This window comes from Neomonachus schauinslandi, chromosome 3 (genome assembly GCF_002201575.2).
Source record: "Neomonachus schauinslandi chromosome 3, ASM220157v2, whole genome shotgun sequence".
NCBI classification, from domain to species: Eukaryota; Metazoa; Chordata; class Mammalia; order Carnivora; family Phocidae; genus Neomonachus; species Neomonachus schauinslandi.
In genome coordinates, this window is record NC_058405.1 from 59,425,135 (window position 1) to 59,497,223 (window position 72,089).

Consider the following 72,089-nt stretch of genomic DNA (forward strand, 5'->3'; position numbering starts at 1 on the left):
CTTAGCTTTGAATGGTTCTAGTTGACTCACAGCTCCTAAAGCATTTTTCTCATCTTCTGGGTTCTAAATACCACTCTTCTCCCCTTGTTGACTTTACTTGTCCTCTGATCTCATGCAAGGCTCATTTTACCAACTGAGACTTTAGCTTTTGTTTCTCCACTTTTAGCTGTGTTATTTCAGGGTCCCTTGGGCAAGACCCAATCAACCCAGGGCCCTTGGGCCACAGTGATGCTCCTATGGCTTGTGCTCACTGCATACTCAGAGTTGGGGCCTAGACAATTTTTTGCAAATGAAACTCCATAATTATAAAGATTTCCACCCAGTACATATAGACAGATACAGAATATTGGTTTTAAAGGCTTTGTTTGAACAAAAGTAAACAACAGAACAATGCCTTATAAACCAGTATTTAATGAAGACTGAGAGCATTGTGGATATTTTATTTTTATTGGTTGGTAATTATGCCTGCATGATTCACAAAATTACTGTAACATTCCTGATTTTATTGTTCCCCCAGGAAATCCTTCTCTATTTTAAATAAAGTGTGTTTTATTTATCGAATGCATGGGATATCTCTACCCTGTTATAGAATTCAACACTGTAAATAAACATAAAGAGCTATGTGGTTTGACTATTTTAACAGAGGATTAGCTCCCTACCGAGAACAGTGATTTGTATCCCTTTTCCTTTGGAACCCAAAGGAGACTGATGAGAGCAGTTTGCAAGGACTATGTTGAGATGATTGAATCTTGAGTCATCTTCACATCTCTAGTCTGTTGTATTCATTTGGGTAACTATGAACACATGGAGATCCATTCCTCGGATAGGGAACACCAGAACTCACTGCATAGGACCTGCCCCAGCTTGGCATTATCTTTTCTGCATTTTTCTTCTGTTACTGTTTGAAAAAACTATAAAGAAGAAAATGAACACGTGTGTGTGTGTGTGTGTGTGTGTGTGTGTGTGTAACTTGTTTCAGTTACCATCAGTTTTGGTATTCAGTGCTATTCAAATATGTTCATCTAACATTATGGCTGATGTAACTGGCACATTTTTTAGGTAAGTACGTCCAGAGCCTCGCAGCATATGGTTCAATACAATGTAGCACCTCTGATGTGAAAGGCACTGAGCAATCTTAAATCTTTTATGGAACTAAGTAGGGTATAAACCAACCAACTAACAAACCATACAAAGATACAATAGGGAAGATACAAAGAGCACTGTACTAGTCCTAACCTTACTAGAACCTAGGGGATATTCTGGTTAAATGTCAAACCAATACTTTAGTACTTCATAAAGAATTATGATATAAAGAATTATTAATAAAATAATGATTAGGGACGCCTGGGTGGCTCAGTCTGTTAAGCGTCTGCCTTCGGCTCAGGCCATGATCTCGGGGTCCTGGGATTGAGTCCTACATTGGGCTCCCTGCTCAGCAGGGAGACTGCTTCTCCCTCTCACTCTCCCTCTGCACTCTCCCTCTCTCTCTCTCTCTCTAATATATAAATAAAATCTTTAAAAAAAAGAAAAAAGGGGGCGCCTGGGTGGCTCAGTCATTAAGTGTCTGCCTTCGGCTCAGGTCATGATCTCAGGGTCCTGGGATCGAGCCCCGCATCGGGCTCCCTGCTTGGTGGGAAGCCTGCTTTTCCCTCTCCCACTCCCCCTGCTTGTGTTCCCTCTCTCACTGTGTCTCTCTCTGTCAAATAAATAAAATCTTTAAAAATAAAGAAAAAAGAAAAAAGAAAAAATAATGATTAGAGCTCTTTATAATTGTATGAAGGAGGGTCTGTGTTTACTCATAAATATTTATTATTCATTAAGTATTACATAAATAGTATTTATTATTATTTATATAATAGGTAAAGTACTATATGTTAACCACTCTTCAGGATTAACTATTTTATGTTAAAGCTGTATGAGAAGATACTGTCTAAACCTCTCTACAAGATATATGAAACTCTAACTGTGGAAATTCAACATGTTTTAATTTGTCACCAGGCACAAGACATTGGTCTACCATCCCCTCCTCTCCATCCTGGTCCTCACTCCCTACCTCCTACCTCCCCTGAATTAGGACAGATAAGAATATAAATATGATATAACCAGGCAAACCTTCTGATGAGCTTTCACTACTACGTACCAGCTACCTTGGTCATTACAGTGACATCTGTATGTTTTACACACTTTCATTCAATTTATTTCACAAAGCTTAATGTGCTTTGTTCAGAATTGCTACAGGTACATTCTCAACATTTCCGACACACATAAAAATATCGGTTTTGTTTCTGCTAATTGAATAAAATTGGGAGGTGGTGGTTTCTTGTTGTTTGGTAATAGGGCTCACATTTACTGAGAATTAGGTGAGGATTTTCAGGGGCAGGAAGCCTGTCAAAGCATTTTCTGTTAAACCATTGGCTGACAGCATTTGGTCAAACCACAAGTATCCTGGGCTGGGCTTCAGCAGGTCAGAGCATGGCCACTTGCCTTAGGTGCTCAGGGCCTCCCACCTGCACCCGCCCCTGCACCCCGCCCACTTCCATCAGTGGTGCCTGTTTGTGAGGGTGGGGGTGGGGGGAAGGGGCTCTCACTTTTCACCCCATGCACTTCTGTGCTGCCTGCATTCTCCCACATGTGCCTTTTTGTGAGAACCTGTAAGTTCTACTCGCTTTTGCTTGCTCTTTCCAAAGACATGCGTTTCTTACCGTAAGATGTTCATCGTGGTGCAGCCCTTGCCCCGTGGCTTCTCATACTTCCTATTCCTTTCTGCTTCCCAGCCTTCTCCTTTCTCACCTTTTGCTTTTCCTCCACTCTCATGGGGTTCCAGCTCTGCCTTTCCTTTCTTTCTTCTTTTGCATGGGTTTTGGTGAACTACACCTCTGTAGGATCTGTTTTAGAGATTCATCGAAGGCCCTCATTTGTAATTACACCCACGATTTGTTGCTGTGATGGCCGCTTCTTCAGGCCTTGGTTTCAAGAAATTTGTCCACAGTGACTTCTGCATGGAGTGGTATATTTCTCCACTTCCTTTATTTTCTCCCCTCACACATTTTGAGAAGGAAATAAGGAAAACCTGTGTTCTTCCTCTTCCTCCAACTTCTTTTGCCCACTGGCTTGTACAGCATGTTTGTTAACAGCAGAATTTTCTTTTCTTTTCTTTTTTTTTTTTTTTTTAAAGATTTTATCTATTTATTTGACAGAGATAGAGAGAGAGAGCACAAGTAGGCAGAGAGGCAGGCAGAGGGAGAAGCAGGCTCTCCGCTGAGCAGGGAGCCCAATGCGGGACTCAATCCCAGGACCCTGGGATCATGACCCGAGCCGAAGGCAGCCGCTTAACCAGCTGAGCCACCCAGGCCCCCACAGAATTTTCTTTTAAAGCAAAAGGAAGGGGCACCTGGGTGGCTCAGTTGTTAAGCGTCTGCCTTCCGCTCAGGTCATGATCCCGGAGTCCTGGGATCGAGTTCCGCATCGGGCTCCCTGCTCCATGGGAAGCCTGCTTCTCCCTCTCCCACTCCCCCTGCTTGTGTTCCCTCTTTCGCTGTCTCTCTCTCTGTCAAATAAATAAATAAAATCTTAAAAAAAAAAAAAAGCAAAAGGAAATCATTGCTAGAGGAGACAAAGTTAACTAAAAGGCACACTGAGTTGCTGGGTATGTCCAGAGTCTGATTTAGATTTGAGAAGAGGAGCAGAAGTAATTTTTGTATTTTAGAAAGTGAGGAGGCCTCCTGGCCTAGTTTCAAGGACATGCATGACCAGAGAAAGCCCATTAAAAAAATAAAATCCAACAAAATCGAGTTGGGAAGATAAGCCAGGCTCTTGTTACTAAAAGTGTCAGAGATCTTGGTTGTATATTTTAAATGCAGTAATTACTTACTAATTTAATATCAAAATGCATAGATATCCTCCTGGCCCTTGTTCTGTTCTTAACCTCCATTCCCTCTCTGTGGAGTCCTGATCTTTCTCCGCAGCCCCTCCCACACCTACCTTGGATGGGAGCTGTCAGGACTACTCCCAGGTAGTCTCGGTCTCTGAGGGAGAACCGGGTAGCCAGATTGCTCCTATGCAGGTCATCAGTTTCTGTGCACAGAGAAAATGCTAGAGTGAGTCATAGTCCTCCTTTCCTAACCAAAGGGCATTGTATTGTGTTGTTTGAGTTGGGCTCTTGTAAGCCGCTTGAGGTTGCAAACTTATGGTATGTGAGGCACAGTTCCAGTGACACACCTTTCAAGTGACATTTTAATGATCTGACTTGGGTGTGCCCCAATAGACTGTGAGATCCTTTAAGGCTGCGACACTTTTCTTTATCTTTGATCTCCAGCCCTAAGCACACTTGTGCCTTGCTCAGGATAAGTACTAAATAAATGTTGCTTGGTTGGAATGCTACAGCAGGAGGGGAAGGGCAAAAGCTGGGCTGTACCCCGGCGGGGAAGAGGACCCTGTATGAGGCTGCATCACCTTCACAGGGCCAGCAGAGAGCGCCCTTGCATCAGTAGAGAGAGCGCGGTTCCTTACCCACCCCCACTTGTTTACTGGAGCGTTACCTCTTGGGTGAACCCAAGGCCTGAGACTACAGACATTTAAACTTAAACCTGGCACCCACGCATTAGGACATCACCAACTGTACAGATGAAGCCTGTGTTACACTCAGTCCAAAGGCACAAGAACAATCCAGAATTAGCTTGAGGAATACTAAGCCATGACATGCCTGGTGGAATCAAACCTAAAGAAGAAAAATTACCTAGTGTTCCAGGAAATCTTAGTAATTTTAAAGTTGGAATGCTCCTTACACTCACTTGACAAACTAGTTCCTTTAATCCAGCTACCACATTTCTCAGACGGGGAAGCTGAGGTTTGTCCTCTAGGCTCCTGAAGAGGATAGAGCTACAGAAAAATTATACTTCTCTCAACATTGGGTTTTAGGCGTGTTTTGAAAACATGTGGAAAGATGGCCATTTGGAAAAACTGCATCTAGAATCCTTCTATCTCTCTTTCACTCTCTCATATACATTTATGTATGTACATAATGTACATATAAATGTGTAATACATAATATGCAAAAATATAGACTATGTAACGTATATTTATATATAAATAACATTGAAATTCAATTTAAAATATAAATATATATAAACACACACACACATACCCAGGCCCTGTAAAGAGGCAGCGTAGCCTAGTGATTCAGCATACGGCTGTGATCCACCCAGACTGCCTGGGTTTGAATTCTGGTTCTGTCATGTATTAGCTGTGTGACCTTGAGCAGGTTATTTAACCTCTTTGTGACTTAATTCCCTCATCTATAAAGGTAGCTAATAACAGTACATATTTTATTAGATTAAGGATTCAATGAGTTAATCTTTGTAAACCTTCTAGAACAGTGCTTGGGACATAAAAAGTAGTGTAATAATTTTCTGCTAAATAAAATACATCAAAATTTGGAAAGACACTATTTTAAAAGTACATAAGGGCAACATTCCAAGGGTACTTTTTTAAAAGATTAGAAATTGGCTTTGAAAAATCTTTGCAGGGGGGAGGAATCAATTGCGTGATAAATTAGAAAGGTGTGAGAAAGAATGTGTGGTTAATTAACCTGACCAAAAGGCCTTACATTACAATTCCAGGAGAGGCTCTGGTTTCCAAGGTCCATAAAAGTTTTCTGATAGCTTTTCCCCCCCTCCTTTTGGAAAGCTTCAAAAACAACCCAAACTGAAATCCTCAAACCTTCAAAGAATCACGTGCTTAGAGCATTTTAAACGCACCTGCCTCTTGCTGGCTTGTTTCTGACGAACCATCACTCTCTCCCCAAGGCTGGTGGTCAGTCCTCACCTCCCTCCTTCCCCAGGTGTCCATTTGAAGGCAGCCTTACTTGTGTTCTGCTTTTCTGCTGAGGCTGTAGGGAGTACCTGGCAGGAAAAAGAAACAGGGTAGTATGTCTGTGCAGCGTGGGAAGACTGGGAGTTCTCAACTTCAGGGCAGGTCATGGCAAAGGGAATCCCTTGCTCTTCATGAGACGGAGGGCTCACGTCCCTGCCCAAAACCAGGGTCGAGGGCAGTCTGGCCCAACTCTAAGGGGCTGTCACTGGACAGGTTAAGGCAACTCTAAAAAAGTGCAGAAGGGGGAGCACTTGGGTTGGTATCACAGGTCCTCTTTGGGGAGAAGCACAGCAAGAAAGCCACCCTCTAGGAAATGTCCCAGGAGCGGAGCCTGGAGCCTCCTCAGAGCCCAGGAATGGGGCAGGGGTGCTCGTAGAAGGAAAAGGGGTCCATAAAAGAGACGTTGGCTGTGAGGGGGCAGGGCAGAGTGGATGTCAGAAGTCCTGAGCTCAGGATTCTTTGAAAAGTGAGGACAGGCCATCTGGCTGGCTCAGTAGGGAGAGCATGTGACTCTTGATCGTGGGGTGTGAGTTCAAGCCCCATGTTGGGTGTAGAGCTCACTTAAGAAAGAAAAGGAAGGAAGGAAGGGAGAGAGGAAGGAAGGAAGGAAAGAAGGAAGAGAGAGAGAAAGAAAGGAAGAAAAGAGAGAGAGAAAAAGAGAGAAAGAAAGAAAGAAGGAATAAGAAGAAGAAGGAAGGAAGGAAGGAAGGTAGGAAGGAAGGAAGAAAAGAAAGTGAGGACAATGAAGTAGGCTGGGGCTTAAGGGCCCTTCAACAGAACACTTACACGAATTCTCCCAGCCAGCAGGAAGGGAGGGGCCTGAGTGCTTCTCTGGCTTCTCGAACTTGCAGATGAGTGGGAATCACCTGGGGAATCTTCTGATTCTGATTCAAAGGTATGGAATACCACCTCTGATTCTGCATTTCTAACAAGTTCCTTGGTGAGCCTGCTGATCCCAAGACCCTACTTTCAGAAGCAAGGGTCTCTTCTATTTGAGTCTGGAGGTCAGGGAGCAGAGACCCAATTACTGGGCAAATTCTTTCAGCTCCAGTTCAACTTCAAGGTTGTCTCCACGTTCCCAGGTAGTAAAAGCATTTAAGGAGGAGTTCATTTATGGGGCAAGGAGGGAAAGGGGTCTCAGATTTAGGGACTCCTCACCAACCTCCCAGGGTACCTGGGGGCTAGGAAGAAGACTGGCTGGTCTTCCCATGACTGGGGGAATAATAATCAGGGAGATAACCAGTAATCAGGGAGATCTGGTGAGGCAGAAGATGCTAGCACCTGAAGGTCCCAAAGCAGCCCCTAATTTCCCCACAGGCAACTTTTCACATGCTACCTGGAGGCTGCCATTTGAGAGGTTTTGAAACAAGATACTGGGTTACCCCACAGAAGCACTTGCCAAACCAGGTGACCCATTGAGAGAACCTGCTAATTGTAATAGAGGCAGAATGTTATCTGTACTAAGTTTAAAACAGTTTTCCAGGGGGAAATGAGGACAGGCCAAGGCAGCCAAAAAGGGCTGGGTGTTGCCTTTGCAGAAAGCTGAGTTACACGGACAAACAGTGTTGCCAGGTGTCCTGTATTGAACCAGACAGTGTGGTATTTTAGCTTCTGGTGTATTAAAATGCAGCAAATACCTGTTTTAAAAAATCATTATTATTTCAGATGTACTTTTCTTACATTTGGACTGATTTTGAGTCAGCAGAGGTTTGTAATTTTAGCTTTTAGTTACTCCTTCTGCTAAGTATTGAATGGACAAACACCACTTAAAGGAGCTGTAGGATTCTTTTGAAATGCGAGCAATCCTTTTATGTATCTGTGTGCAAGGAAACTGTTCCAACACTAATGTTAAGTATTCTGTTAAGTAAAGTCAAAGTCTATCCCTTGGGAGGGGAGGGTACACTCTGCAAATAAAGTGTTTTGTTTCCTCGGTCTCTGTGGGGTGGATATTTTTGTAATCCTATTTACCCAGGAAGCAGGGAAACACAGTCATCTTGGGGGTAGTCATAAGTGCCAGCGTTTATTGAGCATTTACCATGTGCCCGACACTGTGTGAGACTCGATGTCCTCTACCCCCTTCTGCAACAATCCCATGAGGGAGATGCTCTCCTTGTCCCCATTTCACAGTTAGGGGAAACAGTCTCCCTGAGTCCCAAAACCAAATTCCTCTTTTTCTCTCAGATTCCCTCATCCAACTTATAACAAGTTCTGTCTGTCCGTGATAACTCCAAAATAGATCCAAAACTCTGACCTTTTTTCAACTTAGCTCAGGCCCTCGTTAGCCATCTTGCTTGAACACTGCATTAGCCTTCAACTGCCCCCATGATGCCACTCTTAACCCTAGGACTTTCCTCCCTACACACAGCGGCCAGAGTGGTCTGTTTATTTTTATTTTTTAAATGTTTTTATTTGAGCCTCGTTGACACAGTGTTGCATCAGTTTTAGGTTTACAGCATAGCTGATTGCACTTCTCTATACTTTATGCTGTGCTCACCACGAGTGAAGCGACCATCTGTCCCTGTGTGGTGTTATTACAATATCACTGACTCTCTTCCCTGTGCCCTTCCTTTCATCCCTGTGACTAATTCATTCCATAACTGCAAGTCTGCATCTCCCCAGAGCGGTCTTTTTAAAATTCTAAGTCATACCATGTACTCTCGAGTGACTTCCCTTCACATTTTTTTTTTAAGATTTTATTTATTTATTTGACAGAGACACAGAGAGGGAACACAAGCAGGGGGAGTGGGAGAGGGAGAAGCAGGCTTCCCACAGAGCAGGGAGCCTGAGGCGGGGCTCGATCCCAAGACCCTGGGATCATGACCTGACCCAAAGGCAGATGCTTAACGACTGAGCCACCCAGGTGCCCCTTCCCTTCACATTTAAAATAAAACTCACAGTCCTTTCCAGGACTTACAAGGCCCTACATGATCTGCTCCCAGTTGCTGCGTGCAAATTCTTCATTCACTCAACAAGTATTTGTTGTGGGCCTACTATGTGCCAGGCACTATTCTAGATGCTGGGCATCTTGTTCCTGTATAGAGCTTATATTCTAGTGGGAGGAAACAATAGCTAAAGAAATATGTAGGCCATCAGGTGGTAATAAGTTCTATGAAGATAAATGAAGTAGAAAAGGAGAATGGGGGGCATGCCTGGGTGGCTCAGTTGGTAGAGCATGTTGACTTTTGATCTTAGGGTTGTGAGTTTGAGCCCTACCATGTAGAGATTATTAAAAAAAAAATAGTAAACTTAAAAAAAGAAACAAAAGGAGAATAGGGAGTGCTGAGTGGCAGTGAGGGTCCACCAGGATGGCCAAGTGGATAGCCAGGAAATTCTTCCTGAGAAAGTGACACTAGAGCAGAAACCTGAAGATGAGGAAGGAGTGAGCCAAGTGGATTCTGGAGAAAGAGCATTCCAGATAGAGGGAACAGCAAGTGCAAAGGCCCTAAGGAAGTGTGTGCTTGGCATATTTGAGGAACAGCAATGAGGCAGATGTGGCTAGAGCAGAGAGAGTAAGGCAGGGGAGTAAGCAGAGGTCAGAGAGGTCCCGGGGGTGAGTTGGGGGTGAGATCAGGCCATGTAGGTACTTGTAGGTCCCCACTTCACCCCCACTCTGGGGGCCTGGATTTTGAGTGGGCAGGCAGCAGGGGAGGAATATGAGCAGGGCAGCGATGTGACTGTGGAGAAGGGCAGGGAGACTTGCTTGGAATCAGAAACAGGAGCAATAATGGAGGCAAAGGTCAGAAGGGAGGCAATGCAGGAAGAGGGCTCCAGTGATGCCCATGGGTCTGGGAAGTGAGGATAGAAGACCAAGCATTGCATGTGCCGAGGCAAAAGATTTCGCAAATGAGGCATTTTCCATGGGATGGTGGCCACAGCCTGCTGGAGAGGGTTCAGAGGGAACAGGGAGAAAGGAGGTGAAGACGGTGAGCAAAAGTGGTTGTGCTGTAGAGACCATCATAAGCCTGAGGTGGTGGGTCATCAAGAGACGACTTTGTGAGGGGCACCTGGGTGGCTCAGGTCATGATGCCAGGGTCCCGGGATTGAGCCCTGCATCGGGCTCCCTGCTCAGTGAGAAGTCTGCTTCTCCCTCTCCCTCTGTGCTCTCTCTCAAATAAATAAATAAAATCTTAAAAAAAAAAAGAGAGAGCGATGACTTTGTGACAGTGTAGGAAAGTAATACAGTTCCTTATGCTGGTGGGATCATGAAGGAGAAAGAAGGACACTCACTAGAGAAGGCTGGAGGGATGGAGTGTGCATACCTGCCGGAAGGCCCGCAGCCCTGGCACCCATAGGATGGAGGGCGAGGATGGGATGCAAGGGCAGCTGGGAGCCTGTGGGTATCCTCGATTGCTTGCTTCTGTTTTCTCAGTGAGATGGGAAGTCTGTCCATGAAGATGAGGATTGCAGAAGAAGTGTTACAGGTTTGAGGAAAGAAAGAGGACATGCAGCTGAGGAGTTGAGTGTTTACGCAAGGGGGTAGTTATTATACTGGACTTTGGATCTAAGCTGATTAAGGATGGAAGTGAGGCTATGAGGGAGGAGAGGAGCAATAAAAAGGTAATGCAACAGCGGACTACTGTAGGATCCAATGGAGCTGGAGAAATTTTGGGTTTGGGGGACTATATGGCTAGGAAGATGGGGGGTAGAAATTGGAATGCTTCACGTGCCACCATTCTCTCTCCTATACTCCATTTCAGCTCACTTGCCTTACTTCTATTTCTCCAACACTTGAAGCTGGTTTCTGCCTCAGGGCCTTTGTACTTGTCATTCCCTTCACATCTTTTCATGGCTTGTTCTCTAACTCTACTCAGCTCTCTGCTCTAATGTCACATCCTCAGGGAGGTTTTGTCTGATCACCTAGATTGAAAAAAGTCTCTGTCCCCTGACTTTGTTTCATTTTTCTACATGACATTTATTGCTTCCTGGAATTATGCTATATTCATTCATAGGTTTATATTCTATGTCTCCCACTAGAATGTAAGCTCCATAAGGGTAGGAATATTGTCTTATGCACCATTTTATCTCTAACACATAATAATGGGCACTCAACAAATGTTTGCTGAGTGAATAGTGAATGAATGAACTTGCCCAAGGTCACTCAGCTAGTAAGTGATGGAGCCAAGATTCACACCCAGAAGTCTGACGCTAGAGCTTTTGCTCTTGTGCACTCAACAGTGTGAAGGAGGAACTAGACAGAGGGGAACGGCTGTAGCTCTGAGGGAGATTTCAAAGTCTGAGATTTTGGTTGCTTTCCCATGATGGAGTTTGAGGGGAGGAAGGGAAAAACAGTTATATTGGAAGCTTTATTGGAAAAGGCAGAAAGTACATGAAAAAAATAATTTTCTGGCTAGAAAACTATCTAGAAGGACAAAAAACAAATCAGTAACATTGTACAGGTCTGAGATTGGGGTATTGATCAAAGATCACTTAAGCATTACTTGTGATGTGTGTGTGTGTGTGTATGTGTGAAAGTGAACGCATTAAGGGAATGCTTTTGGAATTAAAAATTAAAATGCAAAAAAATACCCACTTTTTTAAAAAAAGGGGAAAAAAAGAAAACTGCAGACTATCTGGTGATGAAGGCAAAGGCTAAAACTTAAGTCACCTTTTCTGGAAGAGCAATGAGTTTAGAAGATTAAGCCATGCAAAGATTTTAAACCATCCATTTTCTGGGTTACTTGAATCTTTGGTGTCATTGGGAATGACTCAGAGCAGGGATGCTTCAGATGCAAAACTTACTCCTCAGTGTTATTTTCCGTTTGAGAATTGGTTGGATCCATTCAAGTCAAACTGTGCTTTTGTAGACTTGGTTGCTTCTTTTGGAAGTGTTCTTTCAAATTAGGTTACAGAAACAAGAGCTGAATTACACAGACAGCTGCAGAAACAGATTCCTCCTTTCAAATGTAAGATGAAAAAGGGAATATTGAGAGTATTCCTTTAGTGCCAAAAGCGACCAACTTTCTTGGTAAAGTTGTTTCTCCACAGTCAGAAATTGGAGGGGGGCGTGGCCACATGCCCTGAAGAGGCAGCCAGGCCCCTTTCAGGGCAGAAGTTGGGGTCATGCAGATGGATGTTTGAATCCTGTTCTGTGCCTCATAGTTGGATGACTTTGGTCAAGGCGCTTTAACCCTCTTACTTCCTTCATTTGTAAAATCCCTGTCCCTGAAACTCCCTCATGAGGTTGCTGTGAGGGTTCATCGAAATGATGTGTGTGGTATCACAGAATGATTTGCTTGAGAAATGGAAGTTAATTATGTAAATTGCCGGCAGACTCCTACTTGCTTTTGTGCACTCATGTTTTTGTTCTAGCTCTGTTGTTCATAGTGTGACTATATAATTTATCATCCAAACTGGGACCCTTCTGCGAATGAAAGAGTAGAGCAAACCAGAGTGGATTCTGGGCTCTTAGGAGTAGGTCAGGACTAACCCCAAGCAAACCTGGATGTATGGTCACCCTCCCAAAGACTAACTCCTGGTGAGGCAGGAGCCAGGAGGAGAGAGCTGGCTGCTGTCATACCTCCTGCTGGAGAGACGACAAGAAAAAAGGGGAGAGGGGCACCTTGCCTGTATTAGTAAGCTAGTTAGGAGCCAATGACCCAGTCTTTGGAAAATGTAAAGAATAGGAGAAGCTGGGGCGCCTGGGGGGCTCAGTAGGTTGAACATCTGCCTTTGGCTCAGGTCATGATCCCAGGGTCCTGGGATCGAGCCCCGCATCGGGCTCCGTGCTCAGTGAGGAGTCTGTTTCTCCCTCTCCCTCTGTCTGCTGCCCCCTCTGCTTGTGCTCTCTCTCTCTCTCTGTCAAATAAATAAATAAAGTCTTAAAAAAATAGAAGAAACCCTCGGGGCGCCTGGGTGGCTCAGTCGTTAAGCGTCTGCCTTCAGCTCAGGTCATGATCCCGGGGTCCTGGGGTGGAGCCCCGCGTCAGGCTCCCTGCTTGGTGGAGAGCCTGCTTCTCCCTCTCCCTCTGTCCCTCCCCCTGCTCATGCTCTCTCTCTTTCAAATAAATAAATAAAATCTTTCTAAAAAGTAATAAGCTAGCATCCTGGTCATGTAAAGTTAGAAGACATTGCCCTTGCCCTGAGAAAAGTCATTTAAACTTTCTAGCTTTGATTTAGTTGTGCCATGGGATGTTAAGAAATGCCTTTTGTATGTAACATTGTATCCATATACTTCAATTTTAAAAAATGCCTTTTGTTATCTCATGCTAGGGTCTCAGAAATGAAAGGAAGAAAGGATCCAAGGAGGCTTTGCTGGAGCAAAGATAATGAGGCCAAGATTCCCAGAAGAAAGATGAATGTCTGGGACAGGGTTTAGGGTTTGGTGGTCTCTGCTTCTGGCTCTACAGTCACCTGGGGGCTCTTTTTTGGTGTCAACCCTGGAGGAACTGAGCTTTATTTTTATTATAAAAGCAGTGATTCCCTGCCCTTATGCTTTATCTCTCTATCGCTCTTTGTCTTCTTTCTCCATCATGATTCCAGAAAGAATTGTTCATACTTCCTGTCTCCACTGCCTTCGTTCTCACTCACTCCTGATGATCTGGGCAACCCTGGGCAGGTTAATGAATGACTTCAAGCCTCAGTTTCCCCACCGTGACTTGTAAATAAGGTCATGCCAGAAAAGCATCCAACATAGTCCCTGGCAGGTAGCAAACATGTGCTCTTAATTCCTTCACTTCCTTTACCTACTTCTGTACCCAGGACAGAGATTAACTTTCTCCTCCTAAAATTGTTAGTGACCTCATTGAAAGATTCAATGGTTCCCTTTACTTCTTTGTCAATATTCAAGACTATACGCAGTTCTTGAAATTCTTATTCTTTTCTCATATTTATGCCACTTCTCCCAGTGTTTGTCTCCTGGTTCATTTTCTTTTGCTTACACCTTACATGTAGGTATATTGATGGAATTATATAGTTATCAAAAAGTATCCTTGTGAAGACTGTGGAAAGATGCAGAAATGATTAACATCCTAAGGAGAAATAGTGCTATAGAAAATGCTACATGTTAAAAATAGGTAAGGAGCTTTTGGTCTTAAGAAGGCATTATGACGGCATTATGTGATCCACAGATAACAGAGTCTTACCCAAGCCACAGCCACAGCCAAGATACTCCAAGGGCAGTAGGCATGTAGGGAACGCTAGCAGATGAGAATTAAAGTGCCATTTGCTGGGCCTGAGCACGCCTGTGGGCTTCGGGCCTGAAGACTGCCTCTATCTTCCACGCATACATAGACTCTTACCTCTGCAGGAGCATATCAGAGAGAGATGCCAGGTCATCTGCCTGAGAGGGAAGAGATCTGGTTTCAGCAGTGAACAAAGAGGCTGCAAAAGAGAAAAGAGATTCTCTCTTGGCTGTGCTGGGGCAGGCTATAGGAGCTTGAGAGAGCAGATTCTGATCATCTCTTTCCAATTCTGCGTTTAGCAAACTTCAGGTTGAAATTAGCCCTGGCAAGAATATTTACATCATGCGAGTTGGTAAACACTACAAAGTGTGGCTTCCCACCCCCCACTTTTGCTCAAAGCTGAATGTTAACTATTTATCAGCACACCACCAGGAGAGGGCAGAAAACATGCAACACTCCCTTACTCTGAGTTGGCTCTGGTTATAAAACGCACCGTTCCATCTCGTTGTGGGGAGAGCTTTAGGTCAATGTCTGAGTTCACATCTGCAATAACAAAGATGACAACCTATTGAGCACGTCTAGGTACTGTGCTTCACTATACCAAGCACTTCCCATGCATAACCTTAATTTATTCTCAAGTCACTTTATGAAATAGGAACTGTCGTTACCTCTGTTTTACATATGAGGAAACTGAGGGTCAGAGCAACTAAGTAATTTGTCTGATGTTATACTGTTGGTGAATAGAAGATTCTGGATTCCAGTCCAGACAACGCAGAGAGGGTGACAAAGTTCCCTCCCCAACTAGCACTTGACAGTATGTGTTACTATGATAGAATATTTGTATTTAAAAAAGTGCATCCTTTTGTGTATTGTGATACAATTTTTACATTGGGTTTTTAGTTGTGCAAAATAATACTATTTATTTTCACAGATTTCACATATGTAGTAAAGGTGTAAAAACATACATGGAGATAATGTGGGTACATAGCTATTTTTTTATATAACTTTTTTGTACATTTAAACTATTTTATAATAAAAATTTCATATATTTCTATATAAGGTAATCAGGCTGCTTTTAGAATGATATGGGTAGTTCTAATCATTTATTTAAAATTTTTAATGTGGGGCGCCTGGGTGGCTCAGTTGGTTAGGCGTCTGCCGTCAGCCGTCAGCTCCGGTCACGATCTTGGGATCCTGGGATCGAGCCCCACATCCAGCTCCCTGCTCAGCGGGGAGCCTGCTTCGCCCTCTCCCTCTGCCTCTCCCCACTGCTCATGCTCTCTCTCTCGCCCTTGCTCTCTCTCTCTCAAACTAATAAATATAATCTTAAAATAAAATAAAATAAAAATTTTAATGTTAAAAATTGTTTTTTAGAAATGAGGGCATGCAAAATCTGGTAAAAGTGAATAATGTCTGTAGTCAGCAGTGTTGTGCCAATATCAATGTCCTGGTTTTGAGAATGTCTTGCAGTTATGTAAGGTGTCATCATTGAGAGAACTGAGTGACACAATGGATCATTATTGTTATTTTTAAATGAATTAATAATTTTATTTATTATTTGCGAAAAGTGAGAATCTCTGTTTTAATGGCGGTCTCCTCTACCCCTCAGGTATGTTTTCCCTGTGTTCTCACCCCTCCTCCACAGCACTTACCACTTTGTAGGTTATGTTTATAAAGGAGCATTTACTTAAAATGCTATTCTTTTCCAGGAAACTTTGACAGGCCACCAAATTTTTTCCACACTTAAAAATTGAGATATGATTCATATACCATAATAATTCTCCCTTTTAAAGTATTAAAATTCAGTGGGTTTTAGTATATTCACAAGGTTGTGTGCAACTGTCACCACTATCTAATTCCAGAATTATTTCGTCATCCCCAAAACAAACGCTGTGCTCATTAGCAGTCACTCATCATTCTTCCTTCTCCCCAGTCCCTGGCAATCACTAATCAACCTTATTTATATTATTTTGCTTGTTCTGGACAATTCATCTGAATGGACGCCTACAATAGGCGGCCTTTTTGACAAACTCCTTTCACTTTTAGCATAATGTAACCAAGTTTCATCCATATTGTAGCATGAATCAGTATCATCCTTTATAGGCTGAATAATATTCCATTGAATAGCCGTACCACATTTTGCTTATCCATCCATCAGTTCACAGGCATGTGGGTTATTTCCATTTTTGACGGGGGGGCTATTCTACATAATGCTGCTATGACCATTCATGTATATGTTATTGTTTGTACATATGCTTTCAATTCTCTTAGGAATATATCTAAGAGTAGATATGCTGGATCATACAGTAACTCTGTTTAATTTCTAGAGGAACTGACAAATTTTTTTCCAAAGCATAGGCCAACAGCTTTTTTTTTTTTTTAATATTTTATTTATTTATTTGAGAGAGAGAATGAGAGACAGAGAGCACGAGAGGGGAGAGGGTCAGAGGGAGAAGCAGACTCCCTGCCGAGCAGGGAGCCTGATGCGGGACTCGATCCCGGGACTCCAGGATCATGACCTGAGCCGAAGGCAGTCGCTCAACCAACTGAGCTACCCAGGCGCCCTAGGCCAACAGCTTTTAAAAGAACTTTTTTTTAATGACTATAAAGATAACATATTATATAACCATTAGAGAAACTTTGAAAAATCCAGGGAAGAATCAGGACAAAATAAAAGTCATTCCCACTTTATACTACTTATGGATAATAATTGTTATCATTGTGATCACTTTTTAATATGTGTACACACACACACAATCTGTATTATGCTATATATGCCTTTTGAAATTTGCTTTTCTTCACTTACAAAAGATATACATTTTTTAAGTTGTTAAAAACATGATTTAAAACATGATTCTAAAACATGATTTAAAAATGCCTTCATGTTATTATTTTGTATGAATGTACCGGAATTCATTTAATTCATATCCTTTTGATGGATAATAACAATATTTCTAATTTTCCCCTGATAGCTGCTGTAACAAATATTCTTGGCATATAAATTGCAGTGTTTATGATTACTTTCCTAGGATAAATTCCTAGAAATTGAATTAAGTATATGTAATTTTTGAATGTTTTTTATACAGATTACCAGGTTGTCCTTTAAAAGGTTGTATCCATCTATGTTGGTTTCCAGCAGCAAACTGGTTTCCAGTATCTCCCTCACTGCTGGCCTACTGGTCATTATGTTTTAAATCTCTGCTAATTTAATGAACTGAAAAGGGCTGTATTAATGCTTGCTTGGTATTTCTTTGATTATCACTGAGAATGAAATTTTTTTTCTCATGCTTATTGATCATTTGTATTTCCTTTTTTAATATCCTGCGTTTCATGTATTTGGCCTGTTTTTCTATCTCAGTGTTTCCTTGTTACTCAGTTGGAAGAGTTTGTTCTAATTGAGTGCGTTTTTCTTTTACAAATTTTTCTCTTCTTTACAAAAGTAATAGATGCTCAATGTAAAAATATAAAAGAATTGTAATAATATAAAACATAAGCACTGAAAATCTCCAAATTTTATCCTCTCAAACTGATAATGTGGTGTATATTCCTCCAAATAGTTTTTTCTATCCATATTCTACCAATTACATTTCTTTTCAAAGTTGGAATCATAGTAAACCTATTGTATTTAACTTGATTTTTCACTTACTATATCTTACACATATCCCATTGTCAAACATACAGCTTTATCTTCTTTTTAAAAATTATTTTATTTTTTAAAGATTTTATTTATTATTTGAGAGAGAGCCCGCACGTGTACTTGCTCCCCGTGCACAAACAGGGAGAGCAGCAGAGGGAGAAGCAGACTCCCCACTGAGCAGGGAGCCCGATGTGGGGGCTCAGTCCCAGGACCCTGAGATCATGAGCCGAAGGCAGACACTTAACCAACTGAGACACCCAGGCGCCCCCAGCTTATCTTTTTAATAGTTGTGTGCCATCATGACTATATTACGTTTTAAACATGAATAGTTTTACATTTTTATTGAGTTATATCATTAAGTCTTTTTTACAGTAGATTGCTTAACTTTTATGCGTAGAAAGAAGGTTCTCAATTTTATGGGAATTCTCTGGACTGTTCAAGAAATTATCCTCATTTTCAGAGACAAGCTATGCTGTGAAAGAGTGAAGACTGTTGACACATCTTGTAAACTGTAGGAGTCTGAAAGACTCCTTTGCAGATGAAGGGGGGAAAGATAATTATTTTGATCAAATAAAATGTATTAAAGTTCCTATTTTAAGTCAATAAGATTCAGAATACATTACCTTTTTGGCTGGTCTCAACAGCTAATTTCTAGAAGGTTGAAATGCATCAATAGTCTTTGAAAGAGAATTCTTCCCTGAAACATTCATAAAAAAACATTAAAAAAAAAAAGAATGGGATGATTCAGAGGGATCTGTCCCTGGCCTGGAACATTTTGGAAAGCTAACCTGGGATGTGTCAGCTGTGCAGCAGTTGGGGGATTGGGGTGGGAATGGGGGGTTTGGTGGCAGGGTGAGCGTGCATTAGGGAGAAAAGGAACTACAGGGGTAGGAACCCTGAAGCTCGAAGGAGCTCAAGCCTTGGGCAACACGAGGGCTAACTCAACTGCCTACAGAGAAGAAAGGCTATGGGAGAGGAAGAAGCATGCCTCTGCTGAAGTATTTAAATTCAAACAGTTTTCATCATCTAAAATGGTATGACGGGGCCGGGGGAGGCGGGGAGGAGTGGGGGGACCCTGGTTGGCTCAGTTGGTAGAGCGTGTGACTCTTGATCGTGGGGTTGTAAGTTTGAGCCCCACGCAGGGTGTAGAGATTACTTAAAAATAAAATCTTTAAAAAAGAGATAAAAATAAATGGTATGACTACAGGCTATCAGTTTGTGATCCTGCTTTACAGGGAATGTGAGATCACTAAACAGTGACTGAAGTCCTGAAAGTGTCCTGAAATGGCGGCGTGTCCAAAGAATTCCAGAATTTGAGAAGAGGATGACCCAGAAAGTGTTCCTGAGTTGGGAAAAGAAAAGCCAGGAGTGAGCAAGACCTTACTAAAGGCCAGGAAAAGAAGGCCTTTTAAGGAGGATGCAGTGAGTGCTGCTAAGAGATCAAGGAAGATGAGGAACTGAAATAGTGACCTCCACAAGATGCCTAAACTGTGCTGATATTGTATAATAAGTCTCATGCATCTTCTGAATTGTCTGTGTCTTTTGCCTGACTGGGAGGGGGTGTGGCTGAGTTAGATCCAGCACAAGCTCCTAGAGACCTGGCTTCATTCCAGCAACAATCAGCATGGCATAATAAACAAGACCACTATAAGAGAAACACATTTTTGACAAGGTATTTATTAACACATGCTTTAATAACAGAGAGACTCAAGTGGGCTCACATCAAAAACCATGAAGCATGTATTTCTTGTGCAATGCTGTTAAGATAGGTTTCTAATAAATTTTGGTCTTCAGAACCAAAGCTCTATGAAATGTACTATTGCCTTTATTTAACATAGACTGTTGAAGGTACAGGAATCTACCAGCTACTGAAAACTGCAGAACCCTACCCCTGGTGTATCTTTATTTGTGGAAGATAAATTCTAAAAAATGTGCCATAGAACAGGATGAAAGTCATTTTCTAAGTTGAAATTATAAAACTTTATTATCAAAACTGACATTTTTCAAGATAAAAACAGAGCACATTAATGATTAATGAACTCAACAGAAAGATTCCAAAATAAAGTTTCTACAAATTTAATTCTCTTAAACAACTGTAAATATATAGTATATATAGCTTTACCTGAATTAAAAATTCTCAAGGCCCTCACAAAGTTACTCTTCATCAAGAATAAAATTCTACGTATATAGGGAATTAAATTCAGAAAAAATTTAGTTAACATATTGAATGTAATTAAACATTGTTAAAATATCAAAACAGAGCAGTACATTTCAGAGTATATATGTGTAGTGATTTTTAAGGCTCTAGTGAGACACACTCTAAAATGTAGCTAAGCAATGTATTAATAATGTATTAGTCACACAATGTAGTTAAGATCATTATAGAAAAATAAATTATATATGTGATTGATATATAAATCTATATACATAAATACATATAATTTCCTCTTATTGGATTTTAGGAAAATATGTGTCATAGTTAGTTCTTTCTATGTTGTATTTTATTTACAAGTTAGGAACTTAATAAATAATTATTTGGTATTAAATGGTTCAGTAAGACTTACCCATATATGCTGTACTTTTATATACATTATTGCATTTTTATTTTTATTTATTTATTTATTTTTTTTTTTTTTAAAGATTTTATTTATTTTTTTGAGAGAGAGAATGAGAGAGCACATGAGAGGGGGGAGGGTCAGAGGGAGAAGCAGGCTCCCCGCCAAGCAGGGAGCCCGATGCGGGACTCGATCCCGGGACTCCAGGATCATGACCTGAGCTGAAGGCAGTTGCTTAACCAACTGAGCCACCCAGGCGCCCCATTATTGCATTTTTAAAAATCTATAATTTTCAACAACAAACCTCAGAAGTAAATATAAAGGAAATTTCTTCTCCCTTAAATCTCAGATCCTGTAATCAGATTAATCTTCCTAAAATTATTTCTTCTTATTAGTGCCACATAAATTATTCAGTGGCTCCCATTTTCTACAGAATGAAGTTCAACTCTTTATTCTGACATTCAAAATATTCCATGCTTTGGCCTCAAACTTTATTTTCAAACCAGGCCATGCTCTTCACTGACTCAGTATCAGCAAAGCTCATTCTAACCCTGAGCTGTGTTCCTCACTTCCAATGCTCCCCTTTCTCATCTTCAAATCCTATGGCTTTATTTATTTATTTATTTAGTAGACTCCACACTCAGTGTGGGGCTTGAACTCCCAACCCTGAGATCAAGAGTCCCATGCTCTACTGACTGAGCCAGCCAGGTGCCCCAAACCCTATGATCTTTAAATGTTCCATTTGACTCCCACCTCCCCTGTGTAAATTTCCCTAATGTTTCTGATGCCTTCCTCTAATCTGGTCTTTAACACTCATGTTGGCTTTTAAATAACCACGCTCATGTACTGTTACCAAACTAGTTTCTGTTTTTAAGACTTGCCTCTTCAACTAAATGGGAAATTCCTTGATTAGTGCCTTTGGTGCCTAGGACAATCCTGAGTATATAATTATAAACACATGCTAATATCATCTTAATCACCTCTGACATTTTACTTTATTCTTACAATTTTTCTTCCCAACTACAGAAACAGCACAACTAAAGGCCAAGTTTACTGTTGCTGTAGTGTCTCTCATTCTCTCCAAAAGCCAACTGACTTTGCTCTTTGCTCCCATTATTAATGCATGAACTTTACTGTGCAACTAAAATACATGGAATCTGGAATTTTCTTCAAACCAGGGGCTAATACCTTTAATTTCATCAAGTCTTAGGTAAGTTTCTGTCTTTTGTGATAAATGTATATTTACAGATAGATTTTTTCCTTTTAATGGAATATTTTGGATGTTCAATCAATTTCTCTGAAGTTATAGAGCTTTAAAATAACTGCAGGTTTCCTTCCATTGAGTATGATGTTTTTTCCTTTTTTCTCTCCTTTTCCTAACTGAGCAAAGGGAAGGGGGTATAGAAGTGGTAGGATATATGCTTTTTAAAAGGCCACCCCGGGCTGGGTATAGAAAAGCATAAATTATGGTCCTAGCTTCCTCTACTGCGTAGGCAGCTTTGCTCTGCTTAAGACTGTTAGGCTTGCGGTTCAAATCTACAAATCCAAGGCAGCTGTAATCCCAAACCAGCATGGTTCTCTTCCTCCATATAACTGTAGCACCCATTTATTAATCACCTCCTATATGTCAGATACAGTATTGGTTGCTTTATATATCATCTAATTATCATAATCAAGTGAATCATGATTCCCATTTTACAGAAGACAAAAGGCTTACAGAGGCTTAGAGATGTTAAGTAATTTGAACAACTAGTAAGTGGCACAGCTAGAGTTTGGATGTAGAACTGATTCTAAAGCCTCTGCTCTTTTCACTACACCTTGCAATGTCAGTGCCTTGTATTGCCAGGAATTCTGTTTCGGGAATGTTGGGGCTTGTACTGATAACCTTGGCAGCTATTGGGAAGGACAGAATAATAATAAAATGTTTTAGTGTGTTTGAGGAGGCTCACCAACAGTCCTCTCCTGCACACACTTACTCCAGTCTTTGTTTATTGGTGTTCCCCACTCTGACAATTTACATTACAGTTTACACCAAATTTGGCACTGTCCCTTTTGTTATGGAACATATGATCACATGTCTTGGTAGGTGGAAGGAGAGCTGGCAGTTTTTACCTTTGTCAAGGTTCAAGACAAAAACAACAGTATGAAATCAACACAATAAGAATATATATACATATATTTCATATGTGTATTAGAAATTCTCCCTGTAGTAATAGATCACAAAGACAAACTTAAATAAGACTATATAGTCTTGTTGTCCTGACATATGAATTCCAACCTTCAGCTGTTAGTTTACTTATTTGAAGTACAGTCAATAGAAGGAAATTCCAGTGTGACAAGAATTTTGACAATCCCTCAGTATTATCTCTAATGGGATCTAGTTACATTGTGATTTTCCAGGAAGGATGTAGCTGTGTATGTATGTTTTAATCTGGCAGTTACTCTTATTCTAGTCATGCTGTATGTGTCAATTCCCATTGCTGTTTTATTAGGACCATGGGAGGAGAGAGGCTATTCTTCCCTATTTTTCTATACTTGAGAGTTTACCGCATAATATGCTGATTTAACCAATGTTTTACATTTAGTTGGGCAGAAGTTTATTAATAAGTATTTGCCACCAAACAGATCTAACTGTATAAATATGTATTATATAATTACATTAAGGATAATTTGTGTTTGAGTCAATAACCTTTCATTCTTGTATCATTTTAATATTAGGTATTTAAAATGCTTTTATAAATCAGATTTTTTTGGTGTGTTTAAAAAAATAACACTAATTTAGTAGGAGACTAGGGTGCAGTTTTCAATGGCATTGACAGTTATGGTGCTATAGAAAGAAACTATACCTGGAATCTAATTTTATAGAGTCTTGGCTCTGCCTCTTGATTTTTATCTTGGAGAAATCACTTCATCCACTTACTCATCTACAAGATAAGAATAATAATTTCCATCCCCCAATGTTTTTTATGAAGACTATATGGCATATAGGAGCTGTTCTACAGAGGCAAAATTGGGTTTAAGGGACAGGGGCATGGCAAGGAACTAGACATCTCAGAAGGGAGCCGGGAGGGGCTCTTTTTATGGAGTTTGAACTAAGCATTATTAGTCACAGAGCCCAAGTACTATGTATGGTAGGCCTAGAATACCTCTCCCTGAAATTCTACTTCCAAAGACCAAACTTCCCTACTGGGGGTGAACTCAACCCCGGGGCATATTTTGTGATTTTTGTCCTTGTTGCCCTTCCCCCCAGGATTGTAAATTTTGGAGAAGCCATTCCTTCACCTTTGTATCCTTCTGGGAACCAAACCGATCATTAGTATATGTGCTTAATGTGTTTGATATTAGACAAAGTCCCTATACAGAATAGGGAATCAGGTTAGCAATTGAATAACCATTAGCAGCATTTAAGTTAAAGCCAGTTTTAAGTTCTTCCTTCTCTCCAAAGGAAAGAACAGTGGTGTTTTTCCTAAAAGAAAATCTTAAATTGAATTGGGTCGCTAGTGTTCAGCCTAAAGCCTAAAAAGAAATAGGTGCAAGGTTGGGGAGGACGATAATTAACCATATTTTGGTTGTGCTCTGGCTCGGGAGGAGCCCTGGCGCTGGTCCCAACAGGAATGCCCGTCCCACCCAACCCGAGTTGTGGGGTGCAAGGCAGACGGTTGTCTCCGTCCCTCCAAGCCACTGTGGCTGGGTTTCTGGTCTTGAGAGATGCAGATGAAGTGGTGTGAAGGGTTGGGCTTTTTTTTTTGTTCCTAAAAATGCAACGAACAAAAAAAAAAAGTACAACAATCCAAACCCAACCATCTTGTTGCGCGCCAGCTTTCTTCCCGGGTGGCTCCACCGGGGACGGCGCCGCCTCCTGTCGCCCGCGCTCCGTCAGGCCCAGCCCACGCGTCTTAGCGAGCCGTCAGCCCGCCAGCGCCCAGGCTCGGCCGACCCTGGGCACCGCGCTCCGCGCCGCGCGCAGCCCCTCTGTAAGGGAGAGAAGCGAGCAGCCCGGGACCCTCCCCTCTTCCAAGCGCACCGCGGGCGGTGGCAATTATTGGTGGCGGTTGTTGACACCGGAAGGACTCCCGCCTCACCTCACCCACAGCCCCCCACCCCCACCCAGGGAAAGGCGAGACTCGGGAGACGGAACAAAGGCGAAGCCCGGCCGAGGAGGCGGACCGAGGTGCCGGGAGAGGAGGGCGGTGGGGCGGGGCACGGCTGGCGCCGCGAGTCCATTTTGCCGCCGTGCCCAGCCCGTAACGCGCGGTCCTCCGGCTGGAGGACAGGCGGCCGCGCGACTCCAGGTGGGGCCCCTCCCGCGGCCCCCCGAGGTCCGAGATAAGTACCCGGCGGGTCCCTCTCAGGATAGGGGGGTGTGATCCTTGGGCCTGCTGCGAGGGTGGGGACTTGCCCTGGCAGGACAGCGACCTGCGTGGGTGGGGGTTTGGCGGAGAGCTCAGTTTGAGCTCCACAGCTGCACAGCGGAAACCAGCTGGGCACTGGAACGGGGCGTGGGTTGGAGCGGCGTGCAGGGGGCGTCAGCTGGGCCCGTGCAGCGTGTCTGTGTTCCAGAAAACCTGCTCCGCTACGGATTATGCCCGGCTTCACTGCCAGCGCCTCGGTATCGCCTAGGAAAGAAAAGGCGACCATGAATCACAAGTCGGAGCACTCAGCACTTTCTGGCACTGAACCTGGGGAGGTGCCTGGCGCCGGGGGAGGGCGCGCTAACCGGGAAGCTCCTTAGTACTGCACAAAGATCTCCGGTCATGCTGCTGGCTTTTTCACCAGGTCCTAGCACGCTGGCTTTATTTGTGGGGGACGACTGAAAAAATTAAGGGTCAAGACTAAGGATCCTGTGCAAATAAATGCATAATACTCTCTCCTTTGTTCTTTCTTTGCAGTAGCCTCGTTTGATTGTCAATCACAAAGTGAGAAAAAAACAAAAACCTGATTGCTTTGTCCTGGGAAATAGTAACCCTGACGAATACACCTGCTCGCAGGGGACAGAGGTAAACTACAATACTTCTCCCTATAGTAAGAAACGAAAAAAGCACCCAGGTTTTTTTTCTAGGCCCAGAATCATGCAGAATTGAACTAGGTGTAGAATGTGTTCCCATCCTCATGGGCGGTCTCTGTTCTTTTCATATTTTTTCAAAACTCAGAAGAATAGATTCAGTATTTGGAAAATCTTTATGTAGCAATTATTCGACATGTATTGCAGTCCACAGATTTATAATGAAAAGGAAAAGAGAGGCTTTAGTAGCATTTCTTTTTTTTGAGATTTTTTTTTTTCCTTCTCCCATACCGTGCTGCTAGGACTTGTACAAATACTGAGTTTTCTAACTCTAGAGACTTTTATACAATCGGTATTTTAAAAGCAGAATTTCATTTACATAGCCACTCCTTCTGGTAGAACTTGATGGAGCTGTTGATTAACTGCTTATACTTCTGTCTTCTACAATGAGAAGGTACATTTCTTCAGGCTCTCCTTTTCTTAAAAATACCATTCTTTTTTTGCACTAGCTGAGATACTAAGCCTCCCTGGTAAGTCCTTCCATAACACCAGGTTATTCTTTCCATTCTATACATTTATGACTGGCTGGTTACCTGGTCTTACTTGTACCACAGCTACTGTTCAGATATGCCTGTTTCCATGAAAGTGCTTTGTACCTGCTATCCTATATAATGCTTTACCTTTTCATGAAATTGTAGTTCAAGAGAGTCCGGCTCTCTTTCAGGACCTTTCTTGGTTAATAGACTCATGCTCTAAAATAACACTTTAAATGTGAATTTACATTTTGTGTATTTGTACCCAACTGTAATTAATCCACCTTACATTTATATAGTTTAGCAGTTTACAAAACTGGCACTCATTACTTAATATTCCCAGAAACATGATGAGGTAGATAATGTAAAAATCCTCATTCTATGAAGGTTAAAACTCCTGCTTGAAGTTAGGTATTCAGAGACAGGTTCAGTGCTCTGTTTCCTCTACTAGAGAGCCTGTTATAGCCTAATTTGTAAAAATCATAAAATTTTAGAAGGGATTTAGAGAGCCATGATTAAACTTTTCCATTTTATGAATGAGAACACTGAATTCTTGATCCACTTTCTGGATAGTGCTAAAAGTCTAAGAATTGGGGAACTCAGGTCCTAAGCCTAGCTTGCTGTGTATAATTGGGAAAGCTCCATTTTTGGAGTTGGGGGGGGGCCTCAGTTTTTTCAATTATAAAGTTAGGTGTTTTCTAGATGGTCTCTAAGATACTTTTAGACCGAGTGCTTCTCTTTTTTAATTTTTTAAATTTTATTTTATCATGTTATGTTAGTCACCATACATTACATCTTTAGTTTTTGATGTAGTGTTCCATGATTCCTTGTTTGCATATAACACCCAGTGCTCCATTCAATACATGCCCTCCTTTATACCCATCACCGGGCTAACCCATCCCCCAACCTCACCCCCCCAAAACCCTCTGTTTCTCAGAGTCCATAGCCTCTCATGGTTCTTCTCCCCCTCCGATTCCTCCCCCTTCATTTTTCCCTTCCTACTGTCTTCTTCTTTTTTTTTTAAACATATAATGTATTATTTGTTTCAGAGGTACATAGACCTGGTACTTCTTTTTATTCCTACTCCAAAACTTTTATTACCATATATTCCCTTACACGTATTGGTAATCCTAAACACACATTAATATTAACTGCCTTAAACTGTTTTATATTTTAAATTTGGGTAGGTATGGTAAAAATGTATGCCTTATTCTTGGTGTTTTACTAAACTATAAAAGTATGGTTCTGTTGTAAGATCAGGAACTGCATGGAGAAGTGGGGCACTCATACATCATTGGTTAGAGTTCATAAATTGGTATACCCCTTCTAGAGGGAAACCTGACAATCTTTTCAAGGTCTTTTAGGTGTGTCAATGAGTAGAAACACTTTTACAGTACACTTACAGGAATCATCTAAGGAAATAATCAGAGCTGTGGACCAAGACTTTTCTACAAGATGTTCATTTAAATGTTATAATCCAAAAAGACATAGCCAATAAGAGCATATCCATAAGATGGACTATCACATTTTAGAAGAATATATAATAATAGGGGAAATACATGTGATAAAGTAAGTGAAAAATGGTGGATACAAAATTGTGTGAAGCTACCAGTTTTGTTAAAATAGGTATGTGCACAAACACAACACACACAAGATTGGAAGAGATAAAACAAAACAGTAATAATGGTTATTCCTTGCTGATGTGATTATGGGTGATTTTTCCCCTGTACTTTCTGAATTTTCTATACTCACAAATTACTTTTATAGTTGGTTGCTTGGATAACCTCTCTAACTTCAGTATGGTGTCAACTTTCTATGTCCTTTTTTTATAAGGCATTTATCATACCTTTTAGAGGAACAATATCTTTGTAAATGTGCTGTATTTCGGAATTTAGGGCAGGAATTGACTTTTGGCTTATATTTCATCTTTTTAAATATCATTAGGTCATTGGATTATACATTCTTATTATTCATTAAAGACACTGCCATCTTCATTACCTTGGCCTTGAACTCTGGATTCTAGAATGGTACTGATGAATAGAGTGCTATGCCCACTTCTCATAATAATTAGCCCAAATACAGGCGTCCTCTGACATAAAGAATAGTTTCATTCCCATTAAGCCTTCTATAAAGCAATTTCCTGTAAACTTCAAAAAAAAATCATTTCCGGGGCGCCTGGGTGGCTCAGTCGTTAAGCGTCTGCCTCCGGCTCAGGTCTTGATCCCAGGGTCCTGGGATCGAGCCCCGCATCGGGCTCCCTGCTTGGCGGGGAGTCTGCTTCTCCCTCTCCCACTCCCCTTGCTTGTGTTCCTGCTCTTGCTATCTCTCTCTGTCAAATAAATAAAATCTTATTAAAAAAATAAAAAAATCATTTCCATTGTATATGGAGACATATTACTAAGGAAAAGTTGAGCTGAAAATTTTTGACAGTTTAAATTCTTGTCTTTCGTGTGGCATTAGTACCACAAGTATATTCAATGGCAGTAGCCAGGTTCCCCATTATAACTCCATGAGGAGCTTTTTTATTCCCCCCTGCATATTTGTGGTATTGAATATGAGCGAGGAGTGCCCACATAGTATATATAATATAGCCAACCTAAAAATTGCTTAAAGTTTAGCATAATTGGCTTTCTACTTGATGTATCTTGTAGCTCACGTTTACTTTAGAATAAGATGTATACATAATTCTACACTGAGCAAAAGGACCTTTGTTATACTAATTATATTTCCAATAGGCATCTCAGAAGTAAGTTATTAGTTGATACGTAGTACTTATCATTTATTTACAAAATGCCTATTTTCCCTTCTACAGTATTATATGTGACATAAGTAACCTCACTTACCTAGATAAATCCAGCTAGCTACCCACCAAATGCTAGACTTTGACAGTACTTTCTGAAAGCTGGCATTAACCTGAAATACAGATTTAGATGATGATGGAAACTTTAATAGATACCAGCCAATAGTTATTGCCAAATTTATGGTTGTAAAAGAAGACAAATTGTTTTAGGGGTAAAAATTTTCCAGCTTCATGAAACCCACTTACATTTATTTGGGAGAAAAGAGACCAGACATTTCTGGTTTGACCTTTCCAGAAGTCATTAGTTCCAACTTAACTAAATTGGAACTCTTAACAGGTAAAGGTAAATATCTGAATCTGGTTGGTACCAGAGTAGGAGAATAATTTAGTCTATACGTATGTTTTCCTCAAATTCAGACTCATTCAAATAGATTTCATCTGGGTGGGAGAGAATAGGCTTCAATACTGTTTGGAAATCACAGACTTCTGTGGGGGTTTTTTTGTTGCTAAATTAAAAAAAAATATTTTAAGTAATCTCTACATCCAACATGGGGCTTGAACTTATGACCCTGAGATCAAGAGTTGCATGCTCTACTGACTGAGCCAGCCAGGCATCCTCCCACAGATTTCTTGATAGCTGTACAGAAGTGGGATAGTGGGATATCTGATCGAGCTGGTATCCTAAAACCCTATTGATATAATGCTGTTACAGAGTAATACCTGGGGTAATTATCAAGAGACACAAGGAAAAGATAAAAGGGAAAGAAAGATAAGGTGAACAGGCAGGTAGGGGATAAGGAAAGAATAGGAGGAAATCAAAAGATTGTACACCTTGACATGGGGAGTATGATGAGTTAAGAGAATAAACAAAGGAAAGAGGCAAGACAAAATAGTGGTTCAGAAAAGAGAATGAAGAAAAGGAAAAAACCTGTTTTTTTGAGTGGTCTGGACTAACTAGTAAGGGTAATGACCTGGCTTTTACGTTTCTGAAAATGTTACCATAGTCCAAAACCTCTGTGAAATTGCTGAATAGGTGGGTCTTCCAAGCTGATGGATCTTTTTTCTAGCTTTATTTTGTCCTACTAATCAGGAATCCTACTAGAAATATCCTGGGGTAAATTCTAACTACTAATTCTAGGATAATGCCAGAAAACGGAAGTTTCTTACTGTCTTACATTGACACATAAGTAACTTTTATATTGTGTTTGCAGGAGCCACGTAACAATTACACAAGCTATTTTAGACACTATATATATCTTCCATAGTCCTTTTTTGAGATTCTTTTTTTTTTTTTTTTTTAAAGATTTTATTTATTTATTTGACAGAGAGAGAGACAGCGAGAACAGGAACACAAGCAGGGGGAGTGGGAGAGGGAGAAGCAGGCTTCCTGCTGAGCAGGGAGCCCGATGCGGGACTCAATCCCAGGACCCTGGGATCATGACCTGAGCCGAAGGCAGACGCCTAACAACTGAGCCACCCAGGCGCCCCCTTTTTTGAGATTCTTAAACTCACTTTATCCTGTTTTGATCATATAAGTTATGGAACAGTCTCTAAAAGCCATAATAAAGTATAACAACACATTGATAAGGAGCACTTAAAACAAATATTTTGTAAATAATTTTCATATATTATGACTTTCAAAACAGTTGTATAACGAGGAGAGAAACTGCAATATGTACATGTGGTTTGTCAAAGGCTACTGTCTAAGAACCAAACAAGAACAAACCAAACAGGCCTCCTCACAGGCCTGGATCCAGAGATTCTCAGTAATAACATTTTTTATTTTATAAAAGATAAAACAATACTATAGCAGATCAAGCTCTTGTAAAGCTTATCTTACCTAGCTAATGCTTCTGAAGTTTTGCTTTTTAAGCTCAATTTCTTATAATTGGTCTCCCTTTTTAGTTTTTTCCTTAATTTTTTATTGTGAAAATTTTCAAATATACAGAAAATTTGAAAAGTACTACAATAAATATCCTTACATCCTCTACCTAGATTCAGTAACTTGACCCTAAGTTTCAAGAAAGCATTACTAGTGGATCTCATACTAGCAGAATACAGTATACTACTTGAAAATAAGATTAACTAATGTGCTGAGAGGAAGTGCTTAAAAAAGTGATTCCTTTTATTCCAAGCATTGTTTCAGGAAAGATTGGTGGCTCCCAGTTTAGTAGAGGCTTGCATAATTTAGTTTTGTCTGTGAGGTGTGTTTCAATATTTGCTATGTAGTTTCTTATTAGGTATCTACTTTGGAATTCCTGAATCCAAAGATGACTCAAAGCAGGATGGAAATTTGATTTAAATCCTTAAGATACAAAGTATTATTAACTTTTCTTTTTGTTCTTTAATGGGATTTGGAAGGAAATCATGGGTAGTATCTTGAACAGCTTTATATTCCTACCAATTAAATTCAAAGCCTTAATAGGAAAGTTTCTTTGAATAGTTTTTTTATTAAAATTAACTTTTAAGAGTAAATAAATGAGCACCTTTTGCATTATAATCATTTTGAGTTGATCATTTAAAAACAAGGGACTTCTAGGAGAGAGAAGTCTAATACACATATGTAGGTTTTGCTTTTTATTTTAAGACTACTTTCCTTTGTAAGTATTGACTTTTCCATTGTCTACCTTGAGTGTAGATACCATGAATATTTGCCTAAAAATAAATCTGTGGTGGTGTTATACAACTATGCATTTGTCAAAACTCACAGAACTGTATACCAAAAAGAATGAATTTTATTGTATGTAAATTAAAAGTATATTTAAAAACACACATGGCAGGAAAATGAGGTTGAAAATGAGAGGTGGTAGATAATTAGATATATATTTGCTACTTTGTTGGTATAAAACTTGGGAAATTTCTAATTAGTGGGTAAAAGAGATTTTTGTCCTTCAAAATTTAGACTTTCTTGGTTTTCAGAAACACATTCAAAGGAAAAAAAAACAAATCTTGGAAATGTGTTTGCTATTGTACACTGAATTTGACAGTGCTTAAGTTGAAATTTTATTGGAGAGCAATAATTTTGTTCACATAAAGTTTCTAAACTTCTGTATTGGTAAAGAAGATTAGCTGTAGAAAAGAGGGGATATGTACTTTAGTTCCTACAAACGAGTATGTTTTATTGACTTCTCCAGATTTTTACGTGTTAGCCACATTTTAAGAAAAGGATCTGTAAGTTCCTTTACTGCAAAGTATACTCTTCACTTAGTGAGCCTAACAACATTATTAATTATCTATTTTCCTTTAAAACTTTTGAGGCAACAAACTTTGTATGGTTTTTTGGATTCAGCTGTCTCAGTTTTCTCTAAAAGTCGGCTGTGGAAGTGGTCACATTAATTTGGTCATAGAGAAAATTTTGAGTATAAAGAGAAGAAAAGAAAATGTTTAGCTTTTTAAAGTGAACAGAAATAAGAATCTTTAAATTATAAACCAAAATTTGTAAGCCGCATCACTAAAAATGGAACTGGATCCACCATAATTTTGATGCAAATTTTTATTTTTTAAAAGATTTGAGAGAGAGAGAAAGAGCGCTGGGGGAGGGGCAGAGGAGCAGAGGAAGAGGGAGACAAGCAGACTGCCTGCTGAGAAAGGAGCCTCACACGGGGCTTGATCCCAGGACCCTGAGATTATGATCTGAGCCAAAATCAAGAGTCAGTCGCTTAACCAACTGAACCACCCAGGTGCCCCTTGATGCAAATTTTTAAAAAGGGACTTTCTAAATAGTTTTTTCCTTTTTTCCTCTGGTTTATTTTCAGAGCTATAAGGTGATTCATGGTTTTGGGATGACTCTTTACTACTAAATTTTCTCATGTATGTCATATTCCTATTTATTTTTTTAATACTTGATTGCCTTAAAATTCTTTTTGGCCCCTATTGCAGTATCTTTTTCAGTTTTCCTTTGCTTTGGGTGCCCATTTTTTCCCTCTGCATTCCAACCACTTGGTATTCTTTGTTTTTCATCTTATTTATTTAATATGCTTGGATAAAATTCTCTGGAAATATTAACCTTGCAAGAATGAGTAAATTAGTTTACTTTATTGAATGTTGCCCTCTATTACTTTCCTGTTTCTACTACTTTCTCCAAAATCTAATTTTAGCATAGAGTTCTTAGGTAAAAGAGGACAAAGAGCAGTGGAGATGATAAAATATAAAACAGGACTAAGGTAGGAGGATCATCAAAAGTTTTCTTTTCTCTGTTCTAGAGTCAGAATTTTTTTTTTTTTAAGATTTTATTTATTTATTTGACAGAGAGAGCAAGCACAGGCAGGGGGAGCAGCAGAGGGAGAGGGAGAAGCAGACTCTCCACTGAGCAGGGAGCCCGATGCAGGGCTTGATCCCAGAACCCTGGGATCATGACCTGAGCTGAAGGCAGACATTTAACTGACCAACCCATCTAGGTTCCCCTAGAGGCAGAATGCTTTACAGCTGCTTCATAACTTCTCTCAGGGAGCACACTAACCCCAGTCTTTATAGCCATTCTCCTCCCAATGCCTTTAAAAGGTTTTATGATTTCTTATATCACAAAAGATTGTTCAGAAAAATCAGCTCATCACATATTTTTGCCTTTTGACATTAAATTTGACAGAATAATCTTTGCTTTAATTCTGCATATAATTTTATTATAATTTATTATACCTTATCCCTCACAACTAAATGTAAAGCCATAAACTAATTAGCCTTGCAAACTCAGCTAATCTTTTAAATACTATTTATCTTCTAGATTATAGCTCTAATTGTGACTCTTAAAATTAGTGCTAAAATTTACTTATTTTTGATTATAAGATGGCCTGTAGATTATTAGACCCTATTTTATTTATTAGTTTGGTGGTAATGTGACGTAGTTTGTCCCTCAGTAAGCTGAATGAGGACATAGTTAGCACTATATTTGGATTTAAAACTTTAGGGATAGAAGTTTTAAAATGTACATTTTAAAATAATAAACTTGAACTGAGAAATGGTATTCTCTAGATCAGGAATCTCAGTTTTTTTTGTCTCAGGATGACTTTACACTCTTAAAAACCGAGGATCCCAAAAGTTTTTGTTTACATATGTACTGTATATAGATATTTATTGTATTGAAAATTAAAACAAAAAATTTAAGATCTTCATTTAAAATAACGATAAACCTATTACATGTTAACATTTGTGAAAAATAACATTTTCAAAACAGTTGTGGGAAGAGTGGCATTGCTTTACATATTTATAGGTCTCTTTAATGAATTGCTATTAATAGATTATAACGAGTCTTTTATCTGTCCCTGCATTACATCTGTTAAAATAAGTAATTTTGGTTGAAATATAGAAAGATCATATTTGGCCTTGCACAGATATATAGTTGGTGAAGGGAGGAATATTTTAATAGCCTTTTCTGATAATTGTGGATCTTCTTTGATACTATACCAAAACTCAACAAGTGGTAGTTTCTTAAAAGTTGCAATATGGAATCTGAAATCATATTATAAATGTGTTGGTCTTTTGATCTTTTGCCCAAGCATGATTTATAACATGCATTGGTGATTTGAACCAATTAGTTCATTGTGTTATGCAGATCTCCAAATGTTAACATTTTATTATATAATAATCTCCCCCCTAAAAAAGTAAAAGCCCACATTTGTTAAAATTACCACTTATTTCATTAGAAAATAATTAATGGGAAGTTATCAAGCACTTAAGTGGCAAAAATGTTTTCCAAAATTCTAATTTTCACTCAAAAACTTTTACCATTTGTTTTCCTTGAAGTGAAGAGCTATTTTGTTCATTTTTGAGAAGATGTCTGCTTTACTTAAGTCTAAATAGCCAGTTTGTCATTCATTCTTTAAATAAAAATTGTGTTCCATAAAAAAAAGCAGCTGGTTCAGATTGTGACTCAATCATGTAAGTGCTTTTTCTCCAGACAATTATCTGTTGGGTGCAGCACACAAAATATTAAAAAGGCATGTACGCACTGATCAAGATTTAATAAAATGAATAATTTTTGCTGCTTCATAAAGAACATTCTTAAATGAAACTGGCTACCCCCAATGGTACTGTGAGTATGTGGTAATGAAGAATACAATAACTTGTAATACAGTTTGGTGTTGCCTTTTGCCTTGTTTCATTCCTGCTAAGGCTTCAGCAGTATCTACTCACCATTGCTTTTACAGTGCAATCTTCAACGTGGTGCCAAAAGTAAATATCATCTTAGTATTATTGTGAAAAAAGTATTGACCTTCACAAATGACTTGAAAGAGTCTTAGGAACACCAGATTTCAGCCCACATTTTGAGAATTGATGCACACTAGACAGTTGTGGTGGTTTAAAAGAAAACTTCATTTAATTCTCTGAAGAATGAATTGCAACTCATGTTTTTACTTACGATTTCAATAATTGTAATCTTGCCTCTGAAATAGAAAAATTTGCCAATTTTTAATAAAAGTCTGCACAAGATGCATGCTTGAATTTATATTTCTGTGCTTCTTTCTTTTAAATAACATACCATTTTATAATTGTGGGCCCAGACTAAAGAGCTCATTCTATTCAAACACTGAGTAGCTTTGTTTCTGACAGCTAGCAGTCAGCTTTCTGTTTTAAAACAATCAGTTGGGTCCTGCTGGCTCAACTTGCAGTTGTCCTAGACCTAACCCTATCTCAGCCAAAGACTGTTGCTGGAAAGCCCACACAAAGGCCTTGTGTAAGGGAGTCCTGCTAATAAGGAGTGTGTTCTAGTCCCAGCAGATTAAATCTGCTTTGGTGTGCATTCCCTTCCCAAATTTCTCACTCATTTCCTTTGTTTGCCTGGCTATTTCAGTGAGAGATCATTTTTAATGCCTCTGAAGATAGTTTCTTTTGATTATTACATAGTCTGAGTGGAGGGGATTACTGGAGTAAAATGTTCCTTTCTCTATGGTAGGATGTGATGGAGCTGCTTGAAGAAGATCTCACGTGCCCAATTTGTTGCAGTCTGTTCGATGATCCGCGAGTTTTGCCTTGCTCACACAACTTTTGCAAAAAATGCTTAGAAGGGATCTTAGAGGGGACTGTGCGGAATTCCTTGTGGAGATCCTCTCCATTCAAGTGCCCTACATGCCGTAAGGAAACTTCAGCTACTGGAGTCAATAGCCTGCAGGTTAATTACTCCCTGAAGGGTATTGTAGAAAAGTATAACAAGATCAAAATCTCTCCCAAAATGCCGGTGTGCAAAGGACACTTGGGGCAGCCTCTCAACATTTTCTGCCTGACTGATATGCAACTGATTTGTGGGATCTGTGCTACTCGTGGTGACCACACCAAGCATGTCTTCTGTTCTATTGAAGATGCCTATGCTCAGGAAAGAGATGCCTTTGAGTCCCTCTTCCAGAGCTTTGAGACCTGGCGTCGGGGAGATGCTCTTTCTCGCTTGGATACCTTGGAAACTAGCAAAAGGAAATCTCTACAGTTACTGACTAAAGATTCAGATAAAGTAAAGGAGTTTTTTGAGAAGTTACAACATACATTAGATCAAAAAAAGAATGAAATCCTGTCTGACTTTGAGACCATGAAACTTGCAGTTATGCAAGCCTATGACCCAGAGATCAACAAACTCAACACCATCTTGCAGGAACAACGAATGGCCTTTAACATTGCTGAGGCTTTCAAAGACGTGTCAGAACCCATCATATTTCTGCAACAGATGCAGGAGTTCAGGGAGAAAATAAAAGTAATCAAGGAAACTCCTTTACCTCCCTCTAATTTGCCCACAAGCCCTTTAATGAAGAACTTTGATACCAGCCAGTGGGAAGACATAAAACTAGTAGATGTGGATAAACTTTCTTTGCCTCAAGACACTGGCATATTCATTAGCAAGATTCCCTGGAGCTTTTATCAGTTATTTGTGGTAGTCATTCTGCTTAGCTTTCTTATTTTCTTTGGTCCCACTATATTCCTAGAAGGGTCTTTATTTGATGAATTCACAAGTTGGAAAGACCATCTCTCAAACTTCAGTTCCTATCTGACTAAATCAGCTGATTTTGTAGAACAATCAATGTTTTACTGGGAACAGGTGATGGATGGGTTTTTCATTTTCAGTGAAAGATTTAAGAATTTTACTTTGGTGGTGCTGAACAATGTGGCAGAATTTGTGTGCAAATATAAACTATTATAAAATCTGTTGCAAGTGTATAGTTCTCTGTCTTTTGTTAGAAATTTGTTAAAGAGCTGAGTGGTAGTTCAGATTTGGTCAAGATTTCAGTCAGATACCTTCCTACAAAAGTATTCCTTTCAAAAATAATGTCCTATACATGTTGTTCAAATTAGGTAGCATAAAGATAAATGTGAGATTTAATACTAAGTCCTGAACCCCCCTTCCTTTTTAAATAGTGCTTTTGTAAAACGCCTCCTACCCCCAATATTGGTTGTGTTCATGCTGTGGAAAAGAGGTGAAAGAAGAGCACATGATCTAATATTATGTAAATGAGGTAGTGTAACAGTGATTGTTCATTTAAGCATGTAATAAAGCCTACTCTTGTAAAGCAACTTTTTTGGAGACTGGACATTCTTTTAAAAAAGAAGATATGGGTGGATTGGACTTCAAATTTTTCTAGATTTGGATTTCTAAATTTTATTTTTTTGCTAAAATGTAAATCTTAGGTAAACAAAAAGTGGCATTTTTCTTGCAATAAGTTTACATTTTTAGGAGGGTGGAGATTTCAGCTTGCCTTTTTCTCCTTCAGTTTTGTAAATTTATCACAAAGGAATTCAAAGGAAATGTTAGGGGGCTGTGCAAGCAAAGGCGTAGGTAAAAAAAAAAAAGTCTAACACATGGCAAGGACAGGAAATGGGAAAGCCTTCTTTTTATTGGCAGCTAAGCGTTGTGTTGTTCCAAAGTATCATGGCAACTGTACAACCAAACCATCCACTGCTTAACATCTTTTTAAAGAGTAGTAAGATTAATTTGACAATAGATGGAACAGTCTTTCAGCTATTATAAAGTGCAAAGTAATCAGCTAAAAACTAATGATTTGTTAACTAGAATTTAAATAAAAATTTTTAAAACAGCAATACATACATACATACTACTGGGGGAAAAATAAAACACTAATGCTCACATAAGATAAAGATACCTGCCTCCCACAGATTTTTTTTTTAAAAAAAGAACTAGGTAGTTTTTTAAAATTCATTTGAGAGCGATAGAGCAAGAGCAAGGAGGAGAGTCAGAGGGAGAAGCAGGCTCCCCACTGAGCAGGGAGCCCCATGTGGGGCTTGATCCCAGAACCCTGGGATCATGACCTGAGCCGAAAGCAGACACTTAATGGACTGAGCCACCCAGGTGCCCCCTACCTCCCACAGATTAAAAATACTTGCTTAGAATCCAGATGAAAACAAGAAGTGATCTCATGTTAGAACTGCTCTCTAGTCCCTTATTTCTGTCATGGAACAAGACATTCCTTGGAAAGCCCAGAGTGTCTTTACCCTGTCCTTTAATTTGGTTGAGAGGAAGCAACTAAATTTAAAGAACAGAAGAATCCAGCTATGGGAATAAGAGTCAAATTAAGCTGCTAGCTGAGGTAATGGCTGCCTCATCCATAACTGACAATTCATGATTTAGCCACTAAATTGCTAAAGGGTTCATAAATTATGATAATGTTCCTCTGTAAATCTTAACTTCTGCCATGACAACTCATTGTAGATAGGTCTGGGGAAAGGGGAATGCTTTTCTGCTCCCACTATTTTTTTTAAAGATTTTAAAAATCTTTTTAAAAATCTTTAAATCTTTTTTTAAAGATTATTTATTTGAGAAAGAGGGAGCAAGAGAGAAAGAGCATGAGCAGGGGGAGGGGCAGAGAGAGAAGGAGACACAGACTCCCCACTGAGCAGACAGCCCAATGTGGGGCTTGATCCCAGGACCCCTGGATCATGACCTGAGCTGAAGGCAGACGCTTAACCGACTGAGCCACCCAGGCACCCCTTCCAGTACTTTTTTTAAAATAGAGATTTATGGGGTGCCTGGGTGGCTCAGATGGTTAAGCGTCTGCCTTCAGCTCAGGTCATGATCCTGGGGTCCTGGGATCAAGCCCCGCATCGGGCTCCTGGCTCGGCGGGGAGCCTGCTTCTCCCTCTCCCTCTGCCTCTCCCCCTGCTCATGCTCTCTCTCTCTCTCTGTATCTCTGTGTCTCAAATGAATTAAAAAAAAAATCTTAAAAAAAAAATTACAGATTTACAATAAGTTTTCATGGATATATATATATATTTTAATGGAATACAGGAGAGGGATCTACTTGACATCTATCCTTAGAAATATTGGCAGTTTTTCTTAAATAATTCAGTTCCTCATCTGTTCCTTTTTCATTTTGTATACTGCAAGTTCCCAAGCAACTCAAATTTGCAAACACAGCTATGGATACACTATTTGCTTTACAGTAGTTAGGAGGGAATCTAGGTCTCTGTTTTTTGTTATTTTCCCCTCCCCTCCATTTCTTAATCATATATAACTAGCAACATTTATGGCTAGAGTTTGATTTACAAGTTTCTAAGTCTGTAGCTTCTAGTTTGAAGCAAGAAAAGAATGAGTAGTCAGGAACTGGTCACTTTGAATGTGGGAGGGAAGATATTCACAACAAGGTTTTCTACCATAAAGCAGTTTCCTGCTTCTCGGTTGACACGAATGATAGATGGCAGAGACCAAGAATTCAAGATGATTGGTGGCCAGATTTTTGTGGACAGAGATGGTGTTCTATTTAGTTTCATCTTAGATTTTTTGAGAACTCACCAGCTTTTATTACCCACCGACTTTTCAGACCATCTTAGGCTTCAGAGAGAGGCTCTTTTCTATGAACTGGATCCTCTGGTTGATCTCTTAAACCAAGAACACCTGCTACAGCCAAGACCTGCTCTTGTGGAAGTGCATTTCCTAAGCCGAAACACTCAAGCTTTTTTCAGGGTGTTTGGCTCTTGCAGCAAAACAATTGAGATGCTAACTGGGAGGATTACAGTGTTTATAGAGCAACCTTCAGCACTGACCTGGAGTAGTAACTCTTTCCCTCCGCAGATGACCTTACTTCCACTGCCTCCACAAAGACCTTCTTACCATGACCTGGTTTTCCAGTGTGGCTCTGACAGCACCGCTGATAACCAGATTGGAGTCAGGTATTTTGTACTTTGAAGCATCTTTCTTCTATATCAGTTCCTGATGTTTCCCCTCAAAACTGGAATTTTCTCATGGCTGAAACTTTTCTTGGAAAAAATTATTACTCACATGTTTTGGGGGTAATAAGTAGAGTTGAGTAGAATGATCAGATAATTATTGTCCAAACTGGGCTATTTTTCAGAGTGAAAGAAGGTATTGTTATTATGTGGGACAGTGGGAATAAACCAAGACTGTCCAGGGAAAATTGGAACTATGGTCATTCAAGTTGTAAGAGGAAATAATTTTATAGATTATGTTCCATTGCTAGTGAATTTGGCCTACGACTGAGACAACACCTTTCTTTCCCCCAAGAGATTCTTTTAGTGGCTGGCATATGGTAAAGTCTCAGTAGTTTCTCCTGATTTCCTTACACTCTACGTATATTTGTTCTTTTAGTCCTTATGATTTGACTACTGATTTTCCTCCATCTCACTTTATTTTTAAACACCATTAAGCCAGATATATCCCATAGCAAATTTGGTATCCTATTACATCTTTGGCATTCTTAGACAACTCAAAATATTGGGATAGGCTGTCAGTATGTTAAGGATAGTTGCTCCTGAGTCAATTATTCACTTTCTCCCCCTGTTGTTCTTGGCTGAACACTAAGGCTGATTTCTACTCTACTGTCAGGGACACTTTTTTTTTCTCCTTAAAAATCTCTTAATGCTGTCCCACCATTATTTTACTAACTGTGAAAGCTGGCTTTAATTTTCAGGAGGAAAAAAAAGTAGTCTGCATATGTTCTTTACTGATACTATTTAAAATTTTTTTTTTTTGCGGGGGGGGAGAAAAAGTAGACATAGTTTGGGATATTTTCTTGACTTCAGCAGTCGCCATCAGGAACTATCAATGTTTGCCTCTCCGACAACACACCCCTTTGTTTTACTTACCAACTGAAGAACACTGGGCAGTATGACAGTTCTTCAGTTTCTACACTTAATAATTCCCTGTCCTCCCAAAAAAGGTTGAAATGTCACTTTGGGAAAAGGGAGCCAGTTAAATTAATAGGCTGATTGTGAAGAGAACTTAAGACCCTATTTTTATCTCAAAGTGTTTTAAGATATCTCTGTGTACACCTTTCTTTTCACTGGTGGGGCACTAACATGAATAATTCAGAAGGGAAAACTATTCAGTTTTTTTTAAAAAATTTGATTTAATGATTAAGATCTTTGAGGATCGGGGTGCCTGGGTGGCTCAGTTGTTCAGCGACTGCCTTTGGCTCAGGTCATGATCCCAGGGTCCTGGGATTAAGCCCCGCATCAGGCTCTCTGCTCAGTGGGGAGCGTGCTTCTCCCTCTCCCACTCCCCGAGCTTGTGTTCTCTCTCTATCAAATAAATAAATAAATTCTTAAAAAAAAAAAAAAGATCTTTGAGGATCCCTTTAAAAAAAAGATAGAAACCCCAGGAAAAATGGTATAATTAATTTTAAGAAGAAACATGCAAGGTAAAAAGATCCTGGAAATACTAAACACTTTAAAATCTATGCATGTGGAGAAAATAATTGAAAAAAATATGCTGAGAAACAAGATTAAAAACTAAGGTTGGAATATTCTTGTATGTACAGTGCCAAGTGTTTTTACCTTTGCTAAGTGTTTGTTTTTTAGAAATAGTACAAATTTTTTTCATCTTAATGTAAGAATGGCATTATATTTAAACTTCCAATATAGATAATTCCAAAACCAGAAGCTATTTTAATAATTAAATTTTTTCATCACCAAATAGTATTCATTTGCTGGAAGTTCAGAATTTTTTTCCATCCTATAAGTGTTTATGATTTTTTTCTATCATGCCAATTTCAAAGTAGAGATGGATAACCTGAGTAAGGGGACATTATTGGGATTTTGGGTGACTGTATGAAAACTCTGGCCCTGAAAGGCCCACCTTAGGTACATAACTGCCTGGCTAGCCATCATTTTTATTTCTTGCTCACTCCCTGTTCTGAATCATCCATTCAGATGTTTTTTGAAGGTGGGAAGTGGAGGAGTAAGCCTGGATGGCTCCTAAGAGTCTGGCGTATCATCCAGCTGTTCAGTATGTTCCATTAATATGATTCACCATTCTAAGATCTTGTTAACCTAGCAGTTTGCTCAGTTACTATCTCTCAAGTTCACAGTATGTGAAATACTTGGCTTGCATCTTGCAGAAGGTCATTCATATGATACCACATTATCAAGCTCAAGTTATGGTCATAGGATTCTAGAGTCTCTTTGATAGCCTTTATTCTATCCGACCTTTCCTTTTTAAATTGGATCAAATGGAAAAGTGTAGTTGCCTTTTTTTAAAATAAGATTTGATTTTCTATTTCTCAATGCATTCTTCTACCCTTTCCTTCTGCCTTAAAATCTTTCATTTCTTAATTTGACCTCCTAAGGAATCAAGTACTATTGCTCAGTGATTTCTTACAAGTGTTTGTGTCTTAATGTGAGATGTGCTATAATTTTCTTCTCTTTAATAAATGTTTCTAGGCTACACAATCAAGATCTGGGGTTTGGGACTAGATGGAATGATCTCCTAATGTGAAAAATTTGCTGTATCAAACATAATAAACATTTTTTGACATGTACTTTGTACTTCTATAAATCTTACAGTATTTTCTTTGCCTAGAATTAATTTCTAAACATGAGCTAAAATAACCACTCTATTTTTCTTATTTTTTATTTTTTTTTTAAGATTTTATTTATTTATTTGACAGAGAGACACAGCAAGAGAGGGAACACAAGCAGGGGGAGTGGGAGAGGGAGAAGCAGGCTTCCCGCCGAGCAGGGAGCCCGATGTGGGGCTCGATCCCAGGACCCTGGGATCATGACCTGAGCCGAAGGCAGACGCTTAATGACTGAGCCACCCAGGCTCCCCAATTAACCACTCTATTTTAATCATAGTTAAAAGGAGGCAAAGGATGTCGTAAAGGCTTTTTTTATGCCATAAAACTACAGAGAATTTAGGTTGCTTTGTGGAAGTAAGTTAGTCTTTTCTTCACATCTCATAAACAAATGGTGAGAGGACTCAAAGACATAAAAATATCCTTGATGGTATTTAAAGGGGTAATATAGCTATATCTATGTGGACATGTTATGTTGACATTATTAAAACTAACATACAGCCAATCTGAAGAATTCAGGTTGGCTTTTTTCTTGAACTATGTGTATTGGTTCTATAGAATCTCCTAGGAAATACAAAGTTTTGTCATTTTTACTCCAGAGGCCTTTTGACCCCGTGCTTTACTCTTTAACAATGGATAGTTATTGAGTAAAAATTGACAATAAAATCTTGACATTTTTAATCTGCAAAATTGTACCTGAAAAAATGTATTTGATAGAAATAAGAAAAAATTTGTAATGTCAGTGCTAATAATGGGTAGAATTAGATCTAGGAGGGGAAACTAAATGTATAAAATATTCATTAAAATGATTGTCAATTCATTTAATTAAGCTGATTAAAATAATATTTAGTCAATTGAATACAAAAATTAGAAATTGTTAAATTATATAAAAAGTTAAGCTAATTTGTTTAATCAAATTGTTTGCTCCAGAAAATAATTTCTCAATGAAAATTCATCAGTGTTGGTTATATTCCTAAATGTGGATTTAAGTGACTTTGGAGATCACAGGAAGGTCTTTATTTTCAATACTCTGAAATTACTAATTTGGATCTATAAATGAAGTCTCAAAAAAATCTGATCAAAAATGGTATGATGCCTTTATTTGAGATTATAAGTCAAATTGATGTGTTTCGTTTTGCTAGTTATTAAAGGGATGCTTTATAATCAAACATCTGTTGTGTGTCCTAGGTATGTTTCTATAAAACCTGATAACCGAAAACTGGCCAACGGAACTAATGTCCTCGGGATACTAATCGACACTTTATTAACGGAAGGCTTCCACCTAGTCAGCGCTAGAACACTATTCTCTGAAGACAAAAGTGAATGCTATAGCTTTGAAAGGATAAAAAAGCCTGAAGCTCTCACCATGAACAAAACACTGAAACCAGAGACTACCATCATGTCAGAGCAATCTCAGAAAAAGAAATGAGGTTCCTGTTCCCTTTTAGAGTAAAGAGAAATTGCCATTTTCTTGTGGAAATTCCATATTTATGGCATGTATGTTAGTCATATATGTACTCATTTCAACTTCTGGCCTTGTCTCCTAGTATGCCGTCTCTGGCAACCATACCTCAGCGGTGCTTAAACCACACTAACTGCTTCCTGCTCTCTAAATAACACTGTGCACTTGGTGCTTTGGCACATGTTCCTTCTACCTTCAATGCCTCTTTCCCTTTCTTTTCTTCATGAACACTTACACAGCTCTCAAGAATGGGTTCTGGAATCAGACTGCTTGATTTCGTATCCCAACTTAATCAGTTACTACTTATATGACTTGGGCAAGTCATTTAAGCTCTCTGTGCCTCAACTTCTTCATCTATCAAATGGGGATAATGTATCTCTTTATAGGATATGTGAAAATAAAAGGAGATAATATAAAGTACTCAACACACTGTCTGGCACATAGTAGACACCAATAACTGTTCGTGATGGCGATGATGATGTTGAAGAAAAAGAAGATTGGTGGCCTACTTTGAATTGTACCTCTTCTGTGAGGGTGAGGCCTTGTTTTCCTCTTTTCCCAGGCATATTAATCAGCCCTTTCCTCTGTATAGACTTATATGCCATCATAAAAACAAACTTTTTTCACTTGAATGTGAGCTCAATCCACTCAACGGTTTTAACACTACTATGTGGAAAGCACTACTAAACATTTGGTGAGAGGATAACTGTTACTAATTAGCACCTACATTTGGTGAAAAGCTTCTGAATAACCTCTCCTAACATTTAAAATATACATATACTATGGCTTAGTGATTCCTCTTTTAGGAATTCCTCATATATATGTGTCATTTTGAACACCAGAATAAACATCTAGAAAAGGAAACATTAAGTCAAAGAGCACCAAACACACAGCAGGGTTAAAAACCTGCATGGAAGCAGTTGAGTACCTTTTTAAAAAGTACAATTAATTCATTCAAAGACATATGTTAAACATTTGTTAGACACCATACTGGTTTGCAGGATTAAAAAATGAGTAAGACAAAAATTCTTATTCTCAAAGAGCTCATATTCAAGAGAGAAAGTACATCATCTAACAGCAAAAGATTAGAAATAAACTCAAAGTTCATCAATAGGGAATGGGTAAATTATGGTTCACACAATGAAATACTATGCAGCCCTTAAAGAAGAATAGGGCAACAGTTTACAAACTAAGGAAAGATTGTCAAATATTTGAAAGTGGAAAAAAAGCAAGGTGCAGAACAATGTATAAAGTGGGAAAATATATTTCCATTATATATGTGTGTATGTGTGTATAGTTTCCAGTTGTGGAAACATACTCATTTTCTTAAACACACATAGAATTTTCAGCAAAGATACGGGTCACCTGTGTAGAAGGGAACAGGGTGAGTGGGGTTTGGTGTGGAAGGAAGATTTACTTTCACCAGATCATGTAGATATATTATCTATTTAAAAAAAAAGAAAGGAAGAAGATACACCTGAAAGACTGTATGTGTGTGTGGGGGGAGGGGTGGGAAGGGATTTTAGGAGGACTGTAATGGCATAGTATGGACTATTATCTTATATTGATACAAATGTTAATCTACTACTTTTCCTGTGAAAGCCCTCCACTTAGTAAAGAATTTACATTCCATAAATATTTACCAATTATAGATTTGTGCACTAGGTTGTAGAGAAGAAATAAATATTTTTAAAATTTCCTAACAGTATCTCAACAGGTTATGTATAATGTAAGTGCAAAATACTTAAAGATTAGTAATGTCAAGGTTAGCAGTTGAAAATAATGACTCCAATAAGAGAAAAAGCCCTATGAATAAGTATTTTGTTTTGGTGGCACTTATCCCCTCTTTTCTGCAAAAAAGCCAGTTTAGTTGTTTTAGTGTGTCATCTTAATTCTGGGGATGATGTGTTTGGTTCCCTTGCTAGCACCATATTCTAGGGCACAATATTTCTATTCTGGTAAGTTTTTGACATTTTGTGATTTAACTAGCTGGATATAGTTGCCATAGTTACATATGCAGCACTGTTTAATTCTGTATAGAGCTTTGCTGATAAGATTATTAAAAAACTGGTAACTGGTTAAAAAATACTGAAACAAAAAATATTGTTGGGGCACCTGGGTGGCTCAGTCGTTAAGCCTCTGCCTTCGGCTCAGGTCATGATCCCAGGGTCCTGGGATCGAGCCCCGCATCGGGCTCCCTGCTCAGCGGGAAGCCTGCTTCTCCCTCTCCCACTCCCCCTGCTTGTGTTCCCTCTCTCGCTGTGTCTGTCTCTGTCAAATAAATAAATAAAATCTTCAAAAAAAAAAATTAAAAAAAAATACTGTAACAGGTTGGCAAATAATAAGACAGGAAATGTTTAAACTACTGTTAGGGGATGCCTGGGTGGCTCAGTTGGTTAAGCATCTGTCTTCGGCTCAGGTCATGATCCCAGGGTGCTGGGATTGAGTCCCGCATTGGGCTCCTTGCTCAGCGGGGAGCCTGCTTCTCCCTCTGTCTGTTGCTTCCCCTGCTTGTGCTGTCACTCACTCTTTCTCTCTCAAATAAATCTTTAAAATAAATTAATGTTAATATGTTCTCAGTCATTCATACTTGCACAAAACTACTTTGACTTGAGAAATAAAATATTCTTTTTAATGTGTTAATAGAAATATATTACCCATGGAAACATAATATATATGACATTCATTCATTCACTCAGTAAATATTTATTGACATCTACTGTGTGCCAAATACTATTTTAGACATCAGATATACTGCAAGGAACAAACAATGCCTTCCTTTCTAGAGTTTTTTCACAAAAACAATTCATAACATTGACAATGGGTTTAATCAGAATAACAAGTATTAGTTTCTCAAAAGTTATGAGTTCACAATGCAGAGGTTTTTAGAAGGAGATAGAATATTCCAATTTAAAAAATATATTATTCATTAGGGAAAGTGTACTTTCAGAGTAGATTCAGTTTCTTATTTTAGTAAATAGTTTAGAGATTATTGCATCTGGAGACACATCTGTCAAGATCATCTCAGTAAGCCTTTTGTGTTTACTCTAAAATAGAGTGGGACACTGTCACTGGGATATCAAGATATGCAAAAAATAAAGTCTTGTTTTAGAAAGGGGGGCAGGCAAATGTAGTTTGAAGAAAACAGGGATATATTAGATGCACCACAGGCAAATTAAAAACTCTTGCCTGCTTTAGAAAAAAAAAAAAAAACTTTAACATTTTCATATGGGTATCACTTAACTCTTAACTTCTTGACTGAAGTGATTTGTCAGTGTTATTATAAGAAATTATAAGAAAATAATGCCAGAAGCTTGTCTTGGGCAAACCACTCTGAAAACCTTCTATCAAATCATATGCACCTATCAATCCATCTCATATATATAAATATGAATCATCACAACGATACATTAAAGTCTGTCAGTCCTTAACAGGACCATTAGTAGTTGCGTCTCCCCTAGTTTCCCACTTCTGTTATGTTTATTTTAGCTTTTCTCCATCCCCCACAGTTTCATTTGGATAAGGCACTAAATAGCTTATTTTGAACCTCAATAATTTACCTTATAAGTGACTGGAAGTTGTCCCTAAAAAGATTTTCTAAAAAGGAGATCTAATGTTGAAATTTACTCTTGAATTTAATATATAAGTCATAATGACAAAGAGTTCTTAGGTTATGGTAAAGTTGGAATTAATTTGGGCTGCTTTCAAAATATATCTGAAATCAGGATCCCAAAATAACATAAAATGGTCAAAGGAAAGCAGCTAGAGAAATAATATATGGTTTAGGGAATCATAAGCTATTTCAAATTTATCTTCTATATTGCTAACATCTGATAAACTTCAGTTTTGCTTTATAAGTTTTGTATTGGTTCTCTATCACAAATAATAGAAATGGTCACATCACCAGAAACCTTGCTGGGATAACAAAAGACTTGCTTAGAGCACTCTAAATCTCCCATATTCTACTGTTATTTTTCCTCTGTGCTGGGGAAGTTGACTCCTTACCAGCAAGTTTAGCAATGCAGAAGAGCCACTATGAGGGAATTTTTAAAAATAAATTTAGGAAATTTTATTACTTTCCTGGCGCCAAAGAACCCATGGAAGAGAATAATGTGACATCAAACTTAGTGTTTCAAACAAAGTTCAAGAAATAGAGTTGACATGAAAATATATTACTAAAAATACTCAGATTTCTAGAATACCAATGACCTAGTAAAAGCCATAATTAACTCACTAGCTTTGCCACAGAACTATACTTCAAGAATTATTAGGCCTTCTATCAGACCTATTAGAGGTGAAAATTTCTGTAAAAGTTTCACCAAAAAAACTCATTATGTCATAAATATTAAGCTTAGGAAATGCCTTAATATTTACCTAAACTATGAGATAGATCCAACCACAAAAATCTTTTAATGGGAAATAAGTATTAAGCATGGCACAGAATAAAAGGGCAACAACACACAGCAAAATAAATAGGACTTTGCTCCCTGAACTAAAATGTGCCTAAGATTTGTCTAATTACACAGAAATTTTAGATAGGCAGCATTCTGCACCTTCACATTTCATACCAATACCTCAAATCCAGAAATTATTATTTTTTTAAGATTTTATTTATTTATTTGAGAAAGAGAGCACAAACAGGGGGAATGGCAGAGGGAGAGGGAGAAGCAGGCTCCCTGCTTAGCAGGGAGCCCTAAGCAGGGCTAGATCTCAGGACCCTGAGATCATGACCTGAGCAGAAGGCAGACACTTAAGTGACTGAGCCACCCAGCCCCCCCCCCAGAAATCATTATTTTAAAGTGGCTTTTTACTCTATCAGTTGAGTAAAACACACCCCAAACCAAGTGTTTCTATTTCACTTCACTCTCCATTATTTCACACTCCAGTAAGAATCTGAATTTCTTTGGGTTCCCAAGTTGGAAGCCAAATAGGCGAAGTTTGTCTTACTCTTCTTGTAGTAAGACACCCCAAGAAAGTCTGGCTGCAATGTCTGAGCTTCTATGAGTTCTTTTAAGATGAGGACTGGGATTGTGCTTTATACTGATCTGTATACTCCCCCCAAAGCGCTGGACATCTAATGGTCTCAACTGAACTGAACTGAACAATTTGGAACACTGTAGTCTCAGTGAATAGGCACTTGGAAAAACAAGTATTATAGTAGATTCAAAGATGGATGACACTTTATGTAAAGAGTCTGAAGGAACTGATTCAAGCTAAAGACTCTTACAGAAAAAAATCCCATGGTATTTTTCTATTAGAAGTTTACTTGGGTAGGATGCGTGGGTGGCTCAGTAGGTTAAGCGTCTGCGTTCAACTCAGGTCATGATCTCAGGGTCCTGGGATCAAGCCCCGTGTCCAGGTTCCCTGCTCAGTGGGGAGTCTGCTTCTCCCTCTTCCTCTGCCCCTAACCCCACTTTTTTTTTTTAAGATTTTATTTATTTATTCATGAGAGAGACAGAGAGAGAGAGAGGCAGAGGGAGAAGCAGGTTCCCAAGGAGCAGGGAGCCCGATGTGGGACTCGATCCCAGGACGCTGGGATCATGACCTGAGCCGAAGGCAGAGGCTTAACCATCTGAGCCACCCAGGCGCCCCCTAACCCCACTTTTGCTCGTGCACTCTCTCTCAAATAAATAAATAAAATCTTAAAAAAATCTTATTTTGTGTGCTATTACTTGGGTAATAGCATACAAAATAAGATTACTTGGGTAATAGCATACAAAATAAGATGAAAATATAGATGTATATAGGAATACTAACTAGTTGAAAGTTACACAAAATTACATATTTAATCAGAGTAAAACAGTCCAGACAAAATTGGAATTTACATTATTTGTTAATAAAAATGCAATGCTACAAGAATGCTTAGTAATTAAAGAAATGTTAAGGGAATACAAGTTCAGAATGAATGTTATATGACCATAATTGATATTAAATCTTGACTTACCTCCACAATTTCGGAGTCTTAAAAAGATAGAAGTCATCAGACCAGGCATATAAGTCAGATGAAACTAGGAAAGAAATAGAGAAAAAAATGTTCCCAGTTCTGGATAACCTGATTTGAAGTCCTAGGTTTACTGAACTTGGATTAATCAAATGATTCAAGGATTGAGGTGAAATGGTCTAAAAGATGCTGGTATATCCAGAAGACATATTACTGAGTTTTTTAAATGCTATTTTGGAAGCATAGATTAACATTTTAGGTTTCCTTACGTATCATTAAAATGGAATATATATTTAAAAAATCAATTCAAGATGTAGAATAATGTGGAATTTCTGTCTCATGAAGGTGGCTATTTTTCACAGCAAGTAGTAACTAGGTAAACAGAGCAAGATACTTTGACATTCTAAATAGAAATCCTACAACACAGGTTTAGCTCCTAGAAAAACAAAATATTTGCTTTCAATTAAATTTTTCCCCCTTTGGCCATTTTTAAATTCCTGGCTACAATGTACTGAATCCCTGTTTGATTTGTTCTGGCTAACACTTTTTTTCAGAAGCAAACCTGATTTAGAGTGAGAAGAAGTAAGTCACAGGCCTCTTAGATAGAAATTTCATTTCTGCTTAACTGTGTTTCTCCATCAAAAACAAGTATTCATATAAGGAATCTCAATTATCTAAACCTATTTTTGGCCATCTTCTAGAATTTCTTGTTATTATCTCTTTTGAAATGCCACAACTGCACATTTGGAAAACTTGTCTTCCTGGTTTTCAAATTTCTGTTTATTATTATAGCTCTTCAGCCAGAATGCCAGGTCTTTGTGCTGTACTGTTTCTTGAAACTGGAGACCAGCACATTTCCCACAATTCAATTACCTGCCTTTCCATTTGAGAAATTAAAGCCATGTCAATTTTATAAAGTTTTAACTGACTGAATCATTTGAACTTTAAGTTCTCAATTTCATTCCCTCAATCTAATACTGGGAAAGATCTCTGTTTTATTAATAGACATGAAGGTAAGTTCAAGAATATTAACACACATTAGTCATTGATGCTCATAACTAATGTAAGTGTAGGGATTTTCTTACAGGCATAAGCTTGGGATATCACAGTCTAAGGAAAAAAGAGAGTTGATTTTTGGAAATGTTTAAAGATTTCATACCTAATCAAACAATTTATTTATGTAAATTTGTGTGTTACGTATTTCTTTTTAAAAGAAAGGGATTGGGGTGCCTGGGTAGCTCAGTCAGTAAAGCGTTGGACTCTTGATTTCAACTCAGGTCATGATCTCAGGGTTTTGAGATCAAGCCCTCAATGGGGCTCATGCTCAGCGGGAAGTCTTCTTGAGATTCTCTCCTTCTGTCCCTCCCCCCTGCCTGCATACTCGCACACCCATGTGCGTGCTAATAAATCTTTTTTTTTTTTTTTAAGATTTTATTTATTTATTTGTCATAGAGAGAGAGCACAAGCAGGGGGAGTGGCAGGCAGAGGGAGAAACAAGCTTCTTGTTGATCAGGGAGCCCGACGTGGGGCTCGATCCCAGGACCGTGGGATCATGACCTGAGCTGAAGGCAGATGGCTTAACTGACTGAGCCACCCAGGCGCCTCTAATAAATAAATCTTAAAAAAATAAATAAATAAATAAAAGAAAGGGATCTATTGTCCTTAACAGTTTCAGTTCGCTTGTCTACTCTTATCAGCTTTATGAGGATAACTGACAAATTTACCTTTTCAGCCTGACTTTTACATAGAATTCCCCTTCTGTATACTCAGTGTTCTTTAATTAAAGGATTTCAAATGGAATGCCTAGATATTATCTTAAATTCAATGTTACCAAAACGGGGCACAACATCTTTCCTTCTCACATTCACTTCTCTTAACTGTCCTCTTTCAGTGATACTGCCATTGTCTTCCAGTATAGAAAACATAAGTTTTGACACCATCCTTTTATCCAACTCATCATGGTGTTCTACAATTTTTTTTTGAAATATCTTAAATTTATTATCTCATCTCCATTCTCAATGCTATTATTCTGTTCAGGTTTTCTTTACTCCTAGATTACTGTAACAGTCACATGCCCAGTTTCTTTGCCACCAGAGTTTATACCTTAGAATCCTTCTCTATATAGTATATAGTATTGCTATATTTAATTTCCAAAAATTCCATTACTTTGTCAACTTCCATTATTTTGTTGGAAGAGGCCCTAATGTCTCCCTATTCCATGCTATTTCAAGATTAAAGTTCTCTAATTTGTTTTCCAGGCAGAGGCCCAATTACTTAGTTTTAACCCAGTTATTCAAATTCATGTAACCTTTGCCTCAGGTCTCAAGGTAAAGGTCCCAAGTTTACTTTTCAGGGAATATTGCACTTTTTTTTGCCTTAAATTCTTATCAACAAACTAGGAAAGTCCACTATTTAACAGTTCAGTACATCTTAATTTACAGCATACAGGCCACAAATTATAAAATGAAGACTTTTTTTAATTGAATCAGCAGGAACAACGGTCCAATTCCCCTGTACTTCCCCAAATTTACTTACAGTTTTGTGATGAGAGATCATCTTGTGTGGCATTTATTGCCCTTTACTTGTGAGTGAGCTGTTGTCAGGCATTCTGCTCTATACAATGTCTGTTTTCTGTTTCCAGTCTCAGTCCTTTCTCCACATGGTCTAGGTACACATGCAATAGTCAGTTCTCACCTTTTGGAGTGGAGGCAGTGGTGGTATCAAAATACATGCCTAGAAAACAGGTCATAAAGCAAATCAATACAGAGGGGAAACTGCTTTGCCATATAAACCATTATTTATTTGCTGATTGAAATCCTGGCTTTTGGTTAAATGTTAAGTATAACAAATCAACCACCCTCAGAGCCAGATCAAACTCAACAGCAACAACAGATCTTTCAAAAAATGCAATTTACATACAGGTTCTGAAAAAGACATAAATATCATATTTTATATAAAAGCTCTAAGGGTACATACAATAAATCCTTATCACGTTATAAATATGATTTAAATGTCCTAGCAGAAAACAAATGCTACATATTTGAGCCACAGTTTTGTCTTAGATTTCTAAAAGCTTTCTCTGGGGTGCGACTGGCTGGCTCCGTCGGTAGAGCACGAGACTCTTGATTTCAGGGTCTGAGTTCAAGCCCTGTGATGGGTGTAGAGCTTCAAAAAAAAAAAATAGCTTTCATTGGTGTGATGTGGATAGTCTTTTACACAATCATCCAAGAAAATCAGAAAACCTATTTCATTCAATGAGGTGGTTCCAGTAAGCAGAGGGATTCAGAAGCATACCATTTACTTTAAAGGTACACTTCAAAGAATCACAGGAGCTGCTCAAGACATTTGTTTTTTTATGATTATGGTAATGGTGTTTGTTGAAAAGCATTTTTAAATATAAGTAGTTTTCATTCTATCATCTCCATCTCCTCAGAGACACACAAAGGCCAACAGAAAACAATTAAACTATACTTCACTGACAAGCTTTAGATGATCAATTAGATTACCAATGGCCCTCCAGAGGGATACTGAAATTTCACGGGCCTTCTAACTGTTCATAAACCTACCCACAGGTTTCAGCTTTGATTAAAAAAATTTTAAAAAGGACATTTTAAGATAAATAAGACTTGAGGCATGAGTGTCAGTAGGTAGCAAAGAATCAAAGGAGCCCTGTAAACATGGTAAAAGGTGGAGAACTTTTTAAATTACCAGGAAGGAGCCTAGGCATTTCTGTATTTATCTAGCTGGTATTCAGCCTTTCTAGAATAAATTTATCATAAAGATATTATTGCTGATTTTCAGCAATCAATTGCCATTCATCAAGCACCCACTATGTTAAGTTTGTGGAGTATACAATAAAGAGTTAAGATAATCCCTGTCTATAAAGCAGGATCTATTAATTGTTCTAAGTCAGGTCAGAGCACAAAAGAGAGAAAGGGCATTTCTGGCTGAGGAGGAAAGATGAACTGGGAAAATTTAATGCAAGGAGTAAACAGCCTGAGAAGATTTAGACACGTGAAGATGAGGGAAAGGACACTCTAACAGTAAACAACTTGAGCTAAGGCTTAGATGCACATTAGAGAGGCATTTGGAAAAGGAGTATTTCTATTTGGCTTAACAGTACTTTGGTATTAATTCACAATCATTCTCATAGCATTAAGATCAATCTTACCTAGAACAAAAAATATCCCTGGTAGTAAAATATTGGCTATGAAATCCTTTCCCCTCAAGATTTCTCACTTGATTTGCTGAGTTAAAATCCATACACCCCCTAATATTTAGGGTAAACTTGTCTAATTTAATCCTAAGATTTCCTTCCAATTGTGTTTTTATCTCCCCTTCAAATCATCACATTTTGGCTCTCAAAGGGTCGCAGGCAATCCAAATACTCTTGTTTTTTTCTATTAGAAATTAGGGCACTTTAGGCAAAAGAAAAGAATCTCAAATATGGTTACATGCATTTCCCTACCTATTCCCCAGTACCAGTCTGTTTTCGATCTAGTATATGTGTTATTCCTTCCTACTTGATGATGCCTTTACTCATGTTTCCTGAACTTGAAAGTCTCCGATTTCTTCACTTCATTGAATTAATTCTACCTATTCTTTAAGCCCAGCTCATCTTCCACCTAAGAAGTCTCCTTTGATGAGTCTAAGTCCACATTTTCTTTGAGCTTCTACTGAACTTCAAGTCTGCCTGATAGAATTTACACTACACTATTTTCTAGTTGTTTCTTGTATGTGAGTATAATATTTCCATCTAGGCTAAAAGTTCTTTGCTGACAGTGACAATCTTTTTAGGACTATAGTGGGCATTGAATAGGCCCTTAAAAATCACACGAAAAATGCTAACAAATTTTTAAAAATTAAAAAAATTTTAAAGTAAACTCTATGCCACATGTGGGGCTTGAACTCATGACTCCAAGATCAAGATTTGCATGCTGTACTGACTCAACCAGCCAGGCACCCCAACATTTAAAAAATTTTAAAGTAGCGTTTAGTAACTATTTTTGATGACTCAAAATTATATTTACTCTCATTTATAGAATTTGAGGCCTCAAATTACAACCAACTCAGATTTTCACACTATTCAAAAATAGATTTGCATATTAATAAAACTGTCCTACTCTACCACATGTACATAACCATGATCAAAACCAGCGGCCATTCTTGGTAATCCAATCCCTTCTGATCCAATTTCTGACAGTAGGAGAGATATACAAATATATGACCTTGCTTACAAGCAACAGATTATAACTGAAAGTTTTATTATTAAAATCCTTTAGAAGTACATCTTGAAGTGTGTTATCAAATCATGAATACAATAATGTTCAGCTTGAAATAAAGTGAAATTTTGCTTAAAGGAAATTGGAATTCTTCAAATCAAATCCTTAGTTAATCTGAATTAGTCTCTTGTACTCTACCTCAAGAAAAAAACTGCAGGGGCGCCTGGGTGGCTCATTCGTTAGGCATCTGTCTTCGGCTTGGGTCATGATCCCGGGGTCCTGGGATCAAGCCCCGCATCGGCTCCCTGCTCCGCGGGAGGCCTGCTTCTCCCTCTCCCACTCCCCCTGCTTGTGTTCCCTCTCTCGCTGTCTCTCTCTCTGTCAAATAAATAAATAAAATCTTAAAAAAAAAAAAAACGAAACGAAAAACCTGTAATCAAATACCCTCTGGGTTATATGGCTTAAAACACATTGAACATAATTCTTAAAACTTCTATACCTATTATTACAGAATATATGACTTGATCATTCCTTACTCATAAAATTTAACAATATTAAGATTAGACAATATACTAAAATATTGTCATTTTTTATGTTTTAGAAATATTCAAACAAAAGTTTAGCATAATTGTAAACTTCAGTTAACTAAATCATCTAGTACTCCATATTGTCCCATTAATTCAATTAAATGCTTTATCTGAATAACTTTAAAAATTTTATCATTATTTTTTATTTACAGTGCAGCAAGTGCTTCTCCTTCTCTAAGTTCCAGTGGGGATTGTTTTTCTTTTTTTGACTATATCTCATAGAGTCAAGGTGTTGGTTTGACGAAGGGTAGGAGAAACAAATCTAGCAATTTTTTCTATAATGGCAGAGTTAAACATATAATTTCCAAAATTCTAAGGCGATATTAAAATTTCCACATAAATCTACAAGATTTAACTTTTTTCCTTTGCTTTTGTAATATGTCAATATAAAGAATTATTTGCAAAATGGATATACTGGAGGCTGACTTTGTTTAGGGTTTTAAAAATATGGGACAAGACAGAGCCAAATTCAATCTCTTACAATTTTAAACGGAGGACTGGAGAGAGATAGCAACTTACTTAAGGTCACATAACTAACCAGTAGTACCACAGCCAATTTTTAAATATTTGAATATGACCACACTTAACGTTTTTTTTTTCCCCCAACTTCTTCACTCTTAATTATCTATTCCGTACAAAAGAAAAAAAAAAAAAAGCATGAGCGAGTTATTTGTGGGACTTATTGGTTTTGAAGAAAACCTGTAAGATTTTGTCCCCCAGGCGGTAGCCGTTCAGACTCGCTTTGGCCATGGCAGCTTCTTCATCATTTGTCATAGTCACAAAGCCAAAGCCTTTGCACTTGTTGGTGTTGAAGTCGCGAATCATTTCACATTGGTGACTGCCCCAAAGGGGCCAAACATTTGCCAGAGGATCCCCTCATCGGCGTCCTGCCCGAGGTTGTAGATGAAGATGCACCAGCCCGAAGATGCGTTGCCCGGAACGTTGACACAGAAAGCCCACTCATGTGATCTACACCCATAGGGAAGAACCTGAATCTCTGCGCCTGGTGGTGAATGGGGCCTCCGAACTGTCTGGCGGGCGAGTGGTACAGCTGGGAGAGCAGCGCCACGTTTTTGTTCTGGTTGGGGTTGGCTGCAAACTTCACTGTAACGGGCTCGGAGGAACCTGGGGGTTTATGACCACTGAAACTAGAAATTGCCTCTTCTGCCTCCGACCGTTTGTCAAACCGGATAAACGCAACCCCTCCGGACAGACCTGTGGTCTGATCCACAAGGACCCGGGAGTTGATTCGCCCGAACCAAGAGAACATGTCCTCCACGTCCTTCTGGGTCATGGTCCGCGGGAACCCGCTGATGTACAGGTTGGCGTCTTTGATGACCTCTGAGCTCGGGCGAGCGTACGACACCTTAATGTTTTTTGACTGGAACCGCAGGCCATTCAGGGTGTTGATCGCTCTCTCCGCATCCTTGGCAGTCACGTAGTTCACAAAGCCGTAGCCCAAGCTGTGCCCTGCTACTTTATCCCGAATGAGTTTTGCAGATTCGACTTCACCGATACTGCTGAACAGACTCCGCAACTCATCCTGGGTCATGTTCTGAGGGAGGTAGTTGACAATTAAATTCCTTCTCCCGATATCATCCCTGAAGTCTTTGGCCATGTGGTCTTCATAACCATTAGATACTGTATTTTTTTTTAAAAAATGTGGACGCGAGCGGGCGGGCCTGGGGCCCGGCGATAGGAAGAGTTTAAGCTTCTGTTTACATTGTCAATCCTCTGGCAAAGTGACCAAGCTACCTCAACACTTCTTTAGCATAATATTCACAAATATGAATTTATTATATTCCATTATAACATTTTGCTCTGCTTCATTTCATGGTCTTCTAAACCAGTGGGAAATCTTTAGTTTCTTTTACATGCTCAACTGTTATCTGAATAAAATGGCATCTTGATGACATTGGAGAGACTGGTATCACAGGCAAGTGCCTCTGAACAAAGTGACTTGTTGGATGAATGAATAGCTGTACACGCATTACTAAATGAGAATGAACTGATGGAAGTTTTATTGTCTGAGACCTTAAAAATAAAGACAAAATCATAGAAAATAACTTACAGATTTGCATGTCTAGAATCATCAATGTAATGAATATTTTCATTTCTAATTTATATTAGCTGATTTTCCAGATTATTCCTAATTCTTATATGAATTCTCAAATGAATACTAATTCTATTTCTTTAGGGATGCTTAAATTATTTTCTATAGAAGCAAGAGAACCAAAAGCATAGTCTAAAAAGAATTAATCTAAAAAATTCATTTTACTATTTCTAGAACTTTCATCTTTTCAACCGTAAGAAATTAAATACAAAAATATTGACTACTAAAAGTAAAAATTTTGAATGCGCAGAGAAGGTTCTAAAATTATAAGATGATTTGTTGATAACAGAATTCTAAAAATTTTGACTTACCTTTTAAGAACTCCCATGAGAAATAAATCAGATTTATTTATTCAATATTAATTAAATGCTTACTGGGTATCTAGTATGTGAGATATGTTTTCAGCTTAATTTTAATGTTGTCCTTATATGTGTAAGGAAATTTTGTTACTTGAAATAACATCAGCTATCACAAACTGTAAAACTATACAGTCCATGCATGAATAAATTAAAATTATAAAAATGCAAACAGTACAATTTCATATAAAAAGATTATCATACTAAGACAGGAAATGAAACAAGATGAAAAGTAAACTTAGCCAGAAAAAGTAGTTTCCAGCCACTTTAGACCTCTCCATGGCTACTAATTACAGTAGTCCCCCTTATCCTTGAGTTTGCTTTCCATGGTTTCAGTTACCTGCTGTCAACCACACTCCAGAAGATGATCCCACTTCTAATGAATCATCAGATCTACAGTAGCTTAATGCTACGTCACAATGCCTACATCATTGACCTCACTTCATCTCATCACATAAGGATTTTATCATCTCACATCATCACAAAGGGAAGTACAATACAAGGTATTTTGAGAGACCACATTCACATAACTTATTACAGTATATTGTTATAATAGTTCCATTTTATTATAGCTATTGTTATTAGTCTCTTACTGTACCTAATTTACAAATTAAACTCTACCATGGGGGTGTGTGTATATATATACATATATATGAATGTGAATGTGTGTGTATATATATGAAAAACATAGCATATATAGGAAAAACATAGTATGTATAGGGTTCAATACTATCTGTGGTTTCCACACATCCACTGGGAGTCTTGGAACATATCCCCCACGGATAAGGGCGGGGGGGTTATTATGCAGGCCTGGATTGAAGACGAGGTTATAATTTTATCATTCTTATGCTTTCTTTGTGCCATGTGTTGTATTTAGAATCTTGCTATCAAAACCCTATTGTAACACAATGATATCTCAGGAACTGCTCTCTGGAAGTGAGCGGTTAATTTTAGAAAAGTTATTAAAAGTAATTTTAGAGTAGCAAATGTGTCAGGTAAATTATCAAATTAAATGAATTATCAGGAATTCATTTAACTACAAAACACCCAAATATTTGACAAGGTAGGTCTTGTTTGTGAGGACTTAACTATGAAGAGCAACAGAGACTACCATGTGAAATCTATTCAAGAGGCTATGTACAGCAAGCAAGGTATTATGAGCTTCAGTTAGTTTGGGGATATACTTGGGTCTCCCAAACAAAAGTAGAGGCCAGAAGCCAGAAGATTTCCCAATGCAGAGCAAAGCAAAGCATCTGAATGTCATAGATTTAGGTAGATAGGATTCAGAGGCTGGGTACTATGGGGTTCAGGCAGGCAGGGTTTGGGAGATCAGCAAGAACACAAATGCAGTGCTAGGTAAAGGAGTCACACCCAGATGTCAGGTAAAGATGCTGGTGAAAACATCTATTTCTTGATGTGGTAAAGACAGTTACAAAGTTTCTTGATTTGGCTGTTTTGGTCGGATTCTTACATACAAGCTTGTATGAATTCATTGGCTGAAGCAAGGTTGACTTGGATTTTAAAGCTGTCTTAAGCAATCAACTATAGGTGATTCAGATATCAATGAAGTGAAAAAAATGACCATTAAATAATTTTAATACTTTTTAAAGTACTTAATATTTCAAACTCTGAATCTTGCGGTGGTAGAAAAGCTAACCGAAATTCTGACCTCCATAGTGCTTTCTTGTAAAATCTGAGCAAGAACATCTGAGAATCCATTTCAGCCTGCTAGGGACAATTTTTCTTAAGACTTACATCAGATATATTGTCAAAGTTTTTTTGTCTGTTACCTATGAGATAAAACATGCTCTGTGAAATTCTTTATTCCTAACTAGTACCTCATCTCAATGAGAAATAGAGCCCTTACATAGACATACTTCACATATAAAACTATATTACCTGGCAAACACTATTTCATGTTTCTAATTTATCTTTTCCTTCTGATCCTTTAGTGAAATTGTGATACTGGTGGCCTATAGATGGATTTGACCTAGTTGAGCTTGGGAGAATTCCACCGAAAAGCAAGATCTAATGTCTAGCTGACTAGTGAGTTGCTTTGAGCAGCCATATTAATATTGGTATCAATGTATTGTATAATAAAGGAACTAACATATTACTTAGCGCTATGTGAGGTCATCAATTCTATTTACTACATTAGTCATAAATGAGCAGAGTTAAGATATAGTCTCTGGGCTCAAGCGTGTTAGGCTATCAGCCCAACAGCAGAGAAATAAGGAAATAATCAGTATGATGTAACATAAACACTAATGAAACTATTATAAGGATGATGGTACAGAAAAAGGAGTTATTAATTTTCTGTGCGTGTATGTGGACAGGCTGGGAGGAGGTTGCCCTTCTAATACCTGAGAATATTTCTAAATGCTAAGTAAGGATTTGCTGGAATTGCTCTATGAGACAGAATTAAGTTTATTATTAAGCCCTGCCAGAAGTCCAATTCTTTAAATTGATAGGAAAAAAAACCTGATAGGAAATACTAAGAAAATAGTGTCTGATAGCTTAGGGACAATCTCCAAAACAAGTCACAATTTATACTGGATAGTTTGTTCGCAGCCTTTTAGTTACAAAAGGTGTTTTTCTTAGATTTTGATGAGCTTTCAGAGACACAGTGTGTTTAAGTGAGATGACAATGTTTGATGCTTTAATGCCTTAAAAACAATACAACCAAGTATAATATATAGATTGTGTAGTCTTTACTCTGGACAGTTAGGTGGGAGCAGTTTTCTCCCAGGGGAGGACTATGCTATTACACTGAAGCTGACTGAATTCATATATCTGCATGTATATCAATGGACCATACAAACATACAGAAGGACATGGACACATAAACACACCCCATGTCAAATGTTACCAAAATACACTTCTAAGAGTATGTCTCCTTGCAGTTGGACAGTAGTACCATCATGGAATATTTGAGATAATTTGTGTTTGGTAGAATATTTCCACATACAAACCTATTTTTAAGGTATCAATATTATTTTTAGCATTTTAGGGCATAATATTTGTTAATTTTGTCCCTCTGTGTCTTATTAGCTATAGGGCAGAGGCTGTAAATATAATTACTAAGGGCATGATATCTGCAATCAAACCACCTGAGCTTGAATAACTGACAGCCCCCATCCCTTTACAAGTTATGTGGCTTTAGGCATACTATTTCCCTGTAACTGTTTCTTTACTTATAACACAGGGATAATGATGTACCTCCCTCACCGGGTGGTTATGAAACTTAAATGGGTTATAAAATGTAAAAGCTTCTGGCAAAGGACAATCAATATATTAACATTTATTTCTACCACTAATAGTACCTAAAGCTTGAGTGGTTTCTATATGCACTTAAAAAAAAAAAATCAACCCTAGTATGTATTTAATACGTTAATTTGATTGATTTGGGCCATTTTCACTAAAACCACCATTTAAACAATAAAAAAAAAATACTGGCTTATTTCCCAGAGAGGCAAATACACCTTAAAAACTGTGCCATGGCTGATGTTCATTATTGTTTTTTTTTTTTTTTTTAAAGATTTTATTTATTTGAGAGAGAGAGAGAGAAACAGCATGAGGGGAGAGGATCAGAGGGAGAAGCAGGCTCCCCGCTGAGCTGGGAGCCCGATGTGGTACTTGATCTCAGGACTCCGGTATCATGACCTGAACCGAAGGCAGTCACTTAACCAACTGAGCCACCAGGCGCCCTGATGTTCATTATTGTATTTCCAATTATTTCATATCCATAATCTCTTATCTAATTTGGAAGAGAACCAGAGTAGTTTGAAAAAGTACTTAACTGTAAGAACTAAGAAGCCTGCATTAAAAGATATCATAAAAATTATTTTCTTAGCCAAGCCATAACATTGTTTGTCTCACAATGATTTGGCCTCAAAAGAACTGGCAAAGATACTATAGAATTATTTCCTGCATATTTGATGCCAGACTCAACTAGACCCCATTGCTAATTTTAGAGTGATACTGATCCTCCTGGGAACACTCCATCTAATTAGTAACTGAGCACCTACTATGTGCCTGGCAAGAGGAAAAGCTCCAATTGAAGCTGGATTCCCCTATATGTAACTACAAAAAGAGAATCTCAAGAGTGTAATTCTAAGTCCAAGCTATGGCCTTTCAGTCTTACTAACATCCAAACACCACAGAATATAAACATCAAAGAACGCCCCCCCCCCCCACCTTGGACACTATAACTCATCTCAGACCAAAACTGTTCAATTAAGAATTTCTGTAGAATTGATTTCTTCCTATTGGTTTATCTAAATTTTTAAACTTTTTTCTCCTTGGAAGTCTTAAGAGGAAAATGAAAACTTAATAATCTAGTTCTATGTTGGATTTGTCCAATAGCCTTCAAAAAGTAATCCTTGAAAACAAATGCCAACTTATAAAAGCTTTTAGTATTTAAATATTATGTTCCAACTCCAGTATTTAATAAGTTAACATTTTCATTTATTTCATTGTTCTCAGACAAGTGACATGTTTCTGGAAACCTTGATCTTGAACTTCTTAGAGCACCTTCCTTAGTGTCAGGTCTGTTAAAAAAAAGTTTATCAGTAAAAACTGTCCAAAACCAAAACAAAAAATCCATGTTCCCCTGTAATTTCCTTTAGTCAAAAATTGTCCTGTTAGCACAAATGCCCTTACATTTTAATGGCAAGGATTTAAGATGATGTATTCATTTTCTTCATTTCAAATAGTATCTTTAAATCATACAAACTTCCCCATCCCCATTTCACTTTTGAGGTCCTTGGTAAAGCAGTCCACTTCCATAATGCATACATTCAAAGTTGGTAGAGAGCCCTTGCTTGTTTTAAGGAGCTGTATTTGCAACCCTGAAACCTGATCTCCCCGGTTTCGCCCTCCAGTGCAAAACAAAATACACAAGTCTCAAGATTACTTGTCTTCTCCTTTTCAAGGAAGCTTCTCAATACCTTCAACCATTCCTTGTGACATTTGAACACCCCATATTTTTCAATTCTCTAAATGCACTCTAGTTGGTTCAATTCCGTATTTTACATGTGTCCTGACATGAGCCATACACACCAATACTTCCAATCAACAATGGTTTGGGGGAACAAGTGTTTATTAGCATATAATAGGTTAACCTAAATAAATGAATTTTCATGCTAGTTTTGAAATTTGTTCAAACTTTACCTAAATTCCAAATTAAATTATACAACTTGGCTATCCAGGAACCTCTGGTATTTTTGAGAATAAGAGTACAAAAAAAAAAAAAAGAAAAAGAAAAAGTAAGAGTACAAATAAATAAAATCTTTTAAAAAAAGAAAAAAGGGGGCGCCTGGGTGGCTCAGTTAAGTGTCTGCCTTTGGCTCAGGTCATGATCCCAGGGTCCTGGGATTGAGCCCCACATGGGGCTCCCTGCTCAGCGGGGAGTCTGCTTCTCCCTCTGCCTGCTGTTCCCCCTGCTTGTGCTCTGTCAAATAAATTAAAAAAAAAAAAAAAGACGAGTACATTAAAGGGATTCTCTCTCTTTTTTTTTTTTTTTGCGGTGAGGGGGATTTAGTTTCATAACGAAGATAGGAAGTATAGTAAAACCACCATAAATGTTTCCTGCAGAGCAAAACTATGTAGCACTTTCTAAAATGAGTAAGTCATCACATTTTAAAGGTCCCAATTCCTTGAGTTTTAGAGGTAAACATATCTAAGGATCACTAATTTGAAAAAATTGTACAATAGCTTATTTATTATGGACCAAAGGCTTTACTTTCGGGTGTTTTTCCTATTTTTTCAAAGGATGCAATAAACCACTAAAATGCTGACAAAAATGGCACAACAGAGAATCTGACTTGAAATCTGTACCATAGGCCTGTTTTGGTGACAAATACCCCTCCCACAGATAAAGATTTTTAGACTTCCCCCAAAATATTTTCTTTGTTCTATTAGCCAAGTTGTTTTCAGGTTCTAAACCTCCCTTTCTAAATTACTACTGTTCTTAAGAGTTTTAGTTAAGTTCTAAAATATTTGCATGTGAGAAAAACAAGTTGAGACATACCATTTTTGCTTACATTCTAAATGGGTCACTGTAACAGAAAGGTCATATACTATGAATCCATACATTTGTGTCATATTTACATTTAGCCATATTTTGAGCTGAAATGTCCATAGTAAATGCTTTTTGAATATTAAATACAAATTCCACAATTTGAGAATAGCTCAGCTTTTTGATAAATTTGATATGGTTGTGGAGATACAAAAGAAAGAAACTCATAATATACCAGTCTTAGATTTCTCTTTGAGCAAATCTTGAGCCACTACACATACTTTGGTGGTTATTTTTCTTACTCTCCTGCTAAAAAAAACTTCAATGACCTCCCTTGCCTCAGAACGCTTCTCACACTACGTAAAGGTACCCTTGGGGCTGGCATGAAGCTGTGGTAGAGGAACTACAGGGTCAACAAGATGTATCTTCTCATATGTTCAAATTTACTAATATTGAGGAAAAAAGTTAATAAAAAACTTAAGCATCTTTACAGTAAAATATTATGGAACAAATTATAAAATTAGTAGTTTAAGGTGTATTTTAGATAAATGTAAAGAAATTTCTTAGCCAGAAGCATATCCCATCTTTCTTTTCTAGAGGGAGATACTCTAGATTTCTATCCCTGGCATAGTTATGAATTGGATTAAGAAATAAAAATTAAGCAACTAAAGGGAATGAGGCTAATAATAGTAAGTTGCTACTGGATGGTAAAAATGTGATTTTTAAATAGAATTTTTTGCCTTTTCCAAAGTTTCTATGCCTATGTATTACTTTTATGCTAGGAGAAATTAAGACAAATCTTTTTAAACAGGAAAATCCCCCCCCCCTTTTTTTTTAAAGTAAGCTCTACACCTGAAGTGGGGCTTGAACTCATGACCCCAAGATCAATCAAGTCACATGCTCTACCAACTGAGCCAGCCAGGTGACCCAAAACAGGAAAATTCTTAATTTTTAGATCTGAAAGTCAGTTTAATTGCTGCTAAATATTTATAACTATAAAATAAACTAGATTTGTTTTTCTTTATATAGTTCATTAATATGGTTTCAAAATTAAAATAGATTTATCTTTTTTTTTATACTTACCTTTTGAGGTTTGGGGGGCTGGAGTAGAGAAATGACAGCAAAACCACTCAACAAATTCTTGAATTCTTTTCAACACGCCTTTGAGAACACATAGATTGCTCCCCTACACTTGATTTTAAAATTATCTGAGTTTTGAAATTACCTGTTCAGTTCTTCCCTGATAGTTAATTCTTCATTATCACTTCTAAAGATCCTGAACCCCGTAGGATTTCCATTTACAGATTTCCAAAGGGGGTTGATTATGTGGTTGTAAGTCTGGTTCAAATAATTTTTATTTTTCAAGGATTTCTCTCTCTCCTTTTCAGAAAACAAACTTTCCTTTCCCCGAGTCACAAAAATGATACATGCTTATTTGTAATCATGAAAATAAGATCCACCCCCTCATCCTAATAAGATTTGTTTTACACCTGCAATAAATCAGTAATAACAGTTTAGCAAATGTATTCGTTTAAGGAGTCTGAAAATATCTGACATATCTTTAATCGTGAACAATTTTCTAGCTGATTAAATATTCATTACATTATTTTAAAGAGCTGCACAATATTCCACTCAGCATGTTAATCAGCCTTTTATTACTGGACACTTTAAAAACTCTTCCAAATTTTTAATATTATAAAAAATACTATAATAAACACATGGATTACTTCTTAAAAGAGTATATTTATTAATTGCCTTTACAATATTGAAAAATTAAAAGAGAATTTATTATTCTTTTAAATATGCTAAAATCCTAGAAATGTATATGGCTAGTCCATACTCAGTTATAGGTGAGATAGAGAGAAAGAGAGAGAGAGGGAAGCGGGGGAAAGGAGGGAGGGAGGGGAAGAGCTTTTCATATAACAGAGGAAAAAAATCAACTATATCACTCATCAGCATAAAATTAGTATTTAAACTTTGGAACCTGATACTTAGGCTGATGTTTTCAAGTTCTGGGCATCTTAGTCCATTTGCTTTTCTTCATTCTGTTTATAAAATTTTAAATTTTTATTCATATGCTAATATATTTAAAAGGTCAATATGTATTAATAAATGAGGCACAATTAATGATGAAGTGTTCTGTCCCTCAGGTGTGTTAAGTTAGAGAAAAAGGTTAAGAACTACAGATATAAACTGTTCATACCACAAGAAGGAGGGGTAATGTCTTATTGTTAAAGTAAGGAAACATTTACCACACACAAGAAGTCTGGCCCATTTTTAAGCATGTACAAGAATTAGTTGGGGGAGAGTTGTGGTGGGTGAAATGGCATAAATAAAGGCAAAGAGAAAAACTGGATGGATCAAGACTAGTTCCCTTGAAGAAAAATGGAAAAACTTAAAGTAAGGGCAAGATCATGAGGTACAAGCTAAGGAGTTTAAATTTTATCCTATAAGCAAAGGTAGTGTTTTAGGAAGATTAAATTAGTGGGATATATACTATAACGAATGAAACAATTACAGGCAAAGAACTTCTCAGATAAGATGCTACAGAATAGGTGACAAATAATGAAATACTTAATTATGGCAGCAATTCCAGAAGGGAGGAGTCAAAGATGGCGGTGATTCGTTTGGGTAAATGACAAACATGAGTAAGGTCAGTGTCTCCTGGAGCCGTTAGCATTGACAAGCTAAACTGATCAAGTGGAAAACAACTTCAGAGCCATGAAAGCACAATCTGTAAAAACCGGATCATTACACATGTACCTATTCACCAACTATTTAAACATTTTGTTTATATTCTAAATGGTGTCAGATGGAGGTTCTAAACCTTGAGTCATATTCGTAAATATAGTTCTACCTACAAAGGTCAAATAGGCTGAAGCACATACCACTGTCAAGGTTCTCTTAAAGAAGTATGAAAAATTAAATCTGTAGAGCAAGCTAAAAGCTTAAACAGCCATAAAATCTAGCCCCTATAAACTCTTCGATCCCCTGAGCTACAAGTCTCCTTCTTGTATATTTAATCATGGCCACCCAGACCTTGCCGTTCCTTGTACACACCAAAAATGCTTCAGCCTCAAAATCTTTGTAGTTGTTATTTCATCTACCTGAAAGGCTGTTTTCCCAGATACCTAATGGTTTACTCCTTATCATTTTAAAAACCGTTGTCTTACTAAATATCATCTCCGTGAAGCATTTTCTGACTATAATACTTAAAAACATCTCTCTCCTGCCTTCTAAACACCTTTATTCCATCCTTTCCCCTTCCTTGCATTATTTTTCTACATAGAACTTAGATCTGACACACCACATATAGTACCTATCATTTTTTTTTGTCTATTCTATTACCTATGTCTCACTCCCAAGACTGTAAGCTCTATGAGGGTGGAAATTTATTTTTGTTTGGTGTTGATCCTCAGAATTTAAACAGAATAAATTTGTACCTCTCTACATATAATGTTTCAAATCTAATTTTAATGCTCCCTGTCAAACATTAGCATTTTCACACTGCCACAAGATATTCATGAAAGTATAAACTAAATAATATAAAAATCTGCATTAATTATTTTACAATTTAAAAATTCTCTTAAGGAATGATGTACTTAAACTTTCTTGACTTATACTACAGGACAACAAATACCCTTCTTCACTGTTTGTTTCATGCTAAAATGGCATTTTTAATTGATGACAGGGAAACAAAAAAATCTCCTGTAATTTACTATCATATGCATTAAAGAGAAAAAAGAAAAAAGTTTTAGTGGTACTATAAGAACTTATACCCCTGAAATGCTATAATATAAGCATTCCCAAAGATTATAAAATAATGAAATGTGGAAATAAGCAAACTCTGGGGTGATTCAGAATTTCTACCACTTCCTAAAGATATTCTTTAATAGAATAATCCATGTGGGTGGTTAAATTATAAAACAAAGATATACAAAATACGAAGTTAACCAGATTGAGTAACATTTTGTGTAAAAGTAGCTTAAAAGCTTAATTGCTTAAAATCTAATCCTACAGCATATGATAAATAGAAACAATAACAACATTTTCCAGGTAGTTTATATTTCTTCAAAACACAAAAGTTCAATCACAAGAATACAATAAATATATTATTCAAAGTTTCACAGAATTAAGGGGGACCTATAATCATTGATACGCTAATTTAAGTATTTTACTCATAAAGTTTTTGCATGAATTCCATGTATTAGTAATCAATAAATAGACCCAAATAGAAATTATAAATGTTGAATTTAATTTCAGTAATAATAAAGCAAAAAAAAAAGCAACTAACTTGTCACCTTGCACAGTAACTTTAACATAAAAGGTATAAACTTATTTATTTTGTCAATATTTTCTTCATTGTATATAGCTCAAAAAAAAAAGACATCAGAAATCTGTGAGATATATTTTTAAACAAACAAGGCAAGAACATACACACTCACATTTCTGGTGAGTTAGTTCTGCATTAAAGGGGCTCAAGTTATTAGTAATAAGACAGAAATTGCAAGAAATCCTTTGACAGAGGTAAAAAAAAATAATTTTAGCTGGAAATGATGATGGTCTCATTTCTTCTCCTAGATATGCAAATAATATGTCTAAATACTTACTAGAGCCAAATCTATCTCAAAAGTTTGGGACATTAGTTTTTCTCCTTTTTGTTAATACTCAATGAGAAAAAACACTTAGAATTAAAACTTTTTCGATGAATAAGGGATAGTAATATCCACCTGCAAAAGGAAAAAAAATGGATTTAGAATGTCAACTTCTAAATAAATAAATAATTAACTTAGAGATCACAGTTTATGAAAGTATAATCTTGCTTATCCAATTATGGCTAACCTGGGCATGTATCCATAATGATACTTAGTGGCTTACAAACAACATGTAATTCTGTAACAACCAAAAGGATATATAATTGATTGAAGAAAACCTTTAGGGTTGAGTATAGAATTTAGTCTAAGGCCAAATTTTCGTATCTACCATCACATATCTGCATGTGTGATCTTAGGAGATCTCCATTTAAATATAGGATATAAACTGAGTTATTCAACTATTAAAATATTCCTCTTGCTGCCTCCTGGATACTTGCCTGAGTCCTCTGAATTAGCTCCAAACTCAATCCATATTCCAAGTAAAAGATTTAAGATGCTCAATATTGAAATTATTTGGCATCAACTTAAAAAGAGACTGAATGAAAAAAATGAGGATTTTTTCCAAAGAAGATGGAAAAATGAAAATTTAATACACACCTATACTTATTTTTCTTTGTAAAATAGCCAAATTTAGGTTATAAAGGGTATAACTTTTATTTTACTATTTATGCTTTATGTGTTCAAAATTACACAAAGATGGAAGTGTATTAACTCATACAAATAAAACTTCCCAGTTCCACTGAATTACCTAAAATGTGTGTTTCATTAGGTACTGATAGGCCATTTCCTCTTCTTTAGTAAGAGACTGGAAAGAAGCTGTATGCTGTTACGATAAATTTCAATATAACAGTTTTTCTATAGTTTCTCACTTCGCCAATATTTCAATTTTTCTTTAATCCATTCTCAGGATTAAAAGAAGAAAGTTTTCCTTTAGCTGTAATAGCCCCAAATATTCCTTCTTCACATCTGGAGCATCCAGATATAAAGATTCACCTAGTAAATGTAAAATCCAGGTTTTCTCTCTGTCATTTAGAAAGCAGATTAGACTAAATATAATTTTCTAAAATTAAGTCAAAATATACTTAGGAAAACAAAAAACAGAAAAAGGAAATCTAATTCCTGAGTTGTTCTGGAAAATACTGCACAAACTTTGTAATTTATTCAATAAATATTTCTAAGCATTTAGATGTTAAATCCTGGAATACTTTTAGTGGAATTAAAAATCATCATTTATTTGTTACAGTCTTTCACAAAAGAGTTGAAATAAAGGAAAACAGGTTAAGAGCTTGATGAATGATTTTTCAAAGCACCAAGGCAATACTTATTTCCATGTGAATGCTGGCATTTAATACTAATACCATATATATGGTATGCTGCTTCCTTATTTGGGGGAAAAACTGTTCTTAAAAATGAAAGCTTTATCTTATATATTTTCTTTACCTTCAGATTAGAATTTAAACAGAAGATCCTCAAATACAATTCTTTAATTTACATCTGAAATACTTTTAGAGTTTCTAAAAGAGACAATAATAATTGGAAATGATTCATTAAGAACTGCATTTATTTTGTAGATTTTCTGCTTGGTTACAGTTGAAAAGGTTAAGATAGTCCTTGTAGAAAAGACCAGAAGTGTGGTACACTATATAAACACGCCTGTCTTATCCTGAACATTAATTTTTAGTTTAATGACTTAATAAAATAACAAAATAAAAAGAAAATAAAGAAAACATTTTCCTGGGGCGCTTGGGTGGCTCAGTCGGTTAAGTGGCTGGCTGCCTTTGGCTCAGGTCATGACCTCAGGGTCCTGGGATTTCAGGAATTTAATTTACATGTTTTGATAGTTCCCCCTTTTATAAGGAAATATTTAGAAACATTACTAAAAACTGTCTTCTAAGTTCTGTTCAGAATGTATATTTTATAAATGTACACTTATCTGTAAGATAAGCAAATATCTTCAATTTCATTTTACTAGAGAAACAAAGGGAAAATGAATATTTAAGTAAAAATTTCAGTATTTACATTGGATATAAATATGCAATAAAATAAGTTTGATTCTATATAAGCTCTTTTTTTTTTTTTAAAGATTTTATTTATTTGACAGAGAGACACAGCAAGAGAGGGAACACAAGCAGGGGGAGTGAGAGAGGGAGAAGCAGGCTTCCCGCGGAGCAGGGAGCCCGATGCGGGGCTCGATCCCAGGACCCTGGGACCATGACGGGAGCCAAAAGCAGACATTTAATGACTGAGCCACCCAGGCGCCCCTCTATATAAGCTCTTTCAATAAACTCTTGATGGCATTCAACACAATTATAAAATTGCAATTATATTATTTTATTTTACTCTATTTTTAAAAAGATTTTATTTTTTTTAAATGTTTATATGTAAGTTCTACACCCAACATGGGGCTCGAACTCATGACTCCGAGATCAAGAGCTGCATGTTCCTCTGACTGAGCCAGCCAGGCACCCCACAATTATATATTTCTTTAATACACATACATTGGAAAAGTTAGTACTTGTTTTTATAGAATCATTCTAAACATAACAAGATTATCAATAATACTGAAAATAGATTATCAATAAAACTGAAGATATATCAGTAATATTAATACATATTAAACTGTAAAACATATCAGACTGTAGAGTATGGCCAACCTTACTTCAGCAGCACAGTTAATACTGGAGATAATTTTAGAATCTTAACGCCAATATTTACGTGCTGCTAAGGCACTGCTGACATCACTATCATAAGAGCTATGAATAAAAAGAAATATATTTTCTTCAGAAGATCAGATCCTTGTATTTTTGAGGCAGCACAATATGGCCTGCACCTTTTCAAAATCCACAAACCATTATGTGCTGCTACTTTACTCCAAGGTTTTTGTTTTTTTAAACACACATTAGCACCTAAAGATAGAAAAAATTTTTTTCTTTTATAATACATTAAAAAACCCATGTTTAAAGATTATAACCGAAAAAGTATGCATAATTTGCTATTTCTTAGAAGCTTTAAAGTAGCATAATAAAATTTATTTCTACATCAAATGTTTAAGAAAAGCCTACTATGTGCTAAGCACATTGCTATAGGTTAGGAACACAAAGATGTGTAATATGCGAAAATGAAAAGCATTTTCCCCCCTTTGTCAACTTAATAAGCCAATACAGTTAAATATTTGATCAAATTTTTGAATGTTATAATATATAGAAGTTATTTTTTCCTTTTATAAACAGAATGTGAATTGATAAAATTTGGTCTTTACCTTGGTAAAAGTGTTAATTTACAGACAGCATTGCATTCCTTGCAGTACACCTTTCAAAAGACCTCTTCATCAAGTAGGTAAGACTTCATGTCAAGGGAAAAATAAGAAATGACATACAAAAGCTCAGTTTCAATAAACTTAAGTGGGCAAATGCAAATATACTTTTATTTATTTATATCTATCTATCCATCCATCCATCCATTCTGAGCTAGAGT

General features: G+C 37.7%; 2 protein-coding genes, 1 long non-coding RNA gene and 1 pseudogene across 3 annotated transcripts; 2 read left to right on the forward strand and 2 right to left on the reverse strand.

Annotated features, from left to right (window-relative positions):
• The first annotated feature begins 24,193 nt into the window (after positions 1-24,193).
• Positions 24,194-37,008, forward strand: TRIM13 (tripartite motif containing 13). Its single transcript, XM_021689439.1, has 3 exons — positions 24,194-24,475; positions 25,073-25,180; positions 35,408-37,008. The coding sequence occupies exon 3, from the start codon at positions 35,414-35,416 to the stop codon at positions 36,635-36,637; it is 1,224 nt and encodes a 407-aa protein (XP_021545114.1). The 5' UTR covers positions 24,194-24,475; positions 25,073-25,180; positions 35,408-35,413; the 3' UTR covers positions 36,638-37,008.
• A 2,029-nt stretch (positions 37,009-39,037) lies between these two features.
• Positions 39,038-43,689, forward strand: KCNRG (potassium channel regulator). The gene is made up of 2 exons (XM_021689451.1): positions 39,038-39,618; positions 43,449-43,689. The coding sequence occupies exons 1-2, from the start codon at positions 39,038-39,040 to the stop codon at positions 43,687-43,689; spliced, it is 822 nt and encodes a 273-aa protein (XP_021545126.1).
• Positions 43,690-56,138: 12,449 nt separating this feature from the next.
• On the reverse strand, positions 56,139-59,616 carry LOC110579800 (annotated as a pseudogene).
• A 9,057-nt stretch (positions 59,617-68,673) lies between these two features.
• LOC110579794 lies at positions 68,674-71,889 on the reverse strand. Its single transcript, XR_002480288.1, has 3 exons — positions 71,875-71,889; positions 70,056-70,129; positions 68,674-68,690 (listed from the first exon to the last, which is right to left on the reverse strand). It is a non-coding gene; the product is annotated as an uncharacterized LOC110579794 (long non-coding RNA).
• Positions 71,890-72,089: the final 200 nt, after the last annotated feature.

What these genes read in the sequence shown, in the direction of transcription:
- TRIM13 (XM_021689439.1), top strand. Translation starts at nt 35,414, where the DNA reads ATGGAGCTGCTTGAAGAAGATCTCACGTGCCCAATTTGTTGCAGTCTG.
- KCNRG (XM_021689451.1), top strand. Translation starts at nt 39,038, where the DNA reads ATGAGTAGTCAGGAACTGGTCACTTTGAATGTGGGAGGGAAGATATTC. An exon ending in GATAACCAGATTGGAGTCAG is followed by an intron (nt 39,619 to 43,448) that starts GTATTTTGTACT and finishes TGTGTGTCCTAG; the next exon opens with GTATGTTTCTATAAAACCTG.